Below are 70,938 nucleotides of genomic sequence, written 5' to 3' on the forward strand. Positions count from 1 at the left end.
GGATACTTGTGACCAATTAGAAGTAATGGTTTTGTAGGTACACCTCTGGTAAACCCTCCCGAGATTAACTCGGTTTTATTTTCTAGATTAATTTTGCTCGAGGACTAGCAAATAATAAGTTTGGGGGTATTTGATAGACACATTTTTGTGTCCGAATTGTCCTCAGTGTCTCTATTGTTAGTGCTTGATTTTGTACTTATTATGGTTTTTTTATGTTTGTGTAGACGTTTTTGGAGAAATACACTTGTGTGGAAAAAGTTGCTCGAAAAGTGCTATTTGGACTCCCGGAGAAAAGTACTAAAGGCACCCTCACTTTGGATAAGGGCACCCCCAGGCACCCCAGCTGTTAAAGGCGCCCACGTTTTGGTTAAGAGGCACCTTCATCTCCTTCGTTTGAAACTGAATATTGGCGGGAAAATAGTCGCAGCTCCTGGCAGTTTTCTCGAACGGATTTTGGATGGGTTAGAGGTAGAATAAATCGCTGAAACTTCATAGGTGGACGTGATGTAGCCTAAAAAGCTTGGTATGGGCCTTTGGTTCGATCCAATTTGGATGGATATTCCACGAGAAGCAAAACAGGGCAGTACGTGCATGGGAGAGTTATTTCACGGGATTGCATGAGTCTGAACGATTTCTGAGCATGTTTGTTGACTCGAGCAACAGTTTGGAGCGTTCCAGAGATAAATAAGGAGAGTGTGCAGCTGTAAGGCGCGTGAAGAGGTAAAAAAAATAAAAAAATATCCCGTATCTTGCATGGAGAATAATCATAAATATTTTGCAATTACTCGAGAGATTTGGAGTTCCTGCGGGTATAAATATGTTTCTGGGGACGCAGAGAAAGGGTGTCGAGAGTCTGGGGGACTGAGGAGAGCCAGAGAAGAAGAAATTCGAGTTTTCCCAAACTCGGTTTCTGCTATTGCTGCTGCTTCATCAAGAACACGAAGAACATAAGACCCACACAGAGCAGTCTTATTTTGCTACAGTTTCAGCGACTGTCACTCGACAGTCTTATTTGTTACTGTCGCAGGACAGTCTTATTTGCCGGGGGTCGTAGTTCTCTGGTTTGTAACAAATATAGTTGTTACAAACCCGGTTTTGAATTATTTCTCCCTTTTCATCATTTGTAAACACCCTTTGAGCAATAATAATGATTTTTGAGCGTGTTTCCAACATGATGAGCGGCTAATTCTCCCACAACCAAGGCAATGAGGAAGCTATTTACGCATGAATAATTGGTAACTATTTTATTTTCTCTAATATTTACTTATAATTCACTCAGTCACTGCTTTTGCAGAGTTTTAAATTGTTTTCGTAATTTTCCTAATCAGTTGTGATTCAATTAGATAGGTTATGCTTTGTTTAAATAATCTATGCTTAAGGGATACAATTGATGTTTGAGAATTTGCTTGATTATTAGTGAGTTAAGATATAAAGGACTTAAAAGATAATTAGAGTTTTGGATTATTTACCATCATTAATTCTTGTGTAATAGTGGAATCAATGTCTTGGTTGTTTTCTCATACCTCTCGCCCACTTTGTTAATATTTTTGTATATAATTTTATTAAATCTTTAAATTTAATCTTCACAAGTCCGAGAGTTTGAACCTCATTACTGCAACATCATTGAAAAACACATCAGAGGATGATTTTTTGGATGAAGATCTTGAAAAATCAGTCTCCTTGATCACAAGACAGTTTAGGGATCTTCTATTGAAGAGAAGTAAACGATTTTCAAGAGACAAACCTAGGTCATCAGATAAACCCCACAATCACATTCCTCCTAAAAACAGGGATGCTGGCGAGGCTGATGACGAGGATATGCCACAATACTTTAAGTGTAAAGGCTTTGGTCATTTTGCAAACGAGTGCCCAAATCGTAGAAAATACACTGGGAATAAAGGTCTTGCTGTAACACTTGATGAGATGTCTGAGATCTATGATTCTGAGGAAGACAGGAAATCAAGTGTCGGTCTTCTATGTGAAAACATTGATTTTGATGATTGTAGCAATACATATATCAACCTTGATGGTTTCGGTGAAGAAGATAATCCAATCAAGATGGAAGAATCGATTGACCCATCCTTTGGAAACTATGGTTGTAATGTTTCAGGATCTACTATGTGTCTAGCTGCGTTCACACCACAGATGCCTGAATACTATCCAAGTTTGACGTGCTCGTTTTTTTCTCAGAAGGGTCACGAACTATCAAGATGTTACAAGTACAAACATCAAGTGAGGCACACCAACAAACTTCAACGAAGAGAAAATCGATTGGCAAGGAAGCTTAAACTTTCTCAGAAGACTGTTGAGGTATGTAGGATTTTATCTTCGTCTAAGAAGTTGGTTTCCAAAGACAAAATAAGACCATTAGAGAAGAAGGTGTGGTTAAATTGCATTGATAGACAGAAGTCTGAGGATTCCTCTCTAGAGGAAAATGATGGATAAACTGTTGTTCACCACAACACAAATTGATTGTGTTGTTTGGAAAATCTTGTCTCATGTGCCTGATCAAAACAAATAAGATCGTGTACCGCTCAGGCTTTAGGAAAAGTATTTTTTTTGGTTTGTTTTTCCTGTCTATCAAATAAAGTAAAGGGTTATTATGGACAATTCTACTCTTTATAGGGTTTAGAGTTGGGCGTCCACGAACCTGTTTAAAGGTTGCGAACCCTACATTCCTTTTTCCTCTCTGATATCCTTTATATCTTAAGACTGCTTGATGAGATTGTGAATTCCAATCACAAAAACCAGTTGTTTATAACTGTTCTCTAAGAATCATTTCTTTGGATGGAAAAGATGTCAATATGATTGTTAATCCATCAATCAAGGAAAAAGAAAAATCTCCAGTAACTCATTCCTTGTAAAGAAAGAGGAGGAATACAAGAAAGCCAAGGGATGTCCCTTCTAACTCTTAGAAGTTTTCCGATGTTCTTGATGAGTTGAAGGAAGTAAGAAAGGATATTAGTGAAATAAAGGCTTGCGTTTTAAGATCTTTGGAAATTCAGAAGGCCCTGATTCGACATCATCAGCCAAGACGGTTCGTTGGTATTGACTCCTTCCTCCATGAACCTTATATTCCAATGACTGTTGATGACAAGGAGTTCGGGAATGATAAGGAATTTCTCAAAGATATTGTTGCCCAGTATGTCTTGTTTTTGGTTTAGTTGGAAGAATAACTAGTTCTTTAATAGCAACGATTGTGACTACACATAGCTATTATTTTTCATCTTCTTTTTAGGTTTCTTTTATTTAAATTCTAAAAATATTTGGAGGATGATGTTTTTGCAGTATTAATCTTTATGATTTGAAATATTGCAATTTGTTATGGGATATTGGTGTTTACGTCCGTGAACTATGTTTGTCCCATAATCTGTCAAAAGTAAAGTCGTTTGTGATCGGTATTCACGTACTGGTAAAAGAATGAATAGACTTTTGACAAATACAAAAGTTAAGCCTATATTGTCAATCATTTAATGGAAGATATGTTAAAACCTTTTGTTTTCAATGATTATGTCTATTAATATCGTTATGCAAATAGTGATTGAAGATAGAATGAATCCTTAAGTATTCCGCAGTATTGATCATCCCTGATCCATATTTTTATTTATTACTGTGAGGCTCCGTAATGCATCTTATGTTGAGAACTATACAACCAAGTTGATTTATTAGCTTCGTTGGTGTTCCGTGAGATATGTTATGTCGAGCATATTGAACTAAATTAATCATCTTGTTTGGTTATTTAGTTATTGCTCCGTAAGTTTTCTTATGTCGAGCAAAACAAATGACAATTAAATTGATTACTTTTGTGATTAGTTTGGTTGTGTATTCTAATTAGATTAATTATGGGCTCTCTTGTAATTAATCTAGTTGAGTATGTTTGTGTCTCCATAAGTTCTTTTCTGTTGAGCATAATCAATTGAATTGATCACCTCTTGTGCTTAATTTGATTGTGTATTCCGATTAAATTAATCATGGGTTTACTTGTGATTAATTTGATTGAGTTTCTTGGATATAGAAAATCATTCTCATGGTTTTTAGTGTCCAATAAAATTTCTTCTTTTCTTTGAAATTAAGGTCGCTCTTTTTGTTCTTTCGGGAATGACATCAAATGGGGGAGAGTTCTTTTGAACTTGTGCTTAATGGTCATATCTTGAGGGGTGTGCGGTTGTGGAATATTAGAGGGGTTATCATGTATCTTTAAACTCCTTGATGAATGCGTTTAGCTTCGGCTTTGTGATTTCATCTAAATTAGTTGGAATGTATTCTTGTTTTAGTCTATGACACGTCTCTTTCGGAAATTTTATTGGGATCCCGTTCTTGTACCTTTACCAATTTTATTGACAAAAAGGGGGAGAATTAATATGTAGTTCATACTACAAATACATATGGTTTTCGAATCATTATGTAAGGGGGAGTGGTTTCCATGTGAGATGGAGTATTGACTAAGAGGGAGTGATACATATCACCATAATATTATTGTTAAATTTGTGATACAATTGAACTTTGACACTGTGTAATAATACTATGACACTGTATAACAATGATCGAGCCCAATGCTTTCTCATTGTTATAGCTACGGATCTTCAACAACGGTGATGCTAAACTTACAACCTTTGGGATCATTGTAGTACTTGGAAGTGACGAAGATTTCGAGGAATGTTGAAGATTAGACATGTGGAATAGGAGCTACTAAAGTTTCTTTATCTTTTTTGTATTCCATATATATTGATAGTTTTGTCACAAAAATTGACAAAGGGGGAGATTGTTAGATCATTGCTCGGTCAACCTCGCATGCGTTGCTATCTCAAGCATGTTTTTCAATGTTAGTGATCAAAACTATAAGTCTTGATTTCTAGTCCATTATAGCTAAGTCTCGGACTAGGATAGAAAGTGTAATTGAGCTCAAGGACTTCATGGCGATTCATCATACAAGCAGAAGAACTACTCAAGGAACCGGTGGAACTTCTCGACAAAAAGGTATGTTAAGAGTTGAACTTATCTATCGCTCAAAAGTATATCTACTCTATCTCCTACTCTTTGAGACAAGAAGTCGTATGCTATATATATAGACTTGGATTATACACATTTGGTATTTCAAGCCGAGTATACCTCGCCTATATATATCTCGAAATATGTGTTGGTAAGCTTTTCTCTTCGATAAAGATTATCTTTACCTAGTGATAAAAGTTATGATATGTTTCAATCACTTTGAAAGTTGCTTTGACGAGAAATGGTGTAACAACTATATAACGTCCTCTAAGAATGTTTCAATGATTGAAATGAGAGTTTAGATTACATAAAAAATGATGGACATAAGCATTGTTGTGGAAACACATTTATGTATAAGTCCTATTCTTTGAACCAAAGTTTGCGAACTTTGTTGATCAAGAGAAACTGGAAGAATGGCTTGTTGCCAAGTCCGCGAACTCAGTCCGAGAACTGCCGAACTTCTCATCCCGAGAAATTCTGCTGGAGTTGACAAACTAGTTGCGTGAGTACCAGTCCGCAAACCGGCGGAAGGTCTTTTGCCGAGATTTTCTGTTGGAGTTTGTAAACTCTGCCCGGTTGCTTAAGTCCGCGAACCTAGTCTGCAAACTTAAGAAGGTTATATATCTGAAGATGATTTATGAACTTAAACTTAAAAAGACTAAGGAATGCAGTTTGCAAACCGTGGCTATAAAAGTTCATGAACCTGTTCAAGTGAATCAAATCATCTTTGCTTCAATTGTGTCTTGTGTAGTACATAAGATTTCCTTGCAATTGAACAACTCTCTAACTAGTTCATTTGAAGTCATTTGAACTTGTTATAGTGAAGAAGAACATGGTTGATATGAAATTCTCATATGGATAAACTTTTGGTTAACTATTATTAAACCAACAAGTGCATACGTTTGGATACGGTTAACAAACCTAGAAGCGTGCATTGTCAAGTGTGTGTAACAAGCTAAGTTTTCGATCTAACGGTTGAGAAATATTAGCTTTAATCTAAATCAGGTTTTCATCTAACGGTGACTGAATGCTTTGTTACTAAGCTAACATTGATTGCAAACCCTGATTTGAAAGACTATATAGGAGACATATAGTATTGTGCAAAAGTAATCCCCACACCTTACATGTGATACTAGTTTGCATACTAGAGTCGATTCTCCTTTAACCTTTGGTTTTCTTCTTCTAAAACCAGGTTAATGACTTAAAGACTTTATTGGGATTGTGAAGCCAGATCAATACTACTTTATCGTAGTTGTGTGATCTGATCTTGCATCTTCTATCGTACGAGTACAATCAGATTGATTGGCTTGAGATTGATATCTCCGATAGGCAAGATATAATAGTAATCACAAACATCTTCGTCTCATCGTTTGTGATTCCGCAACATCTTGTTTCGCTACCATACGATTAATATTGTTGTGAGGTGATTGATAACTCTAGACTGTTCTTCTGGAATATAAAACCGGATTATCAATTGGTTCCTGTTCACCTTGATTATTATCAAAAGACGGAACAAAACCTTGAGGGTTTATCTATGGGAGACATATTGATCCTTTGATAGACTTGTCTGTGTGAGACAGATTTGTTTATTGTTAAAGCCTGCGATTTTGGATCGTAGCAACTCTTAGTTGTGGGTTAGATCATCTAAGGGAATCAAGTGCGCAGTATCCTGCTGGGATCAGAGGCGTAGGATCATAATTGTACCTTGGATTAGTGGGAGATTGATTGGGGTTCAACTACAGTCCAGTCCGAAGTTAGCTTGGAGTAGGCTAGTGTCTGTAGCGGCTTAATACAGTGTGTGTTCAATCTGGACTAGGTCCCGGGGTTTTTCTGCATTTGCAGTTTCCTCGTTAACAAAATTTATGGTGTCTGTGTTATTTTAATTTTCACATTATATTGTTTTATCTTTATAATTGAAATAATACAGGTTGTGCGTTAGATCATCAATTAGAGTAATCCAACCTTTGGTTGTTGATTGTCATTGATTGATCCTTGGATATTGGTCTTTAGTACCATCCAAGTTATTCCTTGTGTTTGATTAAAGACTCGCTGATTTCTATTAGTTTGAGTAAATCAAAACACGAGAGAGATACTAACTCCTCGATATACTTTAGTCTAGATTGAGTCTGACTTTCTAGTTGATTCTCTAGTAAAGTATATTGGAGTTAGTCCATAAAGATTGCTAAGCGAAATATTGAGTGGTGTTGTTAGACCCCCGCTTTTTCAATTTCCATCTCGGCAAACGGTAGATGAAAGGTATCCGTCTCTGGATAAGCCCTCTCGGCAAATGCAGTAACAATGACATCATCAATTTTTTGGTGCGCGTGTTGTATCGCGTTCCAAAGTACACAATCATATACCGCCAATCGGACCTCATCACACTCATTTTCTATATTCCATATCTTGTTCTTTTGACATTTTAAAACACGGACAACATTATTATGGTCCTACAATAACAACATCCTATCTTATATACTAATATATATAGAAAAATATATGTCAAAATATAATAAAATCATTGAGAAATATTCATGGTTAAGATTCAATACCTTTGTCGAATAGATCTTAGCAGCCCATGAGTTTTTGTAGCCAAACAAGACCTCCCATCCATCTCTTGGAGTACCATAAGTTGGGTTCTTTGGTGACAAACACAAATCGTCATCAGGAATGTATGTATATCTAGCACAAGGTTTTTTAGCCGCCTTTCTAGGTTTTTTCTTGACTTCTTCCTGTTCAACTTCCTATTCATCCGAGTCGTCCTCTGCTTCTGCATATTCATTGTCTCCATCCTTATCTCCATCTTCCTCATCTTCTTCATTGTCATCCCCATCATCCTCATTTCCACCCATGACTTCAGCTGGTTCCTCTTCTCTTCCTTGATTATGTTCTTGATTACCCATGTCTTCCAATATTTCTTGATTAACTTGTTGTATCACATTGTCAACATTATCTCTATTGACATCTTCTTGGATGACAACACCCGGTAATGACCCACCTCCATACTTAGCATTTTTGGTTCCACGCTTACCGGCACCACAATGTACTTTCCCTCGAGGCGCGGGAGTTCTCAAATCTTCCAGTAATGGTTGGTTGGATTTCTTACCTTTCCACTAAACAAAGAAACAAAAGAAATAAGAAATAATTCACGAAAAAAAACCAACTCAAGAAAAAAAATCAAGTTCCAGTGTAGAGTTCGGTTACTCAAGTATTTTTGCGAGCTGACCGAACTCCACATATATATGTAATTATCCAAGAGTTCGGTTTGTCGAGGTTTTTTGCGAACAAACCAAACATATTGGACAGAGTTCGGTTATAAAAGAACTCAACATAATGGGAAAAACATTAAAGTTCGGTTACATGGAAAATTTTGTTTTTCTTTTGAAATATGGATAGAGTTCGGTTACAAGACAGTTTCAAATTTTTTTGCGATGCAACCAAACAGATTGGAAAACGTTCAGTTGTATGGGTACTAAACATATAAGGAAAAAAAGAACAGTTCGGTTACATGGCAAAAAAAATTTCTTTTGTAAACGGGTAGAGTTCGATTACATGGCAGTTTTAAACATTTATGCGAAACAACCGAACAAAGTTGCTATAGTTCGGTTATGTGGGTACTAAAATTTTTGGGAAAAATAAAACAGTTCGGTTACCTGGTTTTTTTTTTTTTTTTTTTTTGGTAATATGGCTAGAGTTCGGTTACATGTCAGTTCCACATTTTTTTTCCAAAACAACCGAACTCATGAGTTCGGTAACCTAGGTTTAAATCCTATAGAACCGAGTTGTTAATCGTGTTATTCATTTCATGGAGTTCGGTTAAGAAACTAGGGCAACAATAAAACACGTTCTAACCGAACTCAACACTGTAACTTCCATTTGAACCCTATTTTGATGATTTCTAATCAATTGAATCGATGAAAATCAAATTAAAAGTAATGGGTTTGTCGGGAAATGCCTGCGAATCGGTCCCATGGCAGACTCGGGGTTGTTCTTGCGACTGTTATGCCGAATCAGTTGTTCACCTTCCGGTTCAAGTTCTTCCTCAATTTCATTTGCTTGATTAGCTAGATGTCCTAATGGTGGACCTGTTCTTGGGAATCTTTTGGTTTTCTTTCGAAGAACCATTTATATAGTTGATTGATTGATCGACGATGAAAATTTTATGAATCGACGATTAATCGATGAAGACGAGTTTGAAACGAAGAAGAAGAGGAGAAAACAGTTCTCCTTGCTACAGATTTTTTTCTTTCTTTTAGATTAGGTTTCACGATTTAAGGTAGGGTTAGTGTTAATTAGGATTAATGTTAATTAGGATAAGGGGCAAATTAGTAAACTCACTATTTTAGGACACCCCTTAGCATTGTAGGGTAGATGGTCTTATAAAACAATGGTCCCAAAAAAGGCTAGTCCCCAAAAAAATCGTTCTTCCTTTATGCTTCAGGCTTCATTGGTGAGACCTGTTCTGGATTGGCCGTCAAGTAGCTTAGCGCAGCTAACTGTCTTTTCAGCTTAGCCCTTCTACCTGACAGCTTCAATCGCTACCCTCTTGTCTTACAAATCTGTCTGCTATAAACAAAGGCGGGAAGTGCAAAGTGAAAGAGGATTTTTGAAGTACCGATCATCTTCCATGGAGGATCAAAATACGTTTGATTCCGTAAGTAACCCTAATTTTATTTCTCTATGCATCTCGCTACGCAGAATATGCACCTTTTAAACTTGGAAAACCTTAATTTTACAGGATTTGATTCACGCCATTTTCAAGCTTGTATGGAACAGAAAATCTATAGGTATTCTTAGTTTCTCCATAATCTCTTTAACGTGCATTCACATATTTTTCGTGTTTATTTTTGTTAATTTTACTTCATTTGCAGAGCGTGAGAGAAATGAAGGCACTAACAATCTAGATAGCGAGGTAAGATTTTGATTAAACTTTCTAATAATTTTTGTGCCCTAGATTTTAATAAATTTTGAGAATGCAATTTTGTTTGAGAAAATGCAATTGGATATCAAGAATCAGGTTATGCTGTGCACAGAAAACAAATGGAATTTATTAATCACAAATTAGGTTATGATTGCATCATGTCTTTTACTAGTTTCAGTTCTTTGTCCTTGAAGATCCTTTTTCTCACAAGTTGAGATTCAAGAGTTGCTATTTGATGCTCAGAAATAGAGATTTTGATTTAGTTTTTGTGTATTAACTGTTCTTAAAGATCAGAGACTATGTATGTCAGACCTGTTGTTTGTGTAACTATCATGTTTCACCAATGCCTTGTGACGTGTGAACTCTGCTAAACTTATGAATGTGTCATGAGCGTGATAAATCATACTAGTATATGATATCTCTTCCTTACATGGAAACCTAATATTTTTAGGGTTGTTTACGGTGCTCTTATCCATCACTATAAGTTTATTGCTTTATGATTGTTTATGCTCTGGTTAATTCTTCAACTACTACACTACAGGTTGGAGCTGGAACCTCAAAAAAGAATCGGTCAACTACAGGTACCGTCACCTTTATTCTAGAGTTTCTTTTTCTGATGTTGTTATAGATAGTCATGGGAAGATAAGCAATGCCTCAGTGATTAGATGTTTCTGGATGCAGTTTTACTCATTTCCTTCTTTCTTTTATGTGGCAAGCGATAGAGTTAGCACCATTATTTGGTTTAGGCGTTGTTAAGACTTAAAGAAACGCTCTTTCTAATTTAGTACAATATGCTCAGAGCAACTGATATGGATGGATAATACTAGCGTATATCTGGATCAGGTTTTACAGAGACATACAAAATCACAGGGTAATGAGTAATTCACATTGTGCTAGGGCTGAAAGAGAATTTAAGTCCTCTAGTTGTTTTGCTGGTAAAATTTGTAAGTTCAAGGAACAGTTAAACATTCATTCCTGACATACAACTTCTCCATAAGACTTTTAAGTTCACATCTTGGTCTGCAAAATGCACAGATGATTTCTATCATCTCATAAGGCACAAGGTTCGCCATGTAACCAACATAAATGCAAACCTGGTGATTAATCCTTGTGGAAAGGCATATCCATTTTATGGCACATTTGTTATCTCTGCTCCAGCATTTGTGCAAAGTCCTTTTCGTAGTTGCCTGATTTGTTAAATTTAATAGGTCACCCATAATTCTATTGATGTATTTTAATGTCGCAGCTAGTGCGAATGCTCTAAAGATGAGCTCTGAGCTTCTTCGGCTCTTCGTTGCAGGTACTCTTACCTGATCTCCTATGTATTTAGCTTCAAATTTTGTTCAGTTTTCTCAAGTCTTTTTCTTGTTGATGTAGAAGCCGTGCAGCGTGCTGCTACAATTTCTGATGCTGAAGGTGCTAGTAAAATAGAAGCAACTCATTTGGAGAGGATACTCCCACAACTACTTCTGGATTTTTGAGGTACTTCGGAATTCTTTCTCTCACATCCCCCTCTGAACAGTAAAATCCTTGTCTAGATGGTATGCCATGCTTATTACTGCCTTGATATCTCCCCCATATAGTTTTCAAACTCAAGTTTCTTGTGCAATGTTCTCACCCAAGGGGAAAAAATTATGAAGGACTTGCTATAAAATGTAAGAACATATATATAACCAGCGAGTACTAACGACTTCGTGAGTTAATTTACCATGAAAAAGATCATAATATCTTCTGCAATTACATATAGTTGGAGTTTATTTTATCTAGTTGGAAACAAAAATATACTCGTAACAACAAGACTCTTCTTACATACAAACTTAAGGAACTGCTGACATACTCAAGACTCTTCTTATTGACGCCTAATAGTAAGGCTTGGATTATAATGGATACAAACAGGGTAACATCAGATATTTCACCCACCATCTTACCTCTACGTTTAATGCTTGATCTGAGTCAACATGCATCTGACATCTTTACTGTTGGGTCTCACCTTAGGATCCTCCTGAGTGCAGAAGCAAGCAATTTTTAGGACGAGAAGCATTTGCTCCTCGTATCCATTTCCCATAAGTTTAGGATCAATTGCTCTACCAGGGTCATCTGAGGCCATAACATTTCTTAGCCATTTCACCTGGCTCATCTCTTCCGTGTCTTGGAAGAACTCATCTGAGGGCAATTTCCCCATCACTAACACTGCCAACAGCACACCGAAACTGTATATATCACACTTGTCCGTGAACTTCAACGTCTGGTGGTACTCTGGTGCAATATAACCAACTGTTCCTGCCACATTAGATGTTGTGACATGGGTATTGTCATTTGGCATAGCCTTCGCAAGCCCAAAATCAGCAATTCGGGCCTCTAGATCATCATCAAGTAGGACATTTGCAGGTTTCAGATCCCTATGGATGATGCGAGGACTATGTTGATGGTGTAAATACTCTAGGCCTGCTGCAACCCCAATAGCAATTTTATGCCGCAACAACCAATCCATTTCCCTAGTGCCATCTGTTGCCTGCTTTAATGCATCTTGTAAGCTTCCGTTCTTCATGTATTCGTAAATAAGATAATGACAATCAGGCCGACTCACGTGGGCCAGTAGAGAAAGGAGATTTCGGTGCCTAATTTGACCCACTGTCTGTATTTCTGAACGTACTTGCCTCATCTTCTTACTCAAGTTTTTGCTATCTCCTCCAGTTATATCAGTTACTTCAATCCGGGGCTGATTTATTTTCTTAATTGCAATCATCTTCCCGCCGCTTCCAGGTAATTCAGATCTATAAACTTCTCCACAGCCACCTCGACCTATCATCTCTAACGATGCTAAACCGTCTTCTTTCTCCAGAAAAGCTAGATCTTCAGCTTTTTTGATCATTTGACTGAAGATTGTTGGGCCTGATGTTTCCTTCTCTCTCCCTTTAATACACACTATAAGAATCTTAAATAACACAGAGAAGAAGAGACCTGATAGCACTCCAACAATTGTACCAAGAATGAACCCGATAGTCCAAGCCTTCACATTTCTTTTGTGTTTTTTGTGTTTATGGCTCGAAGGTGAAGGAGCCGCAGAAGAGTTGTTGCTGGAATTGGCGCCTTTACTGGCTGCAGGTGAAACAGCTTTCTCTGCAAATATATAACGTTTTGGAAGGACATTTTTGGTTCTCAACTCACTAGGTAGATAATCTATATTCTTAGGTGTTTTCTTTTGTGGAATTTGGAGATAACTATTTCCAGAAAGACTAAGAAATTGAATATTATACACTGAAGCTGGAACTTTTCCAGTAAATAAATTTTCCGAAAGAGACAGTTTTTCGAGGTTAGGCAAAAACTTCAAGAAGTTTAAATCACCTGTAAACTTATTGTCAGATAGATCAAGTATTCGAAGACTTACTAGAAATGAAAACTCAGATGGAACATCACCGGAAAATCGATTGTTCTTGAGGTTTAAAACTTCTAAATTCCGGCAATGACCAATTTCACTAGGAATTTGGTCAACGAGTTGATTGTTAGGAAGAGAAAGTTCTTTGAGCTCAGAGAATTGTTTGATTACGGCAGATAAGGTTCCATTGAGCCATTCCGAAGCAAGACTGATTCGACTGACTCGGAATATCTCTGAATTTCCAGAGAAAGTTATTCTCTCACAGTATATTCCAGGTGAGTTGCAAGGATTTTCTAGCAACTGATCCTTGAAACCCAAGCTTTTTTTGAAAATTACGACAGCATCGGAATCTGAAGGGTCCAGATTTAATCTGGCATGAATTAGGATAGCTAGGGAGAGAATAATGAAAAGAGAAAATTGAAATTTTGCCGGGAAAGTAGCCATTTGTGTCGGAATTCGATTTTCTGATTTGGGTTTTGGAAGAATAAGTTTAGGGCCTGCTGGCGGCTGGCCACTTGCGATGAGTTCAGCACTTTCTGAATCGTCCTTATATTTAGAAATAAATTTTCCGCGTGGACCAAATAGGCAAGAGGGGTGATAATTACCAAGAAGTAGATGTTTGACGTCAATAGCTCAAGGTACTAATTTATCCTTGTATTATCAAACAAAAAAAGAAAAAAAAAATGTTTTCCTATTTCAACGAACCATTAAAAAGCGGAAGTGATAGACATCCGGCGGGCAATCCCACGGGTTATCCCGTAAGAGACAAAAAAACAGAACTCTAATGACCTTTGTAAGGGTGGGTTTTATGTGGGTCCCATCCCCTTGTGAGATAACGGTATAACGGGATTGGCCCACGGGTATAAATCATTATCGATTGAAAAAGGCAAAAAGGAACAAGTTTTAAGAATCTGCATTTAAATTTTGCATTTTTATATTTGTTTTTTTTTTTTGATAAATTTCTGAGAACAAATATTTAACTTTAATTAAACCTTTGTAACATCGTACTTAGTTGGCATCCGAGCAACAAGCTGGGCGCCAACCCCTTTTTGAATAGCAACACCCAGTTTATGGAAAATAAAACTATCTAGACCACTACCAGCATCATGACTGACTAAACAGTTCTTCAAACGCTTGAAAAAGCAAACAATGTCTTCACTGAGTTCCCCTAAGGTGGTGAACGCCAAAACTCCCAAACCATAACCATGTGAATCACATTCACTCAAATATTTAGACCGTTTGCGCGCAATTGCTTTAGAAATAGCCTACCCCGGAATGAAAGAACGGACTCCATCACCAGTAAAAGGTGAAACACCTGTGACGTCCATGCAAACATCTTGGCCGTTTTCCCAGTTGAGAACAAGGATATCCACTGGGCGTAAATCCTTGCCAGATACCGAAGAAAAACCCAAAGAGACCTCCTTGCGTGCAGGAACACCAGCTTTGTAGCAAATACTTGCAATAACATCCCGAACTAAATCATGACGAAACTTCAACCCCACGTCATTAGCACAATGTAATGCATGGTCTCCAAAAATATCCATAGATCTATTACAACAAGAGCACAAACCATCTTCAACAAACAAAGGGATGCCAAGGCGATAACAAACAACTGCTCTAAACTGTCTGGGACCAAGGCACTGATTCAACCCATTGATAGGGACAACTAAGAGGTAGTCTTGAGCGTGTTTGATCTGATTGCATTGCCACAGAATGGAATCTCTTGCAGACAAGGTAAATTGGACAGGGATATGCTTCTTAACTGCATCAAAATAAGTGACTGCCAGAGAATGCATGGAGGGGGGGGGGGGGGGGGGGGCAGTGTCATCGACGCGGTAAGAAGAAGGAAAACCACATACCTGAATAAATTTCTGAAGAGCCAACTGATAGGCAGTCCCGGTATCCGCTAAGAAAGAGCTACCAAGTATTGTCTTCCGCACTGCAGTAGTCTGACTCTGGGAGGCGAGATAACAGTAGGAACGGGTATCGGCCATAGTATAAACACCAAGTCCCCCATCTTTGATAGGAAGAGTGGCCAGTCTTTGTTGCAAAGGCCCAAAACCAGGCCCATCTCCCGTGATTAGAAGCCTCAAATATCTGAATAAGTGGTCATCAAAGAGGTCAGAGGCCAGGTGCAGAGCTTCTGGATTGGTGGTGCGCATTGCGAAGTATAACCTGGATACACCGACACAGTTGCGGAGTAACAACGACTCACTTTGAGGATCCTTGAGCTTTTTGATAGCGGACATAAGCTGGATAGTCTTGTTCACCCTATTAAGCACCATGTCGCTCATGAAGTCCAAATCCAAACTCACAGGACCACCCAGCAGCTTAACTCCCTTGCTAGGCCGGCCAATATCGGGGGGAAAAACACCTACCTCAATGCTGCGTGGATCAAGCGTGGGCCAGAAAACCTCAGTCTTCTTGATATTGAGATGTAAGCCCCTATTGGGTCCTTCAGATTCTATAATGCTCAAAGCTCTGGCAACCTCCATCGTGTCTCCAATGATAGTGCCATCATCCAGGTACCAAGCGTGCAAATCCAGCTGACAGCGAGAAAGCAATAGATTTTACAAGGGGGTGAAGTGTCAGAGCAAACAAAAGGGGGCCAAGCGGATCACCTTGTTGAACACCGAGCGCAGAGGACAAGATGTGTTGGTCATAATAAAGTTTACCAGGCCTTGCATAACAAAATTCTACCCAGCGAGAAATACCTGGGCAGTGAAGCCGGACCTCCCGAATAAGACAAGACCTGCTTACCATATTGAATGCATTCGAAAAGTCAATAAGCAACATTGATATCTTGTTCGATTGCCCTTTCAATTCCAACAAACCATTGACCGCATGAAGTATACTTTCACCTCCTACCGGCACACCCACACCAAATTGAAAATCCCCCAAGTAAGATAACATGTCCTTGCCAACTGAAAAGGCAGCCACCTTGGAGACCAAGCGTCGCCAAATAGTACCTACCGCAATAGGCCGAAGACCACCTCCAGGTTTGAGAAGAGGAGTAAGGGGTACACTAGCAATTAGCTCACCCAAAGCCTTGGGACACTTACCTGTCAACAAAAGGTTGACCACCCCTGTAATCGAAGCCACCAACTCATCCACAACTGCCGCCGCTGCACCACTCAGCACATCGACTAGATGTTGTGCACGTAGCCCATCACGACCACAAGACGTACCTTTAGGAAAACCCTTGATGGCCCCCAAAACAACCCTTGGCTCAATCGTGACAGGGTCACCAACAACAACATCGTCTGGAATGGAAGGTGAAGGAGCTTCAGGGTGTTTAGAATGTAGATCAGCCAAGGTTTGCACGCTGCAAGGAGCAACCCCATTCGAGGACAAAACTCGAATAGCTGCAGCAAAATGTCCCCGCTCTATCTTTCTCCGGCAAGCACTTAAATTTGACGCTTTAGGTCTCTTCTTTTTACTGTCAGGATGGGCTGAGTGCTGTTGGCAAGGCTGACGCAATAACTTGGAAATCAGAGTGTAGCATCCAGACGGTTCCTTCCAAGTCAGGAGTGCCTGTTGGATGGCATCTACTTGCAAGCGCTTCCTGTTGGAAGATTTCTCTTCAACTGAACGCTTGGGTCTATACAACAGTAACGTGCATATGGGAAGCAACAACAAGCGTACCCAGCCAGTTACGTCAGCAGGTTTGCAAAGCACACTGTCAAGGCAAGCCTTCAAGGTGCGAGAAAAGCTTAGTCTACACTGATGGGGTATGCTAGAAACCGTGGTAAAATGGCGTTGGAAAACAACGTTAAGTAAATCAGTCGAAAGAAAGAACGACTCATCTGGTTCAGCATCAACAGGCACACTCTCTGTAGAGTCCACAAAGGCAGGAAAAATAGCAACATCAGACCTGTCCATGTCTTCTGCGAAAAGAGAATCTTCACTGGTGACAGCAGCAGGCCTATCAATCCCATAGATAAGAAAATCAGTTGTTCCCCCATTGAAAGGACCAGCAACAACACTGTGAAGGACTCCGTCTTTGCCTTTGCAGGGAGTTTTCCAGCCGTGTATGATCATACAATGACCGCAAAGCCACATACGCGACTGTTGGAGAAATTTTTCCCAGGCACAATATATCTGCAACTCACTAGAGATAGTCGCTCTGCAACTGGACCCACTCCCCTCAGTTAGTAAATGCTTGTATTGAAGATGATGTACAATGGAGCCCCTAGCATAGCCTCTGCCATTCACACCATTACGACAACCGTCGAAATCTTTGAATGGACAATGGTTGTAGCCCCTCTGTGAAGCAGCATCTTCTATTGGAGTTTGGCTCAATTGACAGGACGTATATAGGTCTGAGAGCGGCTCGAACCAGAATTTAAAGAAGATGCAGACATGATAGAAAGTAAAACTCAAACCCTAAGAACAACATGAAAAACCTAAACCATGAAAGAAAGAAAAACACGAACAAAAATCGTGGAAAGCAAACACAAAAAGGGGAAACAAGGGAAAAGATTGTAAAAATCAAAAAGAAAAAACCATTGGCATGAGACCAATCCATTGGAAAATCCAGGCTTTCAATCGCCGGAGTTTTCCCCTGGAGCTCATCGCCGACTTTCAATTTAAAATTTTTGGAAAATAATTGCAAATTTTTATATTCGTTTGGAACATAATTGCAAAATTTGAACGAAAGGCACTGCTCAAATTTTATTGGATTGTTTATTAAAAGTAAATAAATCATTTTGATGGATCGAACATGCTCTTCCCTTTAACATCGGGATTGTTTACTAACAATTATGAAATATGGAACATTTTTAATTGGCAAAAAAGGTTTAGTCGAATTTTGTTTAACTTTTGGGAAGTTCTGCCGGAAAAAAGTCAGCAGACATTTATCACTAATGGCTAATATCATCCAGAAATAGTTCACGTTTCCAAGGTTTACTTATTACTAATTATAATTGTTGAAGCTAGAAAACGAAGGCGGCCAAAGGTATACTGTTGACTTGGACTTTTTATTAGAAGAGGGTAGTTTCGTTAAAACCTGCATGAAGTGGTCCCCATGACTCAATTATATTCCGGGTGAGTAATTAATGGTGCAAAGACAAAGACCAAAGACCTTCTTAAGTCAAAGTCCACCATTCCTGTAAAAACCGTTAGATCAATATATTTGGACCAGAGATCACGTTAGGTTGATAAGTTGAAATCAACGTCTCGTCGGTAAGATCCTTCTTAGCTTATCTATAACTTTTCTGAAGAATGCTTCTTGGAAATTCTTGATTGTAAACTGGACCCTAGTCATCACAATCTTAACATACCAATCCTCAGTTTTGGTCCAATCTGAGCACCTTGTAGTCAAGAATCTCAATATGTAAGTAGAGGAAAATGAAGTGGTCATCTATAGTCAGGCTCAAGTCAGACGAGTCAGCAAGGACAACCATCCTAGTAACAAGATACTCCTAGTAGTAATTTACCCATCCTAGTAGTATTTTAAGCCTTTTTTTTGTCTTACTAGCATTTCACGTTCTCAAAAAGCTTGGACATAACTTGGGAATATTATTGAGCTTTTATATATGGGGTACAAAATTATTAGTACAATGTCTCCTTGCTGTTTAGCCTGTTTTTCTTATTATTGCATCTATTTGTTGGGTTTAATTATTTTAGTTGTCACAACATTGATATAAAGTGTACAACTCCATAGGACGACCACATTCTGTACAGGAAAGTTCATGTGTTTTCCCAGGTGTCATTCCTGGAAGTACTAAGCATGAGCAATGCTCATGACTAGGGTACGTGTCTAAAGCTCTAGCTATTGCTTGAGCGAACCCATGTTGTTCAATATTTGTCTTCCATTCATTAAATTTCGCTAGTACTTCTAGCATTTTACTTCCATGAGCTTTCACTATTTCTCCTGATCCTTTTGTTAAAATGGCCCATCCATCACCACTTCCATCGAATGTAAGCATTGTTGTAATTTCGCGCATCATAGGATCATTATCAATGGAACGAGTGTGTTGTAGCTTAGAATACCACATGCTTTCTAACCTGTCCCAGAAAAACCTGATGGACATGGGATCTTGCCAACAGTGACTTAGTCTCTCCTTCATGATAATGTCTATAATATTCTTCACTTGTTCCTTCGGGTTGCTCTTTCCTACATAGAGCATTTCTAGGTTTGTTTTGGATTCCTGCACTACGCGTTGCATGGTTGTAGCGAATATTCTGACCCAGTTGATATCTTCACCTCCATACAAGCAGACAAACTTGTCTTCCCTTATCTGTAACAAGACAGTCAAATTATTCTTTTTTCGTTATCTCACCATAAACTTTAATTTTTCCCTGTAACAGTTCATAATTCAATAGAGTTAACTTACCCAATCTAGCACGGTAGGATCAATCCCATTCACAATGAACTCGATTGTCCATTTCTCTGAGTCCCACAAGTCCGCTTCTCTGATGTTAGTAAAAGGGAAGGCTGTGATTCCCCAAATCCACATCATGTGGATGGCGTTTTGACAGGTAACTTTCCCTTGTTGATCCAATACCACTATTATCGGTTTCTTTTTTTCAAAGTGCCACTGCTCCTTAATGAACTGGATTGCTGCCGGATCAAGAAATGAAGGGTGGTACAAGGAGTACCAGGGCATTGAAGACCTAACCCGATCGAACTCGTGTTGCCTAGTATCAGTCCATCCCATGCTTTGGGTTGTATCATGGACCGGGAGCCAGATCATTTCATAAGGTCTCTCGGGCTTCCCTAGATGGACATCATTGTATATTTGTTCGAGAATTATGAGCTCTGCATGACATATCTGCGGGTCTGATATCAATAACATCACTGTCTTTCTTCTTAGTGCTTCAACTCCTACCTGTTCATCTTGGTGAGTGTCAATCGGTTACTGAATTGAGAAGCCTAGAGCAACAAAGTGAGAGAGATAGAGTACCCTTATCTTGGAGGATCCATCAATCAAAGGTAGGGCATCCTTGGTGCAAAGTAATGCCTTGAGAATCTTCGTGTTGTAAGCTTGGGTTGTTCGAAAGAGTTCGACGAGATTTTCATGCACTTGTTTGTGTTTTTTATGTTCTGCACCGTTGCAATGAATTTACATTGATTCTTTTAACACAATTTTGTTTATTCAATACAAGGAGTTGTAAGGCAGACTGAAGGTAGCTGGATTACACATATATACAGTTTACTGACCTATTTCTTGGCGGCAACTGTTGATTTCATGGCTAAGATTTCCATGTATTCTGTCAATTTTGTGATCCCACGACGGTAATGAAAATTCCCAGGGCTCCATCATTCTGTTAACATGGTCATATTTAAGTGAATGACAACTAAATAATGGTAATTGATTATATAATTATTTATGAACATACTGGTCAGAGACTATCAGGAGGCCGTTGAACTGAGAAATGCAAGCCATTATGCATTGAATGGTCCAATAAACAGCAGGTTGAATCAGTAAGGTGGCCCTCGACAAGGATGAAGAGTCATCATCCGTGATATATCCAGCAGGTAGCTCGAAAAACTCCACTATTGTTTCTGTTATGCTTAGAATCGACTGAATTAGCTTACTTATGGCGTTTATCAACTCTGTTTCTGATGATTTTTTGGTATTCGTACTACTACTACTAATGTTTTGCTCATTATGATGAAGAACCGATAAGCCAATTGGTAGCTGCTTAAGAACTGATATCGACGTAGCCATGGGGTTAACCATATTAAGTTGAGAGGTGAGCAAACAATCACCATAATTCACGGCGAATGCTGCTAGTACCATCACCAACTTTACTTCCCATGAATACCTAGACACTGTTATGAATATTCTCTTAGCCACCTCTTGTTCTTCCCATGGATCTCCGCTCTCAGTGTAGCACAATATCTGCATCACATCATTGTTGTTATCATTATCACACACATATAATATACCCACTTTAACAAAGAATATCAATTAAGTGACTATTATTTCTGTAAGACCTCGGTTCTGATTCGTAGGATATCGTGTGCCAATAATTTGAGTAATCGAGGATTGTTGTTCATGCCCCGAAGAAGATCAAATTCTGGTTGTTCCTCCTATGCATAGAAACCACAGTGAGAGGCATGAGTTAGTGTACATATATATCTTTAGTAGGTTGATTTCCTGGTTTATAAATGCAAAGATTTTGGTGCAGAATTTAGTACCAGATCACTAGGTGAAATTGCGTATTTTAAGATATCTTTGACGATACATAAGAGTGATCTAACATTGATTGTAATATTTTCTGGAAGATCTGTGGCGATGATATCAGTCATCACCCCAACTCTAGGAAGAGAATCATGGGGTTGTTCTCTATCCATCATCTCAGTGTTCCCCATTGTCATTGTTGTAGCTTCTTGTTTTGCTGTTGCACCAAAAGAAAGTTTTTAGGAGGAGGTTTTTGATGGTGTTAAGATTAATGTGGTTGGTGGCAACTTAAATATAAAAACATAAGGTTTGGAATCTAGGGAAGTGAAATTTGTGCTTTACTTGAGAGAGTTCCTACTTCCTTTATAGTCACTTGCCTGGCTTTTCACTCATGTGTCGTAAACCTTAATGCAGAATCAGGTTTTACCTAATGTCGCAAGTCATCTTTTGGATATCGAAAGCAAGATGTTTATACTTTTTCTAGAGACCCCAGCATCTGAAATGAAATGAGGATAGATTTTTTTTGTCAAATTAATGTTTTCAGATAGTGAGTAAATCTTCATGCACAATTCACATAAAGAAGTGTTACTAGATGACAGAGATTTGTAATTTTGTGGTGCCTGATTCCGTGTAGGTTACAAGGGACTGTTACAGTCCCCACACATATCGAATATCATATCCTAGCTAACTATTCCGCTATCATTGTGTGACTACAGCATGTTTGTTTGCATCTGACTCAACGTTTGGATTCGAGTAAACCCCTAACTCGATGCGAATCAGATGTCAGATTGTTTGTTTTTATTATAAGTCATATCAGACTCGCTACCTGACTCAGAACTAACCCCTGACACGGACCCATTTGAGTCAGGTGACAAAATGTCACGGACCCATGGGACCAAGCCACTGACTCGCATAAATCAAATCTGACTCAAAAAACAAATATATTTAGTCAGATCCAGATGAGTCAGGTGATTTTAGTCAGATCTAAGTGAAGTCAGATCCAGAAAAACAAAAAAACAAACATGAAGTCTGATTCAACTCCAGTTATAATTTGGGATACATCTGACAAACGAATCAAGACTTATCTCTCCTGCCCGAAGATTTAGGGACCCCACATCTGAAATGAGGTTAGATATTTGAGTCAAATTTATGTTTTCAGCATGCGAGTTCAGCTCCACTTATGATTTACCATACTCATCTCTTACAAACGGATCAAGACTAATGTCTAATCTCTCCTGCCCGAAGATTTATGAATTCAACCTGAACTGCAAGTAGCTAGGAAAGTAGGATGGTGATTCTAGGGCAAGTTCCCTTTTTTTTCTTTTATTTTTTTGCTTTAACAAACCAAATTTAGGCTGATAGAAACTTGCACCATGTTTTTTTACTTCTGAATATTGTCAAAAGTTTTCATGAAAATGTTCTAAAATTTTCCATTTTGAATGTGGTGAATATTCTTTCTTGCCCCGAAAAGTAAGCGACAGAATAAGGGAAGTTTTGAAACAATGTCCACCTTTAATTTTGCAAGTACTTTCCTAGCTTTTACCTCTGTTGTTCTTTTGCTCTGTTCTCTTAGAGCAACTGCAATGGTGCGAGTATAACCAAAGACCAAAGAGGAAAAAAAAGATCAAATTTTGGGTTTAGTATGGTGTGTGACGCTACGGTGGAAAGACTAAATTTGGTCAGACGTACATTATACGTTCGCCTGGTGTGGGGCGTAGACTATACCAACGCCTGATTGGGACGTGCACTAAAAAAAAAAATGAAAGAAGTGGGGCGGAGGTATAATGCCCGCCCCACTAAAATGATTTTGGAAACAAAGAATGGGGCGGGGGTATAATGCCCGCCCCATACAAAATAATTAAAAAAAAAAAAATGGGGCGTAGACTTTACGTACGCCCCATGTGAAGCGTAAACTATACCAACGCCTGGTGTGGGGCGTAGACTATACCAACGCCTGATGTGGGACGTGCACTATATGTCCGCCTGGTGGTGGGGCGTGAAGTATATCAACGCTCGACTATATCTGGGTTTAGTCTTGGTCCCAGACCAAATATACTCTGGGTTTTAGTCGTTGATCAAAATTTGATCGATAGTACATTCCACTACGTCTGTTCAAAAGACCAAATATTTGGGTTTACTCTCCCACTCCCAAAGTGTACGCTCTTAGGAAGAATAGTTTTTTCCGAAGAAAAAACATTTGTCACGGTGAACCATGAGATTTAAGAAAATGCTGAACATAACCCTACCTTTTTAGTTTTAACTTTGTAGTTATTGTATAAAGAGAGTTAATAGTAAATAGAAGTAGCCATTATATATTATTTTAGGAGATTATTACAAACACATGCGAAATTTAATCCAAGCAAAGGAGAGAAGAATCCCCTTGCCATCATAAGAAGCTACAACAGAAGCGTAGCAAAATAACTTTCAAGTAGTGGTAAGAAGTAAAAAACAACAACCTCATTTTCCTACTTAGACAAACCCAATAAACAATAACAAAATATTATTATATTTATTATATATCAATAGATTTATGATCCCTTCATACTTTGAGCTTAATCGGTGCAGCAACGGTACATGATGTACTTCTCCATGGGGCGACCACATTCAGCACAAACCACCATTTCGGGGATGCTTCCGCTGGTCCCTGGCAGTATGAGGCGGTTGCAGTGATGTGGAGTGTGAAGCTGATGCAAGTGATCAGTAAGTGCAGGTACGAATCCTTTAGGTTCAACGTGTTCCTTCCATGCATCATACTCTGTAAAGGCTGTCAAAATCGTTTCTCCTTTAGCTTTCGCCATGTCAAGACCCGATCCCCTGCTGATCACAGCCCACCCTTGATCACTTCCATCAAAACTCAACATTGTCATGATCTCTTGCATTATCGTGTCATTTTCCACAGTCCTGCCGTGTTGCATCTTGGAGTACCACATACTCTCTAGCCTGACCCAGAAGAACCAGATTGATGTGAGATCTTGCCAACAGTGGCTAAGTTTCTCCGTGGTTATGGCGGCAATGTTCTTCCTCACCCGTTCTTTAGGATTACTCTTTCCCACATACACTAGTTCTAAGGGAATTCGTGCTGCCTGTGCCACATTTCTTGCTGTGGTAGTGAATTTTCTGATCCACTCTATGTCTTCACCTCCATACAAGCAAATGAATCTCCCTTCACTAATCTGTTTTAGAGAGACAAAGCATATGCAGAATGTGACATAGAAATTAGGGAAGGGCATGTGGAAGGAATGCATTACTATACAGTAAACTAAACAGTACATACCCAGTTTAGAATCAAGGGATCAATGCCATCGACTAAGAGTTCAAGCCTCCAAGATTCTTCCTTCCATAAAGCTTCCTCCCTCATGCTTGTGAAAGGGAAAGCAAGGCTTCCCCATATCCACATCATGTGGAGTGCATTAGGGCTAACAACCCTTCCTTGTGGGTCCAACACCACAAGGATGGGTTTCTTTTGGAAGCGCCATACTTCCTTGATATACTTAATGACTGCTGGGTCCAGCAAAGAAGGATGGTGAACTGTATACCATGGCATCAACATCTGCAAGTTCTCAAATTGCTTTTCCTTGGGTTCAGTCCATGGCAACGTCCTATCTACGATAGGAAGCCACACTACCTCATATTGACTCTCAGTCCTAGTTGGCTGGTGCCTAGATTCCCTGTACATTTGTTCCAGAATTGAGAGCTCCTCTTGGGATATTTCGAGGTCTGTTATCAGCAGCAACACGTTTTTCCTCCTCAACACATCAAGGTGAACCTGTTTCATGACGTTTACATACATGCAAACATTGTTAATAAATAGGGCAAGGTGCAGGTTGGTTAGGTTTTAAAATATGAACACAAGGCAAGGTGCAGGTTGGTTAGGGTTTTAAAATATGAGAATAAAGGAAATGGTGGGTGAGAGTAAAACCCTTTTCTTGGTGGAACCTTCAACCAATGGTGGCTGATCGTCGTGTGCATAAATTAATGCTCTTAGGATCTTCATGTTGTCAATGTGGATTGTTTCAAAGAGGCGTACAAGCATTTGATAAGCTTCAATGTGTCTTTTGCCATCTGCATTCACCAAACAAATTACTAAACGCTGTTGTGGAATGTATTAAGGAGTTTTAGCTGGTTTTCCTTAAATCATGATAGAGTCCGAAGCGAATCCATAGTGAAAAACATAAAAAACCAGGTTCGTATTACTCTAGGTTCCGGATTGAATCTGTAGCATCTATCTACATTAGTTTCTACACCTATGTGTTGATGGCATATAGACAGTTAATGCTTAGGTGACCACAAATGTTGTTAACTTATGAGCCAACGGAATCTATAGAGGAGAACAGCAAAAACCAGGTTCATGTTACTCTAGGTTCTATGGGGTTCATGATTGGAATCTGTAGCATCAATCTATATAATATCATTAAATCATCATAGAGTCCCAGGGAATCCATAGTGAAAAACAGCAAAAACCAGGTTCATATTGCTCTACGTTCTATGGGTTTCGAGATTGGAATCTGTAGCATCAATCTATATGTTGTACACACCTATGTGTTGATGGCATACAGACAGTTGCTTGGTGAGGTGACCATGAATGTTGTTAACTTTATGAGCCAAGCTTGAAAGTTCCCAAGCTTCAGTAGTTGATGTTATGTACCTGAAAGTGAATAGATCTTGTTCAAGCAGATAGTAAAGATCCAGAGCTGAAACAAGCTAGAGAATAGATTATCCAAATCTACTATATGGAGAAAAAGAAGAGAAAATAACATACTCGTGACCCAGGCCAATGAGACCAATCATTTGGGATGAGCATGCTACGACACTTCTAATTGTCCAATAGGCAGCAGTCGGGATATGGGCTAGGGCCATTGACATGGCTGGTGTGTCGGCTGTAATGTACTGAGCTGGAAGGTCCTTGAACTCAACAATGCAGTTTGTCACATCCAGCATAGCCTTGGTCAAATGTTTGAGGGCTTCAAATCGAGGTCTAAACATCTCACTGTGCTCCAATATGTCAGGTAGCTGTTTAAGGAGAGCAACCGACTTGGCGAGGTTGTTGGTAGTGTAAAGCTGGGCAACGAGCCAAAACTCGCCATAGTTGACAGCAAATGCTGCTAGAGCAATCACTACCTTTGCATCCCATGAATAACTCGACAGTGTATTAAACAATGCAAGAGTAGTCGTGTGAGCATCTCCTCCTCCCGAACATTTGCAGGATATCTATAATAGTTTATTTTTCTTAAAACTTCTATACATAGAACATTCAAATTAAGATCAAGAGAAGAGGAAGTAAGTTCTTTGCGCACCTCGCATGAGATCTTATGAATTGTATAGGATAATGCTTCAAGCATGCCAATAAAATCCACATGGTGAGTCCTGTCATCCAGGGCATCCATATGCGCTTGCGTAGTATCCTGCAGAAAATCGCAGAAAATCCATTATAATCAAACTCAGCGCCACGGTATTGTTGTTAATCATAACTGAAGCCATGCTTGTATCAGAGATAGAGATGGAGAAGGAGAGTACGTGTTCATGAGCAAGAACACCATCAAGAGAAGGAGTGGCACGATGAAGGATGTCTTCAACTATATGAAGTAAAGGTTTGACATTAACTTCACGACCATCAGGTGCATGAGTACCCTGAATTTGTCTCATCATTACATTATCATCAGACGATGAGAACAGATGACGGTCACCTCTCAGTAAGGAATTGTTTTGTTGAACAGGTACCAGTTCATTATGTCTATTATTCAGTAAATGGGAATTTGTATTCTGTTGAGCAGTAACAGGCAGAGGATGCTGCCCTGGGTGCTGTCCCCCATGCTGTACCGGATGCTGCACCGGAAGCTGAACTGGATGCTGCACTGTTGAATTCATCAGTGTTGGTTGTTGCAGGGGCATTGTTTGTACTGTCTGCACAGTTTGAGGTGATCTCAACAATGTTGGTGCCACTGCAGGTTGTGCACCTTGTTGTGTCACTACATTTTTCATCCCTCCTGACATTGTTAAGTAGCACACAAGAGGAAAAAATAAACTAAAGGAGCTCTAGAGAGAGAGAGAGAGAGAAAACAAAGGCTTTGTATTCTGTGTGGTGTTTTACTTCTTGCATTCTCAATTAGTTTTTATAGTTACTGAAAAGTAAGCATATTAAACACATGGAATAAAGCCAATTGGAACATCTGCCTTGTTTCCTACGTTGTCTTAGTTCCCTACCTTAGTTTTAGAACCTTGGGTTTAATTCTTTTTTTAACCTTTTTATGAAGTATTTTCGTTTGCAATCTTGATTTTTTTTTTGAGATTTGTGTTTTTATCAAGCCTAATATATGTGCACCAACCTATGTGAAGGGTGCCAAATAACATCTATCATCTAGCCATTTTTACTGCTAAAAGTGAAGTATTTACTGTAATAATGTTCAATTATATATATTTTTGATCGATAAATTAGTGCTGATAAGTGATGAGTTTCAGTTCCAGGTCTTTGGTATCATCACTCAAAGACTTTACCACTGTACTACAGTGACATCGACAGGTTCCAACCATGTTGAGTTTTATGGTTGAGCTATCCTCTATGATATTAGTGTAAATAAGAATCTATATAGTTAACTCTGCTTTTACTACATTTGCTATAAATGAATGTCTGATTCAAGTATTGTTTAATCTAGGAGATCTGCTGGGATATTCGTTCTACTTTTCTAAGTTTCTTTGAAATTTCTGCAACAGTTTTTTGAAATGGATAAGTTGATGATGCTGACTGAAACCCGAGACAAGATAATTGCTTCCTTACTTGATACCATAGTTTTCTTACTATTATTGTCTGTCCCTTGAAAAGAAAATAAAGTTAAAGGAAAAATAAATCTGATTCTTTGCTTTAATAGCTGTATTAGATTCTGTGAAATGCCCTTTACCAAAGCCATTCCTAGGGGATAAAATGTAGGCCCAAGTTAGGTCCTTTTATTCTTTCCTTCGGCACGTAAAGAACTTACAAAATATTACCCAGGCCATTACTTAGATCTATCAGATAAACATTAACTAGAAGAACCCTTAGTAAATTGAACTATAAACATTAACTAGACGAATCCTTAGTAAATTGAACTAAGTCGTGTTTCTTGGACCGAGCAATGGATGGAGGTGACTCCAGCATAAATGAGGGATAGTATGTGAAATGCCCGTGATGGATTGGTCTGAAAGCTCGGTTAGAGACTTAGAGAAGTGTTTTGAAATGATGTTGTGTTCAGTACTCTTTTATCTATTGCCTAGGAAAAAGAGAGAGCAGAATAAAGTAGGACTTCATGGGACCTTGAAGACAAAAGGCAAAGCTGAATGAAGCCAAAGTTCTCCTACGAAGCCTTTTTTCAGTATATAACTCTTTTATACATGTGATTCTCATTAAAAACTGGTATTAACTGCTAAGCAATTGCTTGGATTTAGTTGGATGTCAATGAGTATATGTAGATGTGACTAATAAATCCCAACTCATACTGCACGTAATGTTCTGTTTCTACAGAAGTTACCCAGGTGCTAGGGTAGCCCACCTTGGCTTTGTCATTTGCCGTGGACTGTATATTGATATAATCTGTCTACAAATTGGCGACATGGATAGTCACAAATTGGTTTCTTGGTACAGTTTTGGATGAATTGGTGTGAAGTTAGTAGGGGCCTTGGACATCGGTGTAACGGTTTTGATGACTCCTTAGGATTTGCTCGATAAGTAAAATCAAATGTGATATATTTTCTCAAAGTTGGTGACATTTTTCATTTTTGCAGATTGGTTGACCGGAAGAATGGGCGATGGCAATTTTCAAAGGTAAAATGTTAACTTTCACCCCACTCATCTCATTCTAACTGCTCAAATTTTTCAAGTTTATAAAAAAATGGTAGTCTTTCATATACAATAACTCTTGGCCCATAAAGTGATCATGGTAAAAAAGAAGTTATGATATCCAACTATAAAGTGTGTTTTTGTGTAGCATGTTCGATCAAACATGTTTTACAAAATTGTGACATTACCTTGTATTCAGTCAATCCTGCTTCTTAAAAGTTCAGGTAAGAGTACATTGCTTAACCTAACTCTTTCCCAACATAGAAATTCTATTATACCCATTGTGGTTATCCATAAGAAGTCCTATCATCATTTTGACTTCGTATTTCTTTTGGAATAATAATGGAGTATCAGTAGTGATTGATTGCCGTTAAAAAGAATGAGTTCATAACCCATGGATTAAGTACACTGAAGAAATGGGGTATCACTAGTTTCAGTTGCTGTTTGTAAAACATGAAGAGCTCGAGATTTTAGAAAAAATAGAAACAAAACATTAATAACAACTCTGTGATTGATGTGTTCAGCTTGAAAATCGAGCAGCATATGCATCGTATTTGCCATGTTTTTTTATTCTACTGCATTGCATTGATACACAGAAAACATTTTCATTGGACGTTTACATTCTTCACACAACACTATTCCTTCCTCTTTTTGATTGCCTTGTATGAACTCACTAACATTACAAATATAACAAGGTTCCAAGGATGCCATAGGAGGCTCAAGTGCACATCTTATGGCTGCCATGAAACCGACCTTCTCTATGTTTTCACCCCACACTTGAAAAAGCCTCAGGCACTCCATGAGTTTTCTTCCCTGTAGGTGCAGTATATCTTTTGAGAACCTTTCTCCAAACAAGGCCCAACTCTTCTCACAGTCATCAAAATTTACCAAAGACCCTACATTTTTAAGAATGTGTTCAGCTTTTGTTGCCTTCTTCCCTAGCTTGATTTCTGATCTTTTGATATTCTCCATTCGAAGCCAAAAGAAATGCATCTTCGGGTAAGCAAGGTAACTGCTTAGTTTTTCTTGAGTTATGGTGGATATGATGTTGCTTACATGTTGATCATCATTTAACCTCCTCTTACCCACATAGATAAGATCAAGCTGCAGACCTGTTTTAGTCATCTCTTTTATCCTCCTAGAAAGTTCTCTGACCCAATTTATGTCGCTGCTTCCAAAGAGACAGATTCTTCCTTCTTCTACCTGACATCATTTTGATGTAATTGCATACAAATCCAAACTGTTTGAGTTTATTTAAGTTGGTAAAACATGCATGAACGCGAGTACAAACTTTCATACGGGACAGCTAGGAGGAATATATTTTCGTGAACTCTTTGGGATTCATTGCTACAGTGCACAGTAGGCTTCAAAATTTTGTTTAGGAAAATTGTAGTTACTGTGGATAGACTTAAAAAGCTAGGTGCCATGAAGGTCTATGAAATAACTTAAAAAATGCTGCAAACTCTGTATAGCAGTGTAGATGCACCATGTTATTGACAATTAACACAACATCACGTTAGGTGTATGCTATATACTTTAAGTTTAGAGTACTACCTGCTTGGATAAGAGGGGATCAATTTCGTCAGCTATAAGCTGTCCAAACCAGTTTACTTCCTCCCACAGCTTTTCCTCTCTTGAAGCTGTGAAAAGGTAAGCCGAGGGACCCCATATATGTACCATATGCATGGCATTCAAGTTGGCCAGCCTTCCATTTTGATCGACTACTACCATCACTGGTTCCCCTACAAAGCCAGACACGTGTTTGAGGTAATTTACAACTGCTGAGTTAACTCGTGAGGGCTGGCGTATTGAGTACCATGGTAAAATCTCAGATAAATGTTTGAAAACTTTATTTTCCTTGTCAGTCCATGATGTAATGGAAGATGGAATGGGCACCCATACAATTTCATATCTTCTCATTGTTCTGTCATCGCGAGGAAAATTACTGCATGTCTGCTGCACAAGATAAAGTAAGTAAGATCTCTGGCTTTGAGATCAAGAGTACCACCACCTTGTTTAGTAAGTCGGGAACCCCAATCTGTAGATAACAATAATGTTGGGATGATATGAGTTAAAGTCATGATTGAAGCATTGCACATAACATACAGTGCAGACTAAAATCAGGAAGGATCATCTCTTCTAATTTTAATTAGGATATGTTTGAAAGCAAACCTTTTCGTGTGAACAACAATCCTTTAGTGGCTTGTCATCCTTCAGAGAGAACGGTGTACTGAGTACCTTTTGGTTATCTAAGTGAGTCTCTTTCTCAAAGAGGTCCAACACTTCCTGTGCAGCTTATTCTCTAATTAATGTAGGAAGATTAGAGAAAGATCATAGGGGTGTTTGTATTATTATCACATTTATGCATAACTAAGTTTAAATTTTCGTCCAAAAAAAAGTTGAAGAAAAGTAACGAGACAGGACCAACCTATCTGCAGGTGGCATTTGTCAACTTGTTTCCGCAATTTATGACATATGTAGGTCACCTTGTAAACAAGGCTTGACAGCTCCCATGTAGCACTAGTGGTGTTTGAATCCAGCTTCCTGAATTTTAACAAACATAAATTACATTATAAGAGATCATTCTAAGATAATTGAATTTCTGAACTATATTATAGAATATCTATTTATAGATGCATCTTGAAGGTAATGAATGAAGGGAAAGAACATGCACTTGCTGATCATTCATCGCAATCAAGTCTGTGATTAGAGAAGAGCACGTCAAGGTACTCCTAAGCACCCAATAGGTTGCTGCATAAATCTGAGTTTTGGTATCAGATATTTCCTTGTGGTCGAGCTTTATTTGTTGCGTTGGCAGGGTTTCAAACTCGATGATACACTTGGTTACATCTACCATGGCTGTAACTAGCGAACTCAAGGCCTTGAACCGGGGCTTGAACATTTCCAAGTTTGTAGGGAATTGCTTAAGCATTGCAATTGAGACAGCGAGAGGATTCATCGGGTACAGCCTGTATAAGGAGGCAAAATTCACCATAGCTTGTTGCGAACGCTGCGAGTGCTACAACCATTTTTGCGTCCCAGGTAAAGTTCCTTAGCAGCTCGAATAACGACATTGTCCTTGCATGCAAATCTTCTTGTCGAGAGCATTCACATAATATCTGATTTATACGGTGATGTTTTTATGAGCTCAATCATTTATCATTAATGAAGTGAAACTTTTTGCTTAGGTTCACTTACGTACAAACGAAATTGAAAAGCAGAAAATGAATGTTGTAACTTGTAAGTGTAAAATTATACTTTGACATCGTCAAGTAGCTGTACCTCACACGAGACATTGTGAATTGTTTTCTAAAGATCTTTGTGTGTTCCAGCAACCCTGTTGCTGCTTCCCAATAGCGTCTCAGCTAGTGTTTGTGAAACCTACAATTTTCTTAGAGTTAATTGACAGTGTCCTGAAATTGAAGCACCCACGTAAATAAATAAACAGGTATCTTTTTTTTTTTTTTGCATTTCAATTGAAATGGTGTTATAGAAATATTGAAAACATGGATGACATCATGGATAGTATACTACATACATGACATGAAGCTGTTGTAGCATAGCACATGACATTCTCTATCATTTGAAGCAACATCCTAGAGTCAACACAACGGCCATCCGGATCATGAGTTAGAAGGATCTTCCTGATGATCAAGCTATCTTCTTGTTCGACTCCGAGCAGCATTTCCTAGCTACGAAGTCAGTAATGTGGCAGCAGTATGAATGTTTGATTTGTATGCCGATTACAGGGTTATAGGTGGTAGTGCTTATAGTGATTGTGTTTCCATAATTATGCGACTTATCTACTAAAAAACAAGAATAAAGTCAGAAATCATATGTGCTCGGTACAGTATCAAATATAAAGATTTTTTTTTTTTGAAGCATATAAATGTTTTGTTCTCCTCTCCTTTTGGTGTTAAATCTTTAGTGTATCAATATTTCTTCATGGGATGTCTGCTCAGTGGTCTGGTAAAGGAGAGGAAATGAATGGGCTTTAACGACCATGTACAATTCACAGAGAGATCAGTGTATTCTGTTACCATACTCTTATTCGTACTAGACTGACATTCTTGTTGTATTATTAATAGAAATTAAAAAGATAAGCGGAAAAGAAAAAGGTCTGAGCATCTTTTTTGCAAGCAAGAAGATTTTGTGGGGAAACCACAAAATACAACTAATAACATTTCTTTATACCTTGCGTAACTAGATGGATTTGTGCTGGTTCTTGTGGACAAGCGACAACTCCTATGATAAAGACCATAGAGAGAAAAAGTATGTAGATTTAATGCTTACAACAAGCGAGTCCCAAGATTGTGTTCCTTGGACCATTCTCATCACCAATCTCCATAGGACCGGGCCGAGATTAGACTTTGTTATCGGATGGCGGGTTGGATGCAGTCGGCTCGTCTGGCTGTAGATTTTCTACACATCCATGGAACATGACAACTATATTTAGATCAGCACAGCTGTTGTGGTCCTTAGAGAAATGAAATCGGCCAAAGGGGCAAAATCACAATCACACTATTCATACTCAACTTGAATAGGAATCGGTCTTTCAATTATAATCGAAACCCCGATTTCGAGTCGTTATCATTTTTTTTAGTTTTTTTTCTTTCTCTGGATTGAAAGCTTAAAATTTCGAACTAAATTTTTAAATAATACAGGGAAAGTAAATTACATGACTAAAAACTTTTAATTTAAAAAACATAAGATTGTTAAACTAGTGTCCATCACTTAAAAAACTAGGCGAACCATCTACGACCACCACCTTTTTTTGATTTATTCATGTATTTTTCATTTTCTCGGCGGTTCCTTTCCTCATCATCGTCGTGGGCGTACTGGTTTATCTTCGTTCGCATAAGTATCATCATCATAATAGCCTTCATTATCGTCATTATAACCTCCTTCATTTCATCATTATTGTTACCTACTTCATTATTATTATTATCAATATTAGAATTATATCCTTCGTTCATATGTTGAACACCATGGTCAGAGCGATCAGAAGTGTAACGAGAATCATATATCGTATTCACATTCTCATAACCTTGTGTATTGTCTCCAAATGAAAGAGTACCAAAGTCATAAACAAAGTCATTCGTATGGGATTTGAACTTCGGGATCATACCAGTTGTATGGTAGAGGGACATGCTCTGGATTATTAACGGCTTTCTCTTCGAGCATATTTAACCATTGTTCTTCTTGAGGTAAAACCGGTGTTTCGTCTTCCCCCGCTATCCAGTCAAGCATATTGTCTTCCATCAGTAGACTATGAACGTCGTGAACATCAATGTTATGTCGCCTTGCTTCACCTTTAATTCTTTGTTGCTTTAACTTCAATTTGTACTTGACATACACCAGATCATTTATCCTCGATGAAAGTAAACAATTGCGTAGTTTGGCATGGATTCTTTCAAGTAGGAAATACCATTTAGTCCTAGTAATAATGTATTAGAGAGTCTAGTCCAGTTGACTCAGTCAAATGTCTGTTTGGTCCTTTTTGAAAAAATATATTATAGTTTGATCCTAAAAATTATGGTTTGGTCCTAGGGTGATGTCATGGGTGATATAATTGTCATCTTGTAGTGGCAGAAATACCCTTTTGGGACCATTACATCATCCATGACGTCACCCTAGGACATATATACTCAATTATCAAGAGAGGAAATCATTTTCAGATTTACTTTCTCTCACCTCCATATTTTCAAATCTAGTTTGTCTCTCTTACTTTTTTCTTCTGCTACATAAACTATGAAGATTTGTGTGAGTTTTAGGGTTTTGTTTTGCAGAGATGATTATTACAACTTGCAGAGATGATAAAGACGATGAGTATATAAAGATGATGGGCGACAAGATTCTTTGTTTTTCTTCTCTGTTTGATGCTGTTGCGGTTGAAGATGATGATGAACAAGATGAAGATGACGAAGACGACGATATATTTATGTGTTTCTTCGTCACAAGATTTGATTTTAACTTTTTCTGCTGCTGTCAAAGAAGATGAAGATTGAAACGAAGATGATGAAGACGATTTGATGTTTGTTGATGCTGTTTGATGACGATCGATGTTGCTGCTGCTGTTGAAATCGATGAAGATGATGACGAAAATGAAGATTTGTGTGTTTAGGTTTTTATATGGAGTTCATTTCTGGAATGAACTCTGTTTTTTTTTAGGTTTTTATATGGAGTTCATTTCTGGAATGAACTCTGGGTTTTTAGGTTTTTATATGGAGTTCGTTTCTGGAATGAACTCTGTTTTTTTAGGTGTTTATATGGAGTTCATTTCTGGAATGAACTCTGGTTTTTTAGGTGTTTATATGGAGTTCATTTGCGGAATGAACTCTGGTTTATATGTTTTCTGAAAAAATAAGTAGAAATTAACAGGAGTTCATTTTGACGAATGAACTGCTACAAGAAAATAAGTAAAAATTAACATGGAAGGGTAATTTTGTCTGTTTTATATTTTTAAATTATTATGGACCAAACAGTAAATGCGTTTTCCCAAAGGACTAAACAGACATGGGACCACCTAAAAAAGGACCAAACGATATTTTTCCCTTCTTTCAAACACACTCCAATTCCTCTCAGATCCAGATGATGTATTTGTTTGACTTAGTATCTTTACTGCAATCTCTGGATACTCAGCACCATAAGATGACCACCGACTTACAGGTTCATCACGTTGAGCTGCAATACGTGTTGATGGTGATGCAAATTGACCTTGCATCATTCGCATGCATCCGGCATACAAAGAAAAGTACAATTGTTACTAGAAATTCAAATTACTTAATTAAACATATTTGGAGATAATATTAGTAATTTTGTACTTCTAGCATGCATTTTGCTTGTTCTTACGGGCCACATTTCTTATACTAAAAATAATCAATTAAAACGGTAGTTTTAGAAATATCTCGTTTTTTAATGATACAGGTCATCTATTAGTGAGACAAAATTTAAAAATGAATAAGTCATCTATCTAGGAACAGAGGGATTATTAAAAAAGAAATTTTTTTTTAGTCACAACGTTTTTTAGACATGTTATAACGTTTTCACGCACGTTATAACCGTTACATAGGAATTTCAGATCATAATTTCTTTTTTAATTTTCTATGTAACCGTTATAACGCCCGTAACGCATTTTTCCTCTAAATAACTCGTTTTTTTGCCCAAAATGTGTTCATACCAGTCAAAACGTGTTATAAAGGTCAAGCCTAGTACCCGTGATCTGAGCCGTGACCCGTTTTTCAAACCTATCTACCACAGGACGTGTCAATTATGTACTGATCCAGCTCTCTATAGCTTATGATTTCCGCTGTCGTAAGCCTCTGTCAATATCTCCACTCATTCACTCAAACCAACCCTTTCTTTCTTTCTTTCTCCTCCTACAAACCCTAACTCTCCAGAACGGGAAACTTTCAGTGCTTGATTATACGGTAACTCTCTTTCCTTTGCTATAATTGCTCAATTTCTGCTGTTTTTGGTGGTGATCATTTGATAATTGATTAAAAAATAACTGTTAGTTGAGAATTGTGAATATTAATTTATAAACCATATACAATTTTAATCTCATATATTAAAAACAAAAAATGATGATCCGGACTTGATTGTTATACATAAGGGGATTTTGATTTTTGATTTAACTTGTCATCTTGAGTAGATGCCCAGTTATCCAGGCCTGACTGTCATATTTGAGGCCGCTAGTTCCATTGACCTTTCTTATAACAATAGATGCCTCTCTAATATGAGGGAAAGTCGTTGTGTGGTAATACTCACAAGGTTGATACTCGACAACTCCTAATTTACCAACAACATGACATATGGATTGTCATTTTGATTATCATTACATATTTTAGACTGTGTTCTTTTCATGAAATTTCAATTATGCATACCCACAGATGGTGACATTATGGTATTATGTTGTGTATGATGTTCTTTATGACGATTTTACGGCGAGTTTAAAAAAAAAAACGGAATATGGGTAAGAATGAAGCAATGGTGGTTCGATTGCAGAAGAATGGGATAATTAGTTCAAAGAAGGTAGCTGAAGTTATGGAGAGCATCGATAGGGGATTATTTGTTCCTGATGGGATTCAATCTTATGTTGACACCCCTTTGGCTATAGGGTATAATGCAACTATATCTGCTCCTCATATGCATGTTGCGTGTCTCCAACTTTTATTGGAGAATTTGCAACCAGGATACATGCTTTAGATGTTGGATCAGGTAAAATGGATCTTTTTACTTGCTACCCTAATTTTCATGGTTTAGCATTTAAATTATCTTGAGTCAAGAATTGTGTATTCTACATAGTTTCTTTTGCATTACTAAGGTGTATCGTGTAACACGGATTTGGCTCCATCCAGTTGAGTGTTAACTAGGTGAGGTCCTTGAGGAAGTATGAACAGAGAGTAGGTTAGTGAGAATGTACACCAAACAAATAAAGTTTGTATAAACATTAGGTGGGATAACTTTGCACAATTTTTCCCAACAAACAGGTATCACTTACAAATATTTCCACAAAACTCCACCTCGTCTGCATTTTTTGGCCAACCCTCCTTGGTCTGACCTGCAAGAGGACTGATCTATGTAAAGTTTGTTTCTTGGCCTCCCGATTATTTCATTAATGACTAACTTAAAATTTTCGATATTTGTGGGAGAATGCAGAAAAGTTCAAGGATATGAACTGGGTTTCCCATGTTTTCTTGTTAGTTTCATCACTTCAATAAGCACTATTCCAGATGACACTTTTTTTCGCTCTAAATGGAAGTATTTTTATATGTTAGATAATTGTACCTGTAAACCAAGTAACTATATTTTTAACTTACTGCAACTTTTGAGGAATGTGTCACCTCAGATTGTATTGTTATCATATGGAGTTATGAATAGTGCAATTTTTTATAGTTCATTTTTTCTGCTTATGGTCTTCTTTTAGGAACGGGATATCTGACTGCATGTTTTGTCGTGATGGTTGGATCCCAAGGGCATGCTATCGGCATCGAGCACATACCTGAGTTGGCAAGTACTTCCCTTGAGAATATAAAAAACAGTGCAGCTGCACCGTACCTGGAGGAAGGCTCCCTCTCTATACATGTCGGTGGTATGTTCTGTAACACATTGACTATGCATTATCCTTCAATTTTAACATGAATGGGGACATTTTAAAAGAGGATCAGTGGAACTTGTGTTGTCATTCCATGATATACTGGTCAGCCATCTGATATCCTCCTATCAGTTCTCTTGTTTTATAAGTTAATTGATCAGACTCAGGCAACCGTACATCATATTTTCATGCTTGACTAGTTCAAGAAAGTTATTACGAAGTTTCAGGAGTCTCCACGACATGCTACATATTGACTGATACCATAGAACCATCAAAAGTTGAAAAGATACGACTGATCAAGATGATAACAGTTCCATCATTTCTTCTAAATTATGAATTTTGTCAATGCTAATTTATCATATGATTATTATTAGTTCTTATCGGTTTATTGATATGCACTTACATGGCCGCAGATGGAAGGCTTGGTTGGCCAGAATTTGCACTCTATGATGCTATTCATGTAGGTGCAGCAGCTCCAGGAATTCCGCAAGCACTTATACAGCAGTTAAAGCCAGGAGGTAGATTGGTGATTCCAGTTGGTGTCGGTGTACAGAATTTACAGGTTGTGGACAAAAAAATGGATGGATCCGTCACCGTCAAAAATGGTGTACAGAATTTACAGGTTGTGGACAAGAAAATGGATGGATCCGTCACCGTCAAAAATGAAGTTGGTGTGCGTTACATTCCACTGACCAGTCTTAAAGCTCAGTTGAATGGATATTGAAAGTATTAAGTGTTTCTGTTCCAAGAGATACTTAAGTTAATGCAGGATTAGAAAGACGGGGTGTGTGACAATGGGCTTGCTCTCCAATCTCCGTTCTTGGTTATGCTGTATATACATTTAGTTTTGTACAGGTATAAGAATGTAATTTACAACTTACTATATCTCCTTGTAATCTGACTAAATAATATGGTTTCTGTTATTTTCATTTCATCTTTTTGCTGCTCTTACATTAATTTTCTCGCCATAACTTCCTTTCTTTACATACTAACACTTTGGCTATGTCCTGACGAGATTATTCATTTATGCCCGCAACAGGTAGCCTAAAAAGGTAGATATTGAGTAACATCATCAAAATGGGTTGTTTGGACCATGGTGCTTTTATACCGACTAGTTCTTGCCTTGAACCTGTGGCACTTTTGCCATGAGAGTTGATTGTTGGACTTATTGCTCCCTTCACAGAAGCACCTCCCATGTTCTTTAGGTAGTAACTCCAAGGAAGTAAAGTTTCTTAAGGCACCCGCAACTGTTAATTAAAGGCACCTGTTAGCACTATCTTCTTTATTTCTAGAAGTTCCCCGATTGAGTTTACCATGCCAGGAGGCAATCTTATTTTTAGAAGTTCCGGAGGGGATACACGTACGGGAAGGAAAGATTTTGTGAGCTTGGGTCAGAAGCAAGAGAAAAGTTAAGAGCTTAGGAAATTGGGTGAAAATCTCTTTGTTTCGTGCCCAAAAAAAAATGCGAGAATTTTCCAAAACTATCAAAAGAAAAGTAACATGTTATAGGTGCGGCATGGTTTATTAGAGGGGCGGCATTTTAATAGGACAAAAAGGGTCATTACATGATCATTCAAGGTGTCCCTATTAAAAAAATACTGGAAATGACAAATTAATCCTCATAATTGATAAACTAATTTAATGATGATAGTCAAGTTTAGTGTTAATGATTAATTTCACTTATATTAACTCAAAATAAAAACCAAAATCAGATTTTTAAAGTAAAAAAAAAAAAAAGTTTAGAGGAGAAGGTCAATCTCAATCAATTGAAGAAATTAACCAACAAAATGAAGAACCAGGACCTGAAAATGATCGGGTATACTTTTAAATTAGTCCCAACTAGCTTTTTCTTGCTCAAAGTTATCTAAAATACGTAAAAAAATCATTTTTTTTACATTTTCAGAGCTAATTACGGTTGGAATTTTGCTCATAACCAACCGTAAATCGAACTTACGGTTCGTAAAAGATGAACTACCAACCGTAACTGGTTAAATTTGAAGAAAACCCAATCGTAAAACCAGTTACGGTTGGTAACTAAATACTCAAAACCAACCGTAACTCAGTTACGGTTGGTAACTAAATGCTCGATACCAACCGTAACCGAGTTACGGTTCGTAAACTCAAATGGTTACCAACCGTAACTGAAGAAAATTCCCAGATATAAGAACATACGGTTGGTAATTGAACTATTACCAATCGTAACAACATCAAAATATCCAGTTACGGTTCGTAATTGAGTTAAAATCAACCGTCACTCACATAAACCCATAAATTTCAATTTCAATTTTCATCTAAAACCCTAATTTTTGATAGAAATTAAACTTAAATCGAACAAAATAAACTAAATCGTAACTGGGTTTTCAAAACATACCCCATATAAATCATTACACTACACTTGATTAATTTTCGAACTCGATTAATCGAAGATGATGAAATTTTGAGTTTTAATGGAGGTTACGGTTGATGGAAGGAGGAGAAGAGAAGAAGAAAGAAATTTTTTTTTCAATTTAGCTTTGATTTAGGTTAAAAAATGGGGAGAGTAATCTAGTTAATTTACACCCTTTATAGGACATCCCCTAACCAATTAGAAGGACATTACTATCACATTGCCTCCCCTCTAATAAAACATGCCGCCCCTATAACAGGTTACAAAGAAAAGGAAGAAAAATGTGGGGCAAAGGACTCTCTATCATGTTTCGTGCAAAAAACATCGGAGAATTTCCCAAAACTATGAGAAGAAAAATGCGGGGCAGAGGCCTCTCTAGCATGTTTCGTCCCAAAAATCTTGGTATTTTCCCAAAACTCTTACGAGAAGACTTAAAAAGGGGGTAAGAATTGTAAAATTGGTTGGTGTTGGTATCTTTTCTTTGAGTTCGAAATTTGTTGGCACTTTTAAAAATTCCTATATCCTGATCAAAAAGAAGAGAAGAAAAATAAGGAGGAAACTGGCAGATGAAGGTGAAAAGATCGTCAAGGGCGAAAATGAGAAACAGGAAGACGGAGTAGAGATGGTGACTATAGTTTTGAACGTTAGTATGTTTTGCCAATGTAATGGTTGTGTTAAGAAAGTTATCAAATCCATTTTAAGTTTCGAAGGTGTTGGGAAAACTCAAAGAGATAGCGCAACGTTAGTATGTGTTGCCAATGTAATGGTTGTGTTAAGAAAGTTATCAAATCCATTTTAAGTTTTGAAGGTGTTGGGAAAACTCAAAGAGATAGCGCAACAAGCGAGATAACTGTGATAGGAAATAGAGTTGATCCAGTAAAACTAAGAGGATATATTGCACTAAAAACTAAAAAGAAAGTTGAACTTATTTCCCCTCTTCCTAAGAAACCAGAAAAGGAAACACCAAAGAAGAAGAAAGTTGTCAAAAGGCAGGCGCCTCAAATGATGAGTACTGTTATTTTGAAGATTAATTTACATTGTGCTGACTGTATTAACAAAATTGAGAACCTTATGATGACGAAATTCGAAGGAGTTGATCGTGATTCGTTCCGCGTTGCTAAGGCCAAGAATTTAGTAACGGTGAAAGGAACAATGAATGTTACAGAACTCACAACTTATTTGAAACAAAAACTCAAAAGAGATGTTCATATTTTTCCGGCTGAGGGAGGAGCTGCTAAAATATGAACACCCTGGTCCAAGACAAAGGGATGTATATGGGTATGGATATGAAAATGGGTATGGTCCTGGAAATGGTTATGGGGTTGATCATGTTTGTCCGTATGAGATGTTTAGTGATGAAAACCCTAATTTTGTTATATTTTGTGATAAGGTATGGAAAAAAAAAGTGGATATAATTTTTGAGGTTGAGTATAGGAAATTGTGAGGTATTTTTTTTCTCCCCTTTATGTATTATCGAGTCTCGTAATTACAATTACGTAAGAACCAAACGGTAAACAACGCATGAATGATAGATTCAATGACAACATGCTAAGATATTTGTGTTCAAAGTTTTATTGATCCGTTTTTAGGTATAGGCCCATTAGGATGCCCTAAACCTAGGTTCAAAACACCACTGAATTACTCTCCAAATAATTCTAGAAGCAGACTTTTATTCCTAGAAGGAATAGCAGGATTTTTATTCCTAGAAGGTTACAAATATAAGGAAATCGCGTAATCTGAGTATTGCTAGTTTTAGCACAGACCTCAACTATAAATAAAACTCCTACTATTCCTAAGGTGCTTGTAGAGGGGCACAGACATAAGACTAGGGGGATACTAATAAAAATAAAAGAAGTAATACCTAGGCCAAAAATAAACCTAAAAGGTAAACATTGTAAGTTCTAGAGCAAAAATCAGAATTTTCTATTGTAATCTACTTGTACTTTTTTTCTTTCTACTTTGTGGCTATTCTACACCTGTGAAGCACGTACACACTGGTATTGGTGCCGCGTGCGTCGGACGGAGGACACGTGTGGGACATCAACACGACACACATGTAGAAATATATATAGTTGGGTAATCTAGTGTGTCACGAAAAGTAGTATAATAATTAATTTTTCTACTTGTGGACTAACTTAACGACATAAAATTGAGTTTTTTCATGTATTTGCGTGATTAATGTATTTTATATACTATAATAGTATGATCTTACTATATAAAAATTATTTAATTAATATATATATAAACGAGTCAGTGTCCTGATGATTTTGGATGTTGACGGTCCCTATTTCGGTGTCATGTCGTGTCTGTGTTCCATGTCAGTGCTTCCCAGTTCTACACATACAGTAGAACTTCGATAAATTAATCCTCGATAAATTAATAACTTCGATAAAATAATAAAATTCTCTCATCCCAACTAGACTTGGATAAGCTAAATTTTAATTCGATAAATTAGTAACTTCGCTAAAATAATAATTTTATTTAGTCCCAACGCTATGAATTTATCGAAGTTTTACTATATATCAAATTAGGGTTCAGAATTGATCAAGTGGTATCCAGAGCTAGAAGGTAATTAAGCAGTTTACAATGGCTATCCAAAATCAATTGTATCATATTGGTTACAGAGAGCGTTCACGCGAGTGACTGCAGTTCTTGCGGCAAGTAAAAGGAAAAATATGCAAGAATACACTACCGAATTTTGCATGAGAGATCCAGAAACCATTAAGTAGTACAAGTGGAGTGCACGTGCGTCGCACGTCACCAAACAAATATCTTTGTCATATGCATTTTTCATTTTCATTTTCATTTTCCAAAAATAAGGACATTCAAACAATTTCATTTAGAAGATAATAAATCAAAAATACCACTCCAAAAAAACATTTAGGGCTGAGATCCTTTGTTATCAAGTGTTCCTAGAATTATAAACGTTTTTGGTTTTTGGGGGGTCATGACTCTTGAGGATGTTCTGTAGCTGACTCCTTTCTGCCTTAGGATTGTTGTAATTTGCTTACTTTCTGTAGGCTTCTTCTTCAGTATATCTCTATCTTTTGTCCAAGAAAAAATCACTAAAAACCTGCAAAAGATTTGTAACGACAACTCCGCAATATCAGGCAAAGAATAAGAGTAATTTGCATGAAAATAAAGATGCAAGTATAAGCAGCAAAAAAAGTATGGAACACCCCACTACTTGTGAATGCTTGGACATCCATGATGAAATCCACACAGTTAACCTGATAGCTGCGCCATTTACAATTCAAAGACTTTCACGAGGGCAAACCATTATATTTCAAAGTTCATGGGCAAAAGAGTAAGAAAATAATGGTGAAAACACCCATAGACAGGTATAATCTAAACCCAAAAAGAAACACAGTAATTTTTCAATTTGATCAACCCAAATTACTAACACATATTGGAAATTGTCAAATGCAGACTACAATTCCTAATCCAGCATCCATATTTCCTCGTCTCACTCTAGCAGTACCGTGATTAACAAACTAACAGACTACAAATTTTGATCCACCATCCATATTTCCTCGTGCCACTCTAGCAGTCACTACCGTGATTAACAAACTAACAGACGAAGCACCACAACAACGATACCATAAAATAGATCACTACCATCCGTAACTAACAAAATCACTTATTTGTAAACTATTTGGAAAGTGGTAAAGTATGAATCTAAGAATTTGGACGTAGGTTTCATCTCATATAGAAGTTAACTTCACATATCATCAAATCTAAAATTCAAACACTTAATCCAAAAATTAAACAACTGAACCATATTAGTCGATCTTTGTGATGTCATCCAACAAATTATAATTTATTAGACTAACGGCAGTCGAGACTAACACAAAATACATAGTCCTTTGCTTCAATGAATATTAGAAATATAGTCTAAGGTCGGAAAAAAAACTCACTTGTACTATAACTATGGGGGACTCCACAATTTCTGACTTGTGATTTTCTTGCAGCCAGAAAGAGAGCGTGAAGCTGGTAGTGTACAAAAACATGAAAATTAATCAATGGTCAGGTTATAAAATTTGATCTGATCTCACAGTCGGCAGTCCAGTCCAAAAAAACTTCCATTCACTTAAAGATGTTTAAGGTACCTGACCTAGGTTTCAAGGAGAGTTGGATGATAACGATACGGGAGGGAGCAATTCTATTTGGTTGAATTGATATGACTGCTTCCATAACAGTTACATGTTTCGCCTCATTTGTTGGTCCCAATTCCTTTCTATACCTGGACTAAACAGTACAAAATTTAGTTAAGTAATTTCATAACATCAGCTCTTTTTTGCGAAGTTTTGAGAACAAAAGAGCAAATGCTTGCTCATGCTGCTAATCAGATAAAATGAAACAAATCCAAATTCTCACATAAAACTATATAAAAAATAATGGGTAACACATCGTGACGGTCTAATTCATTAATCTACCTTTTACCAGCAAATACTCTTTGAGCAAGTACCACCATTTCGTAAAATGGAGAGGAGAAGAAAAAAAGAGAACCCAGTTTCTATGTTCAGTTTTTTGTAGTGTTTTAAGTCTGTAATTGCAGCCCTTAAAGTTGCGTTTATTTACAGAAAACCCAGTACAGACACCAAATTTAGTCAGTTCATCTGACGGGTGAGTTTGAAAGTCTTTTCATCTGACGGTTGATAATTGTTGTGCAGACACCAAATTTAGTCGATGGATTTTGGAGATCTAATGGCTGATTTTCAAAGTCAGTTCATCTGACGGTTGATAGTGCAAGATTGCTTAATGTTTCCCGATTTTGTTGTTGTTATTAAAGGGAAAATTTGCTATTTGGCCCTAAGCCCACATACTTAATTATAGTAGGGTCCTTCCAGAAATAAAAGATATCAATAGGTCCATATTTATTTAATATTTGCTAATTACCATGTTACCCTTAGTCTTTCGTAGGTACGATAACAAGAAACAAAAAACTAGTCATCTCTCCAGAAACTACACTCTCGATTTTCTTCTTCTTGCTTTTATTCGTTTTCTTCTCCTTCGTATTGTGAACATTGTAAACATGGTGATGATTACAGTGCAGATCTAAGATTGAAAATTACTCTTTTCCCATATTAAATCTTCAAACACTAATGAAATCATCAAAACCGTATTGGAAAATCATCAAGACCCTAAATTTCAGTGAGCGAGTTACAAAAAACTATTGAATTGTAACCTAAGCAATAAACAAGAAATTTCACCCAAAAATGGTGACAACAAGAAGAAAAAACAAAAGAACGTTAAAAAAGACGTAATAGTAGACGATTTTGAAGAAAAAACAAAAGAACGTTAAAGAAGACGTAATAGTAGACGATTTTGAAGAATCACCAGCAGGAAAGATATTTTTACAGTTTGATCGAGGAGTACATATATGATGTACTGAGAAAAAATTGGTTGAATTTGTTATATTTTTAGATCCGTCACATATTTTGACATGGAGTTGATTTTTACAATGTGATCTAGCAGTTCATATATGTTGTACTGAATTTTTTTATCAAATTTTTTGATTTCAAAGGTTATCATTTATTTTGACACTATAATTATTTTTTACACTGTGATCTAGAAGTACATATGTAAGGTACCGAAAAGAAACAGGTCAAAATTTGTGATTTTCATATATTCATCACTTATTTTAACATTTATATACTGAAAAGATTGGCTTTGTGGTTTTCACAAATCCATCTTATTTTGACATTGTAGTAGATCCAGCAGTACATATATGATGTACCGAAAAAATTGTCTAAATTTCTTAATTTCATAGATTCATAACAAATACATATATATGCTATATTGAAAAGAAGAATGGAAACTTTGTTGTTTGGTCCTAAGCCCACAAAGTTAGTTATAGTAGGGTCCAACCGGATTTTTTTTATTTAGAGGTCCAAAATTAATTAAAACATGGAAATGACCATAATACCCATTGTTACCAAACGTGTGTGTTTACACATTCATTATATTGAGTACATATCTGTTACACTGATTATAAATTCGAGTACATATCTGCTACACTGCTTATAAATTCGAGTACATATTTGCTACACTACTTACAAATCTGAGTACATATCTGTCGCGCTGCTTACAAATAGAACACGTATCCGCTAAACTGCTTACAAATTCGAGTATATATCTGCTGCTTACGAATTCGAGTATGTATCTGTTGAACTGCTTACAGGAAAAGTACATGTTTGTTAGAATCAATGATAAATAAATTAGAAAACGTTTTACATCACATATATTGTAGAATCATACCATTAATATCTAGTATTTATTTAATACAAAAGAGGTACAGTTTTGCATGATTGAACAGGGTGACATAACCACTAAAAAACTAACCAACAAAATTAATGTCCATAAGAAGCTACTGAATATCTACAGCAAACCCTGAAAGTGATTATCAAGGATCGAGTGATACATAGAAAACTAGAGTAACATATTAGGATGCTTTGCACAAATGAAAATGTAACAGACAACATTTCAATTTTCATACCACACAAAAGAAGTTGCCGCTTTCCAGGAGTATCGGCTCCGTGGTTGCTAAATTTTGCTTCCAGAACCGCTATTAGCGCAACATTATCCTATACAAAATTGAATGGACAAATAGAATAATACAGGGAGTAAGATTCTGGGAAAGAATCTTAGCACCAACTAACTGCATAAGAGACTCCCAAAGAAGAAAAATCACCTTAAGAAGTCGAGACAAAACAACTTTCTTCTGAGTGATTGGGACCACAGCATCTGTCAGTGACTGAGCAACCTTGTTGAATTCGACCTACATACAAAAGTAAACTGTTTAACATGTGAACCAACAGAGTAACAATAATTCAAAAGAAAGTCTGTCATCTCCAAACCTCGTATTTCTTCACACGGGAAAATCTGTCCCTTCGGAAAAATGTTGCACAACCATCGATAGCATAAGTTCCGGTGTAAACCTACAGTGAACAGATTCATTATCACAACTGAATATTTGGAGTTTATGACCATTAAATCAAAAATGTCCGCAAGCAAACCTCTGTTGTCTTCTTCTTGTAGAGAGCTTGATAACCATGTTTGTCCAACTCAGGGGCGAAAAACTCATCAAAATGATCACTTTGAACCTGAAATAAGAAATGATTAGCTTTGTTGCAACTAAATCCTTAACTTAAGGATTGGCTATGTGGACATAATCTTGAATCCAAGCTAATACAACAATTTCATATCTAAATAACTAATATGAGACAAGAATAGTCTTTTTCTTATTTAGTATTCCAGTTCATTATACATGCACTGGAATACCATGAAAAGGAAAAACCAGAATGGCTTCTGTCAAAATTATTTGATGTAAGAGAGAAGTTTGTAACAGTACGTCATATATGTACTGCATATTCATGAACTAAAAAATCAATTGCATGTCAAGAAGAAGTGATGAATCCATGCATATAACTGAATCAAAGCACATACTTCAGTATTACACATACGTACTCATGGATCAAACCCAAAAACAATAGCAAAACTCAGAAATATAAACGAATCAAAGCACATGTTTCAGTATTACACATACTTACTCATGGATCGAACCCAAAAACAGTGGAAAACTTTTGAATATAACCGAATCAAAGCACATACGTACTCATGGATCGAACCCAAAAACAATGGAAAAACTCTGAATATAACCCAATCAAAGCACATATTTCAGTACTACACATACGTACTCATAGATAGAACAAAAAAAAATGGCAAAAATTTGAATATAACCGAATCATAAGAATTTTGTATCAGTACGTCGTATACGTACTGTCAATTCATACACAAAAGCAAACTGTATCAAACCTAAAAACATAATAGCATCATGAAAATCGATTTGATCTTCATAATACAATCGGAAAAAAAATCAAATGAAGAAAAACGAACAAAATAATCAAAAAAGATGATTAAAAAACATACCCGGAAACACAAACAAATCTTCTCGTCGTAAATCATAACAATGCATCATCATCATCATCATCATCTTCTTCTTCTTTTTAATAAATTGAGTTTCTGTCAGTACGGGATATACGTACTGTTGCTTCATATACAAAAACAAACTAAAACACATCTAAAACCAACAAAATGGAAGTGGTATAAGTAAATCTAACAATGAAATGAACAAAAAATATGATTATTCATCTAGATCTGGTAAACAATCAACAAATCAAACATGGAGATAGAAAAGCGTAATCAAACACAACAACGATTCGATCGTGAAACCCTAAAATAAACATTGATTTGATAGAAACGAGAAAGATTGAAGAATTTTTTTTGGATCTGTACAAAATCCATTTGCAGCAGCAGTGAGAAGAAAGAGAAGAAGAAAACGAATATGAAAGGTTAATGTTCTTCTCGTGCTTATAATCCCTGTTAAATACGGAGGGTTATTTGTGGTATTTTTAAATTTCGCATTAGTTATCCTGCACGTGTAAGGACCTGGGCTTAAAAAATTAGGTCCATTTTTATGTTTTCTCTTAATTATGGACCTATGTTTACTGGGCTTTAGTGGGTGGACCTGCCACTAACTAAGAACACTATAATAGGATCTATAGGTAATTCCTACAAGAAGAATTGGTTATTTTTGGTTTTTTCGCATAAATTCATCCCTTAATGATCAAAAAAGAAAAAACTACTAGTCTTTCAATAAAAAAAATACTGACAACAAAACTACTCATAGGAATCGGATCTGTATCAAATACACACATGTAAACATAAACTTGGTACTGCAGTAAAAAAAATTGCTTGCATCAGATACTTACATTAAAAATGAAGAAAAAGTATAACATAAGCTTAAATTTAAGTTCAGTTGATTTCATACATTATGGTTCCCTTTTATCACACATACATGAAACACCAGTATACTGTATAAAAATTTTTTTGAAAAAGATAGAGAAAATAATAAGAAAAAATGTTTATATACAAGTCTTCTAAAGTTCTAAACCTATTTGACGATATCAATCTTCTAAATTTCCATTATAGCACTCCATCTTTAAGTATACGTACTACCCAGGTAGGCGTGAAAGCGATACAAATATGATACTATTATGCAACATTTATGTACTGATTTTTACCGCAGTGCAGAATATATGTACTGAGATTTTTCCGGAGTACAACAGTTACGCACTATGTTTTATAATTTCTTCAACCATGGTACTTCATTTCCTTAAAGGGAAATACACCAAATTTAGTGACTTCCTTATTATCAAGTATCCCATAAAAAATGGATATCTTACACTCAAACTAGTAACGAAAATTACTATAGGATCCACGTAATGGAATATATCACCCAATATCAGCATCTTCCCGTAGACTCTACATGAAGTATTGATAAGGGATGCACTTGTTCTCAACTTATGCTACTTGCTTCTTCAGCTTTGCAATCTCCTAATGGACAACTCCACTGCACATCCAAAATCACACCACTTCTCCCTGAAATCAGTTAGTGCTCATATTAGTCCAGATGCATCAGTGGACACAAAAATCCTTCCAAAACAACCATAAAATTAAATGTCTATGAACATGCAATAGTCCCATGAAGCTTACGAGTAAAATGATTACAAGAGTTGAGCACCCAAATATGATAAAGGTGAAACATTCTCACTACGTTAGTTAAACTAAGTTACAAGAGGATACAGTGGCATACTAATATAACTGCAAAAGATTTGTAAACAAACAAAATATTGGATTTAGCAGCATCAATTTTCCAAATGGATCTCTCGGTACATCAAATATACACTCACTCAATTTGTGTACATATCCGCTGCACTTTATTACAAATAAACATAAACCAAATCCCAAAGTGAGCTACAATTTAATTTTAATTCCACTATCCATACAAAGCTAAGAATTATCAAAATGTACTAATATTTTGGTGACAGTCAGAATTCATGCTTTTACAACATCACCTCTCTGCACATTCAAAATCATGGACGCTACTCCCTGAAATCAGTTAGTGCTTATATTAGTCTAGATTCATCAGTAGACAGAGTCTGTAAACATGCAATATCCCATGAAGCTCACGAGTACAATGATTATATAAAAAAAACACCCCAAATTTGATAAAAGTGAAATACTCTCTCTGTGTTGGCAACCTAAGTGACAAGAACATAAAATGGTAGACTAATGTAACTGCAAAATATTTGCGAACAAACAAAGATTGGGTTTAGCAGCATCACATTTCCAAATGGGTCTCTCGGTACACCAAATATACACTCACTCAATTCGAGTACATATATTCTGCACTTATTATAAATAAACATAAACCAAAAACCAAAGTGAATTGTAGTTTAATTTGAATTCCACTATTCACACAAAGTCAAGAATCATCAAAATGTACTAGTATTTTGGTGACAGTCACAGTTCAGGCATTTGCAGAAAGTTTAAATCATCCAAGGAAAGTGTAAAATACCAAATTTGAGATAATCTGTCAAAAAATACGAATGTAATTGCAACCCTGTAGTTCCAAATCGACCTGCCAGCCTGCAAAGAGAAATATATATACTTCGTTAGCAAAATTTCTTGTTTGTAACGCCTCCTCGACCCCAGTTAAGAATTCTTACTCGTTTACTTTGCAGAAAAATACACTACATTTAACCAAAGACTGGAACTGTACAACTAAATTATTTACAACTCTCATTAAGCTGCAATAGTGTCGTTTAAGAATACTATTTTTTACGCGATAGACAACATATAGACAGGCATGTGAAATATGAATATGCACTCAATTAACATGGTAGAAATGAAATGTACTCAAGCATATAAAGATGCATCTGCACTAACAAACTCTAACAGAAAGTCATGAAAATATGCACTCAAAACAACAGTACATCATATATTTACTGTTGGATAATACATAAAAATAAACAAAAACACTAAATATGCATTTGTAGAAATAACCTAGATTTCTTTAGTACCTCATATATGAACATTCAGATCATATATATTCTCAAAAACAAAGTAGGTTTTTGTGAGTACAACATATATGTACTGAGATAACGTGGTATAAGACCTATGATTCCACATAAAAAAAAAATCAATTAGGTTTTTGTGACGACATCATATGTACTGAGAAATAACAAATAAGAAGTCCTGGAATCTGAATAAATAAACAGATTAGATAAATCCCATATTAGTTGAACTCTATGTTTATATATAGTTGCTCCTGGTGCCTTATCCATAGTGTGGGAACCAATGTACTAATGGGTCGAACTTTTCTAACATCAACAACATAACATACGGAAGAAACTGAACTGAAGTAAGTACTATCTAGCTAAGCAAAATCGGTAACATCCTGTACACATCGCACTCCCATGAGCTAACATCCCTAAGTTAACCAAAATAAAGTATATTATGCACTCAGTATACTAGTTCACTCATTTATAGGACACCAAATATAATTTTTTCTGAGTACATCGTTTACGCACTGCGTTTTTCACAGTGCAACATATATACGTTGATTTATCTGGTGTGTAACGTTTATGCACTGATATTTCTGGGAATATAAAAAAATAAAAACAATATTTCCCAGTAAGCCATATATTTCTGGGTCATTCCTGATGTTAAGGAAGGAAGAAGATGGTTAGTAGCTGATGGGAAGCAAATATCTGTGTGGAAGGATAAGTGGATAAAAGATTATGCACTTATTGATAGGTATGAAACTGATCCTTTTGTGTTACAAAATAAGGACTTAAAAGTTCATCAATTGATTGTGAATGGTAGGTGGAAAATACCAGAGCATATGTACACATTCTTTGACAAGAATGAACTGCCAGTTCTAACTCAGGGGAAGGATACACTGATTTGGGAAACTGATCTTCAAGGTAAATTTTCCGTGTCAAGTGCATCTCAGCTGATAAGGAGGAAATACCCAACAACTCAGTGGGTAAGTAAAGTTTGGGATCCATCCATTAATCCATATACTTCATCTAATTTGTGGAAGATTTTGAGAGGTGTTTGTGCTACTGAAGAAACAGTAAGGAAAAAAGGATTCTTGATTGTATCAAAATGTTACTTATGTGGTAATAATCAAGACACAATGGAACATATACTATGTCAGTGTGATTTTAGTGTCCAAATATGGTATTGGTTGGGAGGATTGTTTCAATGTTTGAATCCAACATCTTTTGAAGAAGTATTACAGATGGCTAAAGGGAAGAGTGGTGCTATAAAAGAAATATGGTTTAATTGTGCCTTTAATACTATGACTGAATTATGGCGTACAAGGAACATAGTCATATATGAGGATGAAAAGCCAAACATCATTAAGTTTAAATAGAGAATTATCAGATTTACTGGATAATGTGGTGTTAGAATCAAAGGCACTAAAGGGGGTGTGATGTATGATCTGAACATATTGCTACATTTTAGAATAACTGGAGTGAAAACTCAATGCACACAGGTGAAGCAATGTCATTTCAAGCTCCCATCAAGAAACCAAATTTTAATATGCTGTGATGGTGCATCTAAAGGGAATCCAGGAAATGCTGGTTTTGGATTTGTGGCAAGGGATGAGATAGGTGAATGTGTAGGAGCAACATCTGGTGGCCTGGGACTTGCAACTAACTATTTGGCAGAGGTAATGGCACTGGTGATAGCAGGTGACTGGGATGTTAGAAAACATTATACAGAGGTATGCTTTAGTCTGGACTCAAATGTTGTACTACAGGCTTTCATGACAATATACCATGGATAGTTGTGAGCAGATGGGGGAATATTAAATCACATATTACTTCAATAACATTTAGACACTCATATAGAAAAATAAATTTCTCTGCCGGCAAAATGGCAAAGAAAGGAGTGCTGCTTTCAAGAGGTACGGTCCTATACTATGAAGGAAAACCAGATTTTCTAGGGGGGATGGAACATGAGCAGGGTGTGTATTTTAGGTTTAGCTCTTAATTTACTTCTTGAATGTAAAGCTTTCCTGCTTTTGGATTTCTAGCCTTTTTTGTATAACTTTGGTTTTTCCTTGAGCAATAAAATTTTATGATTTAGAAAAAAATATATATATGTACCGCTGGACCATATGAAGTGATGAATCTATGAATGAAATAAAACCGAAGCATTTTTTCGGTATGACATATATGTACTGTTGGATTAAACAGTCTCAAACAACAAAAAGAATCATTACTTTTAAAAAAAAGTGTAGAAGTAGTAATCTCACTGAAAGAAAATCCGTGAAATCATTGAGAAAACATTAGATACAACGACAAATCAATTAAAAATGCATTACAACACAGATATTATAAGATCGTACCAATTAATCTCTAGTTTTTCTCTAATACAATATTAAATCATCAAAAAAAAAGGGAAAACCTATAGATACATAGTAAATATAAAGAAAAAAACAGTATATTACATACGTACTGATGGTTCATATGCAAAACCAAACTGAAAACAAACCTGAAACCAATAAAATGAAATTAAAACAAATCATATTTACTAACGAAATGATCAAATACATAATTATCAATCTAGATCTAAACTATTTTCATCAATATTGAAGTAAATGATTAGCTAATCAAGCACGAAGATCGCAAACACAACAACAACAACAAAAAGTTCAATTCATGTTTTAGAAACCCTAGAATCCGAAATTTGAATTTGTTTCCATGAATTCAAGAGATTTGGATCTCAGATCAAGATGGAATCATGAAGAAACATAAAATAAAGATTAATAATGATGAATAAATTAACTTACGATATACAATCAATCGAGCTTGAGTTCGCAAATTACATGAGCTTAATAAAATCTTCGTCGCCAGAGCTCTTAGGAAACATAAAATGGGAGAGAAATGAAAAGAATGTTAGGATCTCGGCTGTTCTAATTTTACATATCAAGGATATTTTTGGTATTATTCTGAAAAATCACACGTGTGCTAGGACCCGTGGATGAGTTATTTGGTCCAGAATCTTAACTTTCATAAAAAAAGGACCTCCAGTTATTGTTTCTTAATGGATGGACCTACAATTACATAGGCCCATAATATTAGTACTTATTGGTAATTCCTACTTATTAAAAAGGGGGAGATAAAGGGGGCTTGCACTATTTTCAGTAACTGATATTGACGATGCCTACAAGAAAGTTATGCACATTGATATGAAAAACCAACCCTTTGGAACAAAGCAACCAAAAAATGGAGAAGGAGAGGTTTGGAAGATTTCCCAAAGATAGGGGGGAAGAATCATATAGTGGCAAGCAAAAACAACCAATACTGTGAGAACTGTATGACAGATCGACACTCTAAAGATAAGGATGCTGGAAATTTCATCCAGAGTTGAAACCAACATGGTGGAAAGAGCGCAAACAAGCTACCATAGCCATCTACAATGAAGAAAAATAATAGAAAGAGGAAGATGATATAAAGGATGGATCTTCGCAGACTGCTGGCAAGGTGGTAATGATGGTAAGTAAGGGAGTAGCATCTGTGTTACATGAAGAAGCAATTGGTCCAACTATGACACAGCTATAATCTACCAAGGAAAATTTATTTTAGGTGTACGCTAAAATTGAAAAGACGCCAGTTCTCACTTTATTTGATAGTGGGTCATAACAAAACTTGATTTCTGAACAGCTTGTGAAGAAATTAAAAATGAAGACCAAAACATACCGTTAGGATGGTTAAAGAAGGATATAGAATTGCAAGTGAATACTGAATGCACCTTAGAGTTCTCTATCGATGAAAAATTCGTAGATCAGGTAACATGTAATGTTGTTCCATTAGATGCTTGTCATGTTATTTTTGGTAATCCTTACCTATGGGACAGGAATGCAATATTCTTTAAACGAGAAAATATTTGGAGGTTAGTCAAGGGTGGAAAGGGGTTCCGCATTCTAGCCTATAAAGAAAAGAAGAAACTTCATTTTCAAACTCCGCAACGAACCAAGCATTTGGTAAATGCTTGTCAAAACTTTGTACTATTTATGGTTCAACCAGTTGACGACAAAATAGGTGAACCTAGGCAAGCATATGATTGGTAGTACAGTTAGAAGGAAAATAAATAATTACAACACTTGTTGGATGGTTTTGAAGACATCATGCAAGAACCCAAAAAGTTACCACTAAAAAGGCAAGTGGAACACCAAATTCAGCTTCTACCGGATGCTGATGTACAGAATGTTGGGATTTATCGAAAATCTATGATGGAGTCATATGAAGTGAAAAGGCAGGTATAAGAACTCCTATACAAAGGATTAATTAGACCTAGTTCTTCACCAGCGGGGTCTCCAATTATTCTAGTACTAAAGAAAGATGGGGATTGATGCATGTGTATTGATTATAGAGCATTTAATAAAGTCACCATTAAGAATAAATACCCTCTGCCGCGTATTGGTGACTTGTTCAATCACCTAAATCACGCTAAATACTACACCGGGATATCTAAAATCTGGATACTATCAAGTTCCCATGAGAGAGGAGGATGTTTGGAAGACTTCTTTTAAAACTAAGCAAGGGCTTTTTAATAGTTAGTTATGCCTTTCAGGTTAACAAACGCTCCAGCTACTTCCATGCAACTGATGAATGAAGCTCTAAGACCGTTATTCATAACTTTTGAATGGTATTCCTAAACGACATATTGATATACAATCAAACATGGAGAGAACACATCTTACATCTGAAAAAAAATTACAACTGCTCCGGTCTTCACATTTGAAGTTGAATACGGAGAAGTGTGATCGCAGTGTGAGTTTGCTAAGAAATCAGTGCACTATCTAGGGCACACAATAGTCAATGGAGAGATTTGAATTGACCCAAGTAAGGTGTCTGCAACGAGGGATTAGTTACTACCAAGAATGCAAACAGTGTTGTGGATTTTTATTGGAGCAACATAATACTTGAGAAAATTCATCAAAAATTAGTTAGGTATAGTTGCACCATTATTGCGAGTATTACCAAAGGGTCGGGCCAGCACATGGGGACTGAAACTAGAAAGAAGCATTCAAGGATTTGAAAGAGAATGTGTCAAGCACCAGTACTCACACTCCCTAACATGTGCATGTTATTTGAGGTAGAAACTGATGCATCAGGATATGCTATGGGGGCTGCTCTACTACAAGGAGGTAAGCCAGTATGTTACCACTCTGAATTAGTCTGCGGAGCAGTTCTAAATTATTTGACCTACGATAAATAGTTGTATGCAATAGTTCAAGCTATCAAAAAATGACGACATTATTTATGAGGAAAAGAAACAGCTATTCATACTGACCATGAACCGCTGAAGTATCTCCCCATACAAAGAAAGCTCCAACAAACAAGGTACTTCAAGTGGATGGGTTATCTACAACAGTATAGGTTGTTGATTAAGTATAAGAAGGGGTTAAGAAACAAGCTAGCTGACTTCCTCTCTAGACCCCCTGTCCAATATAGCTATTGTTTTGAAACCATCCAGAATAAAGTCATATGATGTAGTTTTAGTTGTGGTAAGAAAGATTCGTTGCTCATACTATTTTTAAAGGTTTGGTTCAAGAAGAATAGAAGAAAATACTTAGACAAACTAATTAAATTTGATTGTTTTTAACCAAGGAGAGATGATTATAGGGTTTTGGATTCCACTACTTCCAATATTTGTAAACTCAATAACAATTTCTTTGACAAAATACTCCAAATTTACTCAAAACAATTTCGAACCCAATCCCATGCTTTGGAAGATATAATGTTACAAGCTCTTTTTTATGACTCTCGAAACTATTCTAAGTCTTTCCTTCGCTTATAAAAGATCGGTAGCTAAACTACCTAAAACAATTTTTACGAAGCATATAAAGAAGATAATTTTTTTAGACAAATTAAAAGCACAATATTGGAGTAATAAGTCAAAAAAAATAATTACTAAAATTCACTCATCGAAAATAACTTCTTCCAAAACCCTAGAAAAGAAACTTAGCTACTCATGAATCGGGAAGTGGAGAAAAATTGATTAATCATTGTATTAAAAATAATATAAATCTGCTTACAATGATTTTAAGTCGTTAAAGATGTATAACGACCAAAACGGCTCCGCAAATATGTTAACATCCACTACGGTTTGAGTTGCCTAAGGTCTTCCGCTACTGAATTATTAACGATAGACAGCTACTGTAGTTAAATAACGATAGATTTTTTGCGACTGTTCTGAACGTACTTTTGTTCTTTGTGTTCTTCAAGTTACAGCAACAACAAAACTTTCTGCATTTTCTTATTTCTCGAATTATAGCTAACTATATTCTTCTCTAAACTCTCTGTATGTCTTCTATGACCTCCAGCGAACCTTTTATACACCACAGGCTCTATAAAATCTCGATAAATGTTCTCTTATCTTTCCTCCCAAGTCTCGGACTTTCCCTTTTTCTACATGGATTCTCTATGTTGTCAAAACCTTTTCTAACCAATAGAATATAGTTCTAGGATCATACATGTACTGTGTAATTGAAAATATTCCCAAACTGCACGTAACTTCCTTTGTTTTCAACCCAAAATTTCCAAAAACCCGAGATATCCTCACTTTCATGTGTCGTCGATAATCACCGAAATCAAAAAGATTTGATTCCTATTTTTAAACTCCAAAACACGTACACATCCCTGTTATTATGGTAAGAATTCAATCTTGCTTTAAACTCTTCACAATCTCCTAAAAATAGCACTGATATCTCGGGAAAGTATGAAGAATAAACCGAGAACATCTTCACCTCTGTTCCACGTAATCATCCTTGCTTTTCGAATCTAACTGAATTATCAATGATGTTTTATCAAAACAGGCCCATATTAACCTAGAACCATGAGAAAGTCTAACAGAAACTCGTCCAAATCATAAGGCTTACTATAGTGGGAGGGTAAAATTCAAGTTTCTGTGAGATAAGTGTCGTTCTTCCGTCGTTTTTGTGCTGAATTCAATAAGTTTTCTTCAGTTTGCTTGGGAGTGAGATGGAATCAACACAAGGATGCCATTAGGGTTGGTGCCCCAAAAAAACACCAAACGCCATTAGGGTTGGCATCTAGGAAATACTTTATAGAAATTCAACCATTAGGATCATATAGACTGTTGGATTTATAATCTTATTGGTGATCTAATTGTTGATACATCAGACGCCATTTCAAATGGCATCTGATGCCATTTCAAATGACATATTTATTTTGAATCTTGAATTCCCACTATACTTGGACGTTGAATTTTGATGACATGGGTTCTCCAAGAATGTTGAATCTTGGAGAACCATTAGAGTAAGCCTAACCAGGTAATTCCGCAGGAGAAGATGAGCAATTCCGGCCAAACATCATGTTTTACTCCAACTCGAATTCTGACCAATTTTGATCAAAACAAAGATCCATACCAGGCATGTTTAAGTCCTTGGAACAAACCCAATAAATTTCAAGGCTTTAGTCTCATTAAAACTCGACCAAATATCGAACCCTAATTTTATCCATTGAAAAACCTATTTTCCCGCCAAAAATTCAAATTCAAAAGCTTGAAGATGGACACCCCTTATCCAGCTGATGGATGCCGATAGTAATTGGGATACCCCTTAGTAATTAAGGTACCCCTTAGTGCATTTCTGGGGTGCCTCCAGTACTTTCTCCCGAGGGTTCAAATGCCAAAAATCGTCTGGGATCAAACTAGAATTGGATTTATTCGATTGATTAGTTGCGTGAGATCGACATCGCTTTATAGTTCCTTGTTGGTTTCTATGTTGATTGATTGCAAATTTAAACTCTGCTACTTCGGTAGTTGTTGGATAGATTGATCTAACCAGGCAAAGGAGTTTATTAGTTTAAACGGAAGAGCCTTTGCATATGACTTGAGATATCTCTACTAGAAAGAATCAATAGAGTTGTTATCAAACAAATTTGTTGTTCCTTTACTGTTTGGAATACAATCCAAATGAATTGTTCCAGTGTGTGCACTTATTGAATGTCGGAAGCGAAGGGATACTGAAGAAACTAAGTGAACTAGGTTTAGTTGCTTGGTATCAACTATATGAAGTTTGATCTAGATTTTGTACAACGGCTTAATTCTAAGAGTATTCAATTATGGACTAGGTCCTGGGGTTTTTCTGCATTTGCGGTTTCCTCGTTAACAAAATTTTGTTGTGTCTTTTACTTTTCTATTTCCGCAATTATAATTGTTTATTATAATTAAAAGTAAAATACACAAACATTAACTCCGTATTACTTGATAGTGATCCTATAGAGTTTGGTTAAGTCCGAACCTATTATCAAGTAATCACTTTGATTGTTGTATTGTCTCGATCTCGTATCCATAGACGATCACACAAAGTGTGAATACCGATTAGTCGTATTGTATCAACTTTGTCCGTAGACTTCGGTAAGAGGACTTATAGATGGATATTTTCAATATTGTGGTGTATTTGGGTACCGTCATCTGTTTAATTGGTATCAGAGCAGGCAAACACGAAAAGATCTAACAATCTATGTTTGGTGTGATCCAACATATAAGAATTGAATCTATGTCTGATTTAGTTAACGTACCACCAAGATTTAATGGGAAAATTACTTATTATGAAAATTTGCTATGACAATTTTTCTTCAATCCCGAGATTTTAATAATTGGCTATTAATCGAAGATGGATACGAACTACCAAAAGTGGAATATTCGGAAACAGAGTTTAAACGCTTACTTATGAAGAAAGATCTCTTACAAAGCAGAATTCTAATGGATTGAATGACATAATACATGCAGTAAGTAATGATATTCTACATCATGCTTTGTCATGTGAAACTTCTAAGGAAGCATGGGGTACTCTTGAGACTGTATTTGAAGGAAATGATTCCGAAAGAGAAGCACAACTACTATCTCTTTCTTCTGGATGGGAATTCCTTAAATAGATGATAACGATACCTTCGAGGAGTTTATCTCTAAACTTTCTGAGATTGTCAATGCTTCTTTCTCTCTTGGGAAGGCTATACCTGAAAAGGAAATAATATGCGAGATTCTCAGATCGTTACCGTCCAGATACGAGTCTAAGAAACATGCCATAATAGAATCCAATGATATTTCTATACTTTCTAGAAGCTCTCTTGTAGGAAAGTTAAAGATCTTTGACAAAGAAACTCTGTTAAAGAACCAAAATGTTGGATTTGATGTCTCAGCTAATACAAGTCAATCTTCGAAAGAAGTATTTATCAACCAGACTAAGAAACGTTGTCAAGAGGAGCTTAACTTAACAATCGTACTCCTAACACAACGAATTAAGGATGTTTTATTCAAAGATAATTTTAATACTGATACGTTATCTTTTTGTCATGAAAAGGTAATGAAGAAATACAATGTTTCAAGTGCCGAAGATTCGGACATATGGCAAAACATTATTCTAGCAGAAAAGCTCAGAAGTGCAACAAGGCTTACGTCTCTACTCTAGATGATATCCCGGAGGAAAAACCCTATGAAGGAATATCCAGCTGTAATGCACTTCTTGCCAAATCTAAAAATGATGTATCTTGTGAGTCTAATCAACTCCTAAAGAACTCTTTAGAAAAACTTGAGTTGGTAATTAAGGAAAATCAAAGATTAAGTCTAGAACTTGAAAACCTTATGAAACCCCTATCATATAAAACTCAAGAGGTAAAATCTGAGAAAGAAAAATTGGTTGACAAACCAAAAAGGTCAGAAGCTAATTCTTCTGATAGTATGTTAAGTTCTTTATGTGGAGAATAACCACACTGCAATCTTCCATGGAAATATCCAACAAAATAAATTCATCAAGGCAGGCGTAAATATTTTGAAGGATGATGAGTTTACTAGATCTCAAAAAGAAGTTGCAGACTATTGTAATAACAAGAAAAAGAAAGAACACAAAGAGACACAATCTATTGTGTTTATAAATCATCCTAAGGATGTCTTCGTTACCTGTGGTGAGATTAATCATGACCTCAACACACATTGATTGTGTTAAAAAATGCATCCTCACATGTTGCCCAAATTTTGATTGTGAGGAGGCGTAAAACTGGGCAGAATGTGCAAATCTGTTCTTTAGGTAACAATAATCTCATAGTCGATATATTTTACTTTTGGGATATATATATTCGGTATCCATAAACCAAACTATTTCACCCTTTGATTTTCTCCTATCTTATGAATATATATATATTCTTCTTGGCTGAAAGAAGACTATCTTGTATCAATGGAGAAATCGGTAAAGCAAGGGTCATCTCTTGATGATTTAGCACTTTGTGCATCGGTTATGACTGAAACTCGAGGTGTATCACAACATGATAATCTTCAAGATTCTCTGAGAAGACAGATTCTTACTGTTAGAAGTTGTATTAGACATCATGAGCTGATGATAAAGGATTCAAAAGAAGTACTAGCTGATCTTCTTTCTCAACTGCTTGAGATGAACAAATCTTCTGCTGGAAAAGGAAGTGCTCAAAAGAATCTAAATCCATAATTTGGAAGCGATCTTCACAAGAATCGCAATTAAAAATAGATAACAGTTTTCGATTTATTTTTGTTATTGTATAAGGTTTATTTCTGAATGAAACTATCAATTATTTATGACTAAAATTATTATTTTATAATTTTTCTTGTGATAGTTTCTGATTACATAGCATGTGCTTGAATGTCTATATTATTACTATGTGTTTTCGATTTATGGGATGTCTGATTTCGGTTTTCATAACCTTAATATTCGATCTCATATGATGTGAACCCTTATGGTTTGTGTGACTTTCTGATTTAGCCGTGATTAAGTTCTAGCCCATGTTGGTAGGATTTATCAAAGGATCATAAGGTGTTCCAATTAAAACTCATATGTAAAAAGTCATAATGTATTGAATCAATTTGTGTTTACAGGAGTTGTATTTAGGATAAACATATGTGTTTCGGGTTTTCAACTTTTGCTATTGGCGAGCATTAGTTAAAACAGATTCAACCTTTCTCTGGTAAAGGTTTCTCTTTGTTGTTGTTCTTTTGTTCTTGCGAGAGGATGAAAACATACTAGGGGAGAGTTCTAACTTGAACTTGTGCTTAATGATATATCTTTCTGGGGAGAAGAGGATGCGGAATCTGAGGTAACGAATTTGTTAGTTAATCGTTTTCCTGTTTAAGAAAAGCTTGCTTATATTGCATATATTTTGCTTTTGCTTAACAAAATTTCGGTACAATTTATATGTATTCCATTATGTGTGTGTGGATGTGTGTGTGTGATTAAATTATTTCCGGTTGAGAAAAATTGTGTCAATTTATTTGACTTATTGTTTGGTATCTTATTTATTGTTTGATATCAAGTGTTTTTGCTTAATGAAGTTTCGGTGCAATTGCGGTACTATAATGTCTATTTGTTTCAATTTCTTCCGGTTGTGCAAGTCAATTTATTTTGGTTTGTATGTATTTTTTATGGCTTAACGAAATACGGGATCATTTTTTTAGTACAACTCGATTCCGGATAAGAGAAACTAAGTTAATTCTGATCTTAGTTAGACTTATCAAATTGAAGGATTCGGTTATTAAAGTCTAATCGAATTATGTCTTGACAAGAAATACAAGTTAACTAACCTAGTACTTGTCTTGTCTAAAGTGAAAGGTCTAAGTTATTGTCTGAATAATTAGAACCTGATGAGAAAAATAAAGTTAATTCTGATCTTTATTTTGGTCTTATCGAAATAAGCGATTGTATGTGTACAATCGGTTTAACAAGGGAACTAAGTTTCTTAGTCAATTTGTTAAACTATTAGGGAAAATTGCTTCAGGAAATTTTTTACTTGATAACGTATTAAAACCAAATTGCTTGTAGTTTCGGTTTTGATATTGGTTATTTAAAGTGGTATGTGAAACCTTCGTGCTTAACTCTTATAGGTTGTACAAGTCTTTTAGATTTGTAAGATCCTTTCGATTTGACCTTCATTTGCTCAAACCTTTTTCATTTTGTGACAAAAAGGGGGAGAAATATATGGAGCACACAAGTGATTTGGAATCACTAAGTAAAGGACAATTGTGCTTAAACGTTATATCTAACGAAAGAGTAAAGCATTGACTAAGGGGGGGCAACATATCATATTGCTGTTGTAGTTATTTGGACTACAAAAAGGGGAATAACAAAGATGTTCGGATTGAAAGTCTACCTATCTTACCTTTAGGGGGAGTATTAGATTTTTTATTCAAATGTCAACAACGAAATTTATTAATTGAATATATGCAGGTTTTTGTGCTGTTGAAACTTGGAATCAAGCATATGTTACCTCTCTGCCCCTCCGACTCTCAACAAGGAAGTAGGAAGCCTGAACGAGTTATCCACTTTTTCTTATTCCATGCTCCTCTTGTGCTTAAGATGTTTGATAAAAATGTTTGTATTACTGTATAGCTCGGTAAAGTTTTTAACTTTGGTTGGCACATAATGTCATATGACTATTTTATAGGGGTACTAGGGTTTAATCCGTGCCATAATGGCACGAGCCGGTGTTATATAAATTACGTATAATTATGTTAGATTATTTGTTGAAAAATAGTTTTTAGTGAAAAGGAATCCGAAAAAACAGGGCTTTTTTATATACATATATGATCATTTTGTAAATACCAATCGATTTATAACGTGTAATATGAATAATTTTATAAGTTTCTCTCAGAGTTTATCTAACCGAAATGATATTTCCACTAAAGTCTAAATAAACAGAAAAAAAATCTCACCTTTCTAAACCAAAAAGTTGTGAATAGATTAAAACCCCAGCGACCTGCGATTATCCAAATTTTCATAATCTGGGTAATCACAAAATACAGACACCCATAGATTTCAACTATGAGATTATTGTAATCAAATAAGCTATCTTTGAAAATGTGTACTTCAGTTAAGTATACAATAAATGAAATTCAAGAAAATGATAGAAACCCCAAAAATTCATACTTGAAGCAATGTAAAAAGAAAGGATTTGCTCAAATATTATCACCAAAGAGTAGTTTGATTAGTCGGGGATGTATGCATGGAATTAAAGAAGATTGAGAGGAAGTATATTCTTGGATTTAAGTTTTTTTCTCTCCGCAATATATCTCTCATTCCCAATTTTATTTCTGATTTTCGTTTGCTTCAAAGTGAGGAATTAAAGTTTTCAAAATCCCCTCATCCTACGGGATGTGAGTGAAAGAATCAATTACTCTGTTTAATGGGAAGGTATGTTTGTTATTTTCAGTTGATCAAATATCTCCGTTTTAAGCTTGATTTTTAAGGAGGGAAGAAGAGTATATGTAATGATTTTTTCTCAACTAAAGCGTGTATTCACGGGATTGCCCGCATTCATCAATTTTATAAATTGGGAGGGAAAATCAGGACCGGTCTTTATCTTTCCTAACTTAGTGAAGCTTTTTTTTTCCTGGATTGATTGGGGTATACCCAGATTAATTGGGATATACCCAAATTAACTAGGGTATACCCAATTTTAAGTGGACTCTTTTTAAGGGCTAAGGGGGAGTCCTAATGGGTGAAGTTACAAAACTACCCTTACCCTTTATAATTCTTATTACCCTAAATCAGTTTTTTTGTTTTCATTTCATCTTCCTTCTTCTCTTCTTCTTCTCCTCCACCTCTACCTTACCGGCTTTTCTACTCCCCACCATTGAAAACTCGTCGATTAATTCGTCGTAATCGTCGATTCAAAAATTCCGATTAATCTTCAAACATGGAGCCACCACGGCCGAAGGCTAGTCGTATGAAAGGAGAAAATCGAAAACCGAATGAATATAACCATGGAATTGAAAATTTAGTTCAAAGGAAAGTGAAGAAAAAAATCGTCGACGAAGAAGAAATCAAAGCCGCTGAAACCGAAGAAATGGCGCGATTAAGAAAGTAAGGGCCTACTTAATCGAATTAAGTTAGAAAAATCGAATGTTTGAATTTGAAGTTATTTAGCCGGCAAGGTGTTTGTTCCATGACCTTGCCAACTTTTTATGTTTAGGATTAGTCGGCAAGCTCTTAGATTGAAGATCTTGCCGGTTGTTTAGTATCTGTAACTGCTTTTACAGGATCAGCAAGTTATTCAACCTAGGAGCTTACCGGCGATAGTTTTTTTTCGTCGGTGGGTTATAATTAAAATACCATGCCGGCGTTTTTTTTTTGTTTTGAAAATAGTGGTTTCTGATGCCTAAAGTCGGAATGGTATTTGGATACCACCCTGCCGGCTTTTTTTTAGCCGGAAGTGTATGGGTTTATGGACCTTGCCGACTAATTATGTGGAAAATCCTTGTATCTAATGTGTTCATATTTGTTATAAACCGGCAGGTTATTTGAATAATAGCGTACCGACCATAGTTTAGCCGGGATGTATTGTATAGTCGACCCTTCCGACCATTGTTCGGCCAGATTGGTTATACATGTCGACCCTGCTGACTTATGAATTTTTTCTTAATTTTTCTTGTTCAGATTGGTAAAGGGAAAGAAGAAAGTTGTTACTCCTCCTTCAAGACCTCCTCGTGTTGGTGAGAAACTCTCGACTGAAACACAAACAAGGGGCATTCGTTGTGCCGGGAATGCTCAAGATCCGTATACGGAATGATTCTAAACCACCGCCGGAACCCAGTGATTCATATGAAACTCTAGTTGAAGACCAATCAATTTCATCTGGTAGAAGAGGTAATGATGATGATGATGATGATGATGTTGAAAGAACTCCAGCTGCTGGAGGAGGTAACAATGATGATGATGATGGTGATCAAGACATGCCACCTATTGGAGGAGGTAATGATGATGATGATGATGATGATGATGGAAATGGATATAAAGATAAGGATATCGAAGATGAAATTTTTGAAGAAGAAGAAGAACAAACTCAAGCTAATGATCAACAAACCCAAGATTCAACTTCAACTGAAACCGGAAAGAAGAAGAGGGTTATCACTAAACCAGCTGATTCCCACATGCCTCCCCCTCACTTGAAGGTTAAACTGAAACCAGGTCAGCCTCTAACGGGGACCCCAGAAGATGGTGGAGATGTTCTTTTTGGATACAAAGACTCATGGGCGTGAGAAATCCAAAATACTGTCGTAAGTAATCTCAATCCGTCTTTGTTTTTTATTTAAGTGTATCTATCTTAAATTTTCTTCAAGTGTTTGTATTTCTTTTTTCATTTGTGTTTTTGGTATTCAGGATCATAAGCACGCCATCCGTCTCTTGAGGCGCCAAGATTCATGTTCAGTGATTAAGAAATGGTCTGACAAGGAATGTGACGAGGTGCAAGTGAATGTCCGGAACTCCGGGTTGTGGCCTGCAGTGGAGAGTTCGATTATTGAGTATGATAGAGTTATTGTATCTGCATTCTGTGAGAGGTTCTACAGAGAGACTGATACAATGTTATTCTCATTCGGTGAGATAGCGATAACTCCCGATGATGATGATCAAATTCTAGGACTCGAGGTTGAGGGAAAAGCAATCAGTGAGGGCTTCGATAATAGAATTTCTTTGGTCAAGATCTTCGAATTGGCCAAAATTTTGTTCGGTTGGGATCATATTAAGACGAAGTCTATGCTTGTGATGAAGGATGGTCATCTAAGCAAGAAATTTAATCTGAAGAAGCTGAGGGATACATTATATGGGACCAAGAAATCTATAATAAGGAAGGAAAGGTGGACTTGGTGCGAATCAATGCTACTGCGTCATCTTATTTGCTAGACGTCCTGGGAAAATGTATCTTCCCCGACAGTTCCAGAAGCTTGGTCGATGCCAGGTATATTCAACTATTGCATCCCTTAGATCAGATGCATGAGTATTCTTGGGGTACTGCGATGGTCGCCTTCTTGAACAATGAGTTGACAAAGGCTTCAAGGGCACTCACTGCGCAAGTTAACGGAAATATATATCTCTTCCAGGTAATTTTATTGTGTAAATCATTTATATGTGCAAAATGCTTATAATGTAAGATTCTTACTAAACTTTGTGTTTGCATAGGTTTGGATATATGAGCACTTCCCTACTTTAGTGAAAGCCAAATCCTATGTAAAAGTGAATGAGAATGTTGCAATTGATAATCCAAGATGACAGAGATACAGTTTTAAGGGTGCTCAGGATAAGGATATGCCGCAACAGCTTATCAAAATGTGAATCGCCTTGGACAAACTGACTGCGGATGAGGTAATATTTGATCCGTATCGAGATGCTAGAAATCAAGGTTTAGTCCAAAAGAGGGATGATGTTGCATTATACTATGGTCCCTTGTTGTTCACCCATGGATTTTCAATGTACGTTCCACATCGGGTAATGCAACGGGTTACGTCCAGTGCTAGTTAATGATCATTGGAACGGAAGACGTGACCGTAAAGTCGATACGAGTCTTTTGGACGAGGTGACGGAAGGTCATGAATCTCATGAGAAATACATGTCGTGGTACTTGGGTTTTGTTCGTCCTAATGTGATCAGGGAACAGACTGCTGAACAAATGGCTCGTAAGAGGAAGATGGCAGCGAAAGACCCAACAACAAATCTTAAGTTCTTTGTAAGTATTTTAGAGTTGTTCTTACTGTTTTAAGGTTACATTATAAAATACTTCTATTAATTGTTTGTTGTTTAATTGAAAATAGAAGGACCATTTGAAGACTCTTGTGAAGAGCATTTGATGTGTTGCGCGAGAGAAAGAGGAGAGCGTTTGTCGATTGAAGAGCAAACCAAGCATTGACTATGTTGGCAGTGTTGACAATGAGGATGTCATCGAATTGTTCAAGCAAGCTTATGCTAAAGTAAAGAGGGAAGCACAAGCCAAGATGAATGCTGACAAAAAGAGGGCTCGTTTCCGTGGTGGTGGTAGTGGTGGTGGTCGTGAAAATGCTAAACGGGGCCGTGGTCATAGTGGTGAATGAATGCATTCCTAGTTTATTTATTTATGTTGTGGTAGACAAATTTTAAGGTTAACGGTTGGACAAATTATTTTTTTTAAGGTTTATGGGACATGTTTTCGTATTTTGGAAAAAAAATGTTGCATTTCTAGTTGTTGAATGAATGGTTTGTTTAGATATGTAAAGTTTCAATAATTACGCCGACATGGTTTTGTTGAATTACATTGCCGACTAAACCAGATCCGGCAAGGTTGTGAACTGCCAGACTGCCGGGCCTGACAGCTTCTGAAAAGGCGGGGGTCTAACAACACCACCCAATATTTCGCTTAGTAATCTGTATGGAAAAATTTCGAAACACTTTCTAGAGAATCAACTAGACAGTCAGACTCAATCTAGGTAAAAGTATCTCAAGGAATTTATATCTCAATCTCTCGATTTGATCTTTACTCAAGCAAATAGAAATCTGCGAGTCTTTATCAAAGAGAGATGAACTTGGACGGTACCAAAGACCAATGTCCAAGGATCAATCAATATCAATCAACAACCGTTAGGTCGGACTATCCAATTGATTGATCTAATGCACAACATGTATTATTTCTATTATATAAACATATATAATGCGGAAAAGAAATAACACAGACACCAGAAGTTTTGTTAACGAGGAAACCGCAAATGCAGAAAAACCCCGGGACCTAGTCCAGATTCAATACACACTGTATTAAGCCGCCACAGACACTAGCCTACTCCAAGCTAACTTCGGACTGGACTGTAGTTGAACCCCAATCAGTCTCCCACTGATCCAAGGTACAATTTCACACCTACGCCTCTGATCCCAGCAAGATACTACGCACTTGATTCCCTTAGCATATCTCGCCCATAACTAAGAGTTACTACGACCCAAAATCGCAGGTTTTAACAATAAAAAAATATGTATCACACAGACAAGTCTACCAAAGGCCAAATCTGTCTCCCACAGAAAAAACTTAAAGCTTTTGTTTCGTCTTTTGATATATAATCAAGGTGAACAGAAACCGATTGATAATCCGGTCTTATATTCCCGAAGAACAACCTAGATTAATCAATCACCTCACAATAATCTTAATAGTACGGTAGGGAAACAAGATGTTGTGGAATCACAAACAATGAGACGAAGGTGTTTGTGATTACTTTTTATATCTTGCCTATCAGAGAACTCTCACGATCTCAAGCCAATCAATATGATTGTACTCGTACGATAGAAGATGCAAGATCAGGTCACACAACTGCGATAAAAGTAGTATCGGTATGGCTTCACAATCCCAATGAAGTCTTTAAGTCGTTAACCTGGTTTTGGAAGAAGAAAACCAAAGGTTAAAGGAGAATCGACTCTAGCATACAAACTAGTATCACACGGACGTGTGGGGATTAGTTTGTAGAGTTGCTAGATGTCCCCTTATATAGTTTTTCAAATCAGGGTTTCGCCTTGCTCACAAAGCAAACGCTATCCAACGTTTGATGAAAACATGATTTAGATTCAAGCTAATATATCTCAACCGTTAGATCGAAATCTTAGCTTGTTATACACAAATGAACTTCACGCACTTAGGTTTGTTAACCGTAACCAAACGTGTGCATTGTTGTTTCAACAATAGTCAACCAAAAGGTTAGCCATTTGAGCATTTCATACCAACCATTTTCTTCTTCACCATAACTAGTTCAAATGATTCACATGAACTAGTTAGAGAGTTGTTCAATTGCAAGGAAATCTCATGTACTACACAAGACACAATTGAAGCAAAGATGATTCGATTCACATGAATCAGTTCATGAACTTTATAGCCACGGTTTGCAAAAGCATTCCTTAGTCTTTATGAGTCAAGTTCAGAAATCATCTTTAGATACATAACCTATACAAGTTCGCAGACTAGGTTCGTGGAATTGAAGTACTGGAAAGAGTTTTCAAACTCCAGCAGAACTTCTCGGGTTCGATAGCTTCGATGGTTCGCGGACTGGGTTCACGGAATTGGCTCACACAACATAGTTTGATAACTCAGCAGAAATTCTCGGGTTTGAGAACTTCGGCAGTTCGCGGACTGAGTTCGTGGACTTGGCTACTAGCCGATTTCCAGCATGGAACTTATGCACATATGTGTTTCCACAACATACTTATGTCCAATATGGTTATGTAATCTAAACTCTCATTCCAATCATTGAAACATTCTTAGAGGACGTTATACAGTTGTTACACTATTTCTCGTCAAAGAAATTTTCAAGATGATAGAAACATACATGACTTGCGTCACTAGGTAAAGAAAAACATGGTCAAAGCGAAACGCTTACCAACACATTTTTCGAGATATATATAAGCGAGGTATACTCGGATCGAAATACCAAATGTGTATAATCTTAGTCTATATATATAGCATACGACTTTTGTCTCAAGAAGTAGGAGATACAATAAATATACTCTTGAGTGACAGATAAGTTCAAGTCTTCACATA

The 70,938-nt window shown here is 36.6% G+C and overlaps 6 protein-coding genes, 3 long non-coding RNA genes and 1 pseudogene across 12 annotated transcripts; 3 read left to right on the forward strand and 7 right to left on the reverse strand.

Moving 5' to 3' along the window:
- Window positions 1-9,415: 9,415 nt before the first annotated feature.
- LOC113341848 (protein MHF2 homolog) lies at window positions 9,416-11,644 on the forward strand. 2 transcript variants are annotated; one of them, XM_026586569.1, is made up of 6 exons: window positions 9,416-9,640; window positions 9,725-9,773; window positions 9,858-9,898; window positions 10,449-10,488; window positions 11,154-11,207; window positions 11,285-11,644. In XM_026586569.1, the coding sequence occupies exons 1-6, from the start codon at window positions 9,614-9,616 to the stop codon at window positions 11,386-11,388; spliced, it is 315 nt and encodes a 104-aa protein (XP_026442354.1). In that variant the 5' UTR covers window positions 9,416-9,613; the 3' UTR covers window positions 11,389-11,644. The 2 variants fall into 2 exon arrangements, with proteins under 2 accessions (XP_026442354.1, XP_026442355.1); XM_026586570.1 differs by having other exon boundaries at window positions 11,288-11,644.
- Window positions 11,578-13,828, reverse strand: LOC113341847 (leucine-rich repeat receptor-like serine/threonine/tyrosine-protein kinase SOBIR1). Its single transcript, XM_026586568.1, has one exon. It carries the CDS (start codon window positions 13,725-13,727, stop codon window positions 11,844-11,846), a length of 1,884 nt encoding a protein of 627 aa, XP_026442353.1. The 5' UTR covers window positions 13,728-13,828; the 3' UTR covers window positions 11,578-11,843.
- A 4,955-nt stretch (window positions 13,829-18,783) lies between these two features.
- On the reverse strand, window positions 18,784-21,729 carry LOC113341938 (protein SIEVE ELEMENT OCCLUSION B-like). The gene is made up of 7 exons (XM_026586648.1): window positions 21,433-21,729; window positions 21,229-21,324; window positions 20,628-21,133; window positions 20,449-20,552; window positions 20,192-20,331; window positions 19,622-20,116; window positions 18,784-19,525 (listed from the first exon to the last, which is right to left on the reverse strand). The coding sequence occupies exons 1-7, from the start codon at window positions 21,610-21,612 to the stop codon at window positions 18,908-18,910; spliced, it is 2,139 nt and encodes a 712-aa protein (XP_026442433.1). The 5' UTR covers window positions 21,613-21,729; the 3' UTR covers window positions 18,784-18,907.
- A 1,971-nt stretch (window positions 21,730-23,700) lies between these two features.
- LOC113341842 (protein SIEVE ELEMENT OCCLUSION B-like) lies at window positions 23,701-27,490 on the reverse strand. The gene is made up of 7 exons (XM_026586567.1): window positions 26,930-27,490; window positions 26,710-26,817; window positions 26,175-26,623; window positions 25,951-26,060; window positions 25,335-25,477; window positions 24,690-25,181; window positions 23,701-24,588 (listed from the first exon to the last, which is right to left on the reverse strand). Exons 1-7 carry the CDS (start codon window positions 27,404-27,406, stop codon window positions 23,968-23,970), a joined length of 2,400 nt encoding a protein of 799 aa, XP_026442352.1. The 5' UTR covers window positions 27,407-27,490; the 3' UTR covers window positions 23,701-23,967.
- A 2,256-nt stretch (window positions 27,491-29,746) lies between these two features.
- On the reverse strand, window positions 29,747-32,116 carry LOC113341850 (protein SIEVE ELEMENT OCCLUSION C-like). 3 transcript variants are annotated; one of them, XM_026586573.1, is made up of 5 exons: window positions 31,897-32,116; window positions 31,651-31,766; window positions 31,395-31,524; window positions 30,777-31,260; window positions 29,747-30,425 (listed from the first exon to the last, which is right to left on the reverse strand). In XM_026586573.1, the coding sequence occupies exons 4-5, from the start codon at window positions 31,140-31,142 to the stop codon at window positions 29,790-29,792; spliced, it is 1,002 nt and encodes a 333-aa protein (XP_026442358.1). In that variant the 5' UTR covers window positions 31,143-31,260; window positions 31,395-31,524; window positions 31,651-31,766; window positions 31,897-32,116; the 3' UTR covers window positions 29,747-29,789. The 3 variants fall into 3 exon arrangements, with proteins under 3 accessions (XP_026442358.1, XP_026442357.1, XP_026442359.1); XM_026586572.1 differs by having other exon boundaries at window positions 31,395-31,766; XM_026586574.1 differs by lacking the exons at window positions 31,395-31,524; window positions 31,651-31,766; window positions 31,897-32,116 and having other exon boundaries at window positions 30,777-31,331.
- Window positions 32,117-32,281: 165 nt separating this feature from the next.
- Window positions 32,282-32,978, reverse strand: LOC113341852. The gene is made up of 3 exons (XR_003356188.1): window positions 32,761-32,978; window positions 32,505-32,603; window positions 32,282-32,341 (listed from the first exon to the last, which is right to left on the reverse strand). It is a non-coding gene; the product is annotated as an uncharacterized LOC113341852 (long non-coding RNA).
- A 3,681-nt stretch (window positions 32,979-36,659) lies between these two features.
- Window positions 36,660-39,253, forward strand: LOC113341932 (annotated as a pseudogene).
- A 2,199-nt stretch (window positions 39,254-41,452) lies between these two features.
- LOC113341870 (heavy metal-associated isoprenylated plant protein 3-like) lies at window positions 41,453-41,950 on the forward strand. The gene has a single exon (XM_026586587.1). The coding sequence runs from the start codon at window positions 41,453-41,455 to the stop codon at window positions 41,948-41,950; it is 498 nt and encodes a 165-aa protein (XP_026442372.1).
- A 1,627-nt stretch (window positions 41,951-43,577) lies between these two features.
- LOC113341896 lies at window positions 43,578-44,946 on the reverse strand. The gene is made up of 3 exons (XR_003356198.1): window positions 44,820-44,946; window positions 44,623-44,695; window positions 43,578-43,778 (listed from the first exon to the last, which is right to left on the reverse strand). It is a non-coding gene; the product is annotated as an uncharacterized LOC113341896 (long non-coding RNA).
- Window positions 44,947-47,634: 2,688 nt separating this feature from the next.
- On the reverse strand, window positions 47,635-48,675 carry LOC113341846. Its single transcript, XR_003356185.1, has 3 exons — window positions 48,638-48,675; window positions 47,725-47,811; window positions 47,635-47,646 (listed from the first exon to the last, which is right to left on the reverse strand). It is a non-coding gene; the product is annotated as an uncharacterized LOC113341846 (long non-coding RNA).
- Between the last annotated feature and the right edge of the window lie 22,263 nt (window positions 48,676-70,938).

The sequence above is a fragment of the Papaver somniferum genome, unplaced genomic scaffold (genome assembly GCF_003573695.1).
Source record: "Papaver somniferum cultivar HN1 unplaced genomic scaffold, ASM357369v1 unplaced-scaffold_32, whole genome shotgun sequence".
Taxonomy (NCBI): Eukaryota; Viridiplantae; Streptophyta; class Magnoliopsida; order Ranunculales; family Papaveraceae; genus Papaver; species Papaver somniferum.

Excerpts from the sequence above, each read along its gene's own strand:
- LOC113341847 (XM_026586568.1), bottom strand. The coding sequence starts at position 13,727 with ATGGCTACTTTCCCGGCAAAATTTCAATTTTCTCTTTTCATTATTCTC.
- LOC113341850 (XM_026586573.1), bottom strand. The coding sequence starts at position 31,142 with ATGAGAAGATATGAAATTGTATGGGTGCCCATTCCATCTTCCATTACA. Across the intron at positions 30,426-30,776 it reads ATCCCCTCTTATCCAAGCAG|GTAGAAGAAGGAAGAATCTG; the intron begins GTAGTACTCTAA and ends AAATGATGTCAG.
- LOC113341870 (XM_026586587.1), top strand. The coding sequence starts at position 41,453 with ATGTGTTGCCAATGTAATGGTTGTGTTAAGAAAGTTATCAAATCCATT.
- LOC113341842 (XM_026586567.1), bottom strand. The coding sequence starts at position 27,406 with ATGTCAGGAGGGATGAAAAATGTAGTGACACAACAAGGTGCACAACCT. Across the intron at positions 26,624-26,709 it reads TTCATAAGATCTCATGCGAG|ATATCCTGCAAATGTTCGGG; the intron begins GTGCGCAAAGAA and ends AAACTATTATAG. Across the intron at positions 24,589-24,689 it reads ATCCCTTGATTCTAAACTGG|ATTAGTGAAGGGAGATTCAT; the intron begins GTATGTACTGTT and ends TCTCTAAAACAG.
- LOC113341938 (XM_026586648.1), bottom strand. The coding sequence starts at position 21,612 with ATGACAATGGGGAACACTGAGATGATGGATAGAGAACAACCCCATGAT. Across the intron at positions 20,553-20,627 it reads CTCCTGATAGTCTCTGACCA|AATGATGGAGCCCTGGGAAT; the intron begins GTATGTTCATAA and ends CCATGTTAACAG. Across the intron at positions 20,117-20,191 it reads ATGGATCCTCCAAGATAAGG|GTAGGAGTTGAAGCACTAAG; the intron begins GTACTCTATCTC and ends CAAGATGAACAG.
- LOC113341848 (XM_026586569.1), top strand. The coding sequence starts at position 9,614 with ATGGAGGATCAAAATACGTTTGATTCC. Across the intron at positions 9,774-9,857 it reads ATGGAACAGAAAATCTATAG|AGCGTGAGAGAAATGAAGGC; the intron begins GTATTCTTAGTT and ends CTTCATTTGCAG. Across the intron at positions 9,899-10,448 it reads CTAACAATCTAGATAGCGAG|GTTGGAGCTGGAACCTCAAA; the intron begins GTAAGATTTTGA and ends ACTACACTACAG.